This window comes from Chiloscyllium plagiosum, unplaced genomic scaffold (assembly GCF_037043375.1).
Source record: "Chiloscyllium plagiosum isolate Xiang-an unplaced genomic scaffold, Cpla_swu_hap1 HiC_scaffold_27, whole genome shotgun sequence".
NCBI classification, from domain to species: Eukaryota; Metazoa; Chordata; class Chondrichthyes; order Orectolobiformes; family Hemiscylliidae; genus Chiloscyllium; species Chiloscyllium plagiosum.
In genome coordinates, this window is record NW_028270165.1 from 53,867,482 (window position 1) to 53,939,570 (window position 72,089).

The 72,089-nt window shown below is 46.3% G+C and overlaps 1 protein-coding gene and 2 non-coding genes across 3 annotated transcripts; all 3 read left to right on the top strand.

Moving 5' to 3' along the window:
• Window positions 1-3,147: 3,147 nt before the first annotated feature.
• LOC148144103 (uncharacterized) lies at window positions 3,148-46,214 on the top strand. The gene is made up of 2 exons (XM_087975302.1): window positions 3,148-4,422; window positions 46,135-46,214. The coding sequence occupies exons 1-2, from the start codon at window positions 3,528-3,530 to the stop codon at window positions 46,212-46,214; spliced, it is 975 nt and encodes a 324-aa protein (XP_087831428.1). The 5' UTR covers window positions 3,148-3,527.
• On the top strand, window positions 18,349-18,420 carry trnaw-cca (transfer RNA tryptophan (anticodon CCA)). The gene has a single exon. It is a non-coding gene; the product is annotated as a tRNA-Trp (tRNA).
• On the top strand, window positions 28,567-28,638 carry trnae-uuc (transfer RNA glutamic acid (anticodon UUC)). Its single transcript has one exon. It is a non-coding gene; the product is annotated as a tRNA-Glu (tRNA).
• Window positions 46,215-72,089: the final 25,875 nt, after the last annotated feature.

The window sequence follows — 72,089 nt, forward strand, 5'->3', positions numbered from 1 at the left end:
CCTGATGAAGGGCCTGTGCCCGAAATGTCGAGTCTCCTCCTTGGATGCTGCTTGACCTGCTGTGCTTTTCCTGAACCACACTTTCTGACTCTGATCTCTAGCATCTGCAGTTCTCACTTCCTCCACATCCAAATACATCTCCATTTAAACAAAAGCTATGACTTCACATTGTGGTACTGCATTTGCCATGTTTTTGCCAACTGTGGTCTTCTCTACATTGGGAAGACCAAGCGTAAACTTGGGGAATGGTTCGCCAGGCATTGCAGCCGGGTCTGCAGAGGCCGTACGGACCACCCGTTTTCATTTCCGTTCCCACTCCCTTTCTGACATGACCATCTTTGGCCTCCTCCATTGCCACGACAAACTAAGCCGCAAATTGGAGGAACAACACCTCACCTTCCTCCTGAGCAGTCCACAGCCCAGAGGACTCAACATTGCGTTCTCCAATTCAAATAACCTCCCTTCCCATCCCCAACTCCCTTCCCAGTCCTTCCCCCTCCCTTCCGCTCCTCCCTGCCACCAACCCTCGTGATGAAAGGCTTATGCCCGAAATGTTGATTCTCCTGCTGCTTGGATGCTGCCTGACCTGCTGTGCTTTTCCAGCACTACACTCTCGACACTGAGTTAGGATACCTGGTCGGCATGGACGGGTTGGACCAAAGGATCTGTTTCCGAGCTGTACAACTCTATGGCTCTAAATAATAAAAAGTATACTTTGACAAATAACAAACTATATCCATGTTAACAAGGGTTGGTGCATCACATGCTTTACTAACCATTCTGAACAGGTCCTGCCCCTTCAGTGACTGGGTAACATATACATGCTGGTGCATAATCTCCTTCACTAGTATTTACACACTACCCTAGGCAATTGCACAAGTAACAGCAAAGGGTAAACAGCACAAGGATTAAAAAAACAGTGAGGGTAAAAAGCACAAGCCCCAGTAAAAACAGATGGAAAGTCACTGTAACATGTCACTATGACAGATTCTGGATAAGTGGTGATGAAAGAGCACAGCAGTTCAGGCAGCATCCGAGGAGCAGTAAAATAGACGTATGTGTGCATGTGGGTCTTTGTCTGTCTGGGTTGGGGGTTGAGAGTGTGAGAAAGTGTGTGTGTGTGTGTGTGTGTGTGTGTGTGTGTGTAGTGAGTGCAGAGTGAATTAAGTCTGTGAGGGGGTGAATGTGGGAGTGTGTGTGTCTGTAAGGGTGTGTGTGTGTGTGTCTGTCTGTGTGTGTGTGTAGGAGTATCTGTGTGTGTGCGTATAGTGCAATGGTGGTCATCTGTAATGTGACATGAACCCAAGATCCCGGTTGAGGCCCTCCCTATGGGTACCGAACTTAGCTATCAGCCTCTGCTCGAACACTTTTCTCTGCTGCCTGTCCTGAGAATGCTAACCCGAGAATGCAACTTTTTTTAAAAAAAAAAGGTTTTGTGATTTACACATGAAAGAAGTGAAACTATCACTGTATTCTAACAGATAAAAGGCTTAACAGACAATCAATTTTGCAATGTATAATTTCAGTTACATCACACTGTAAATTGTTGCTATACATTCTGTGTTAGGATTGAGCCCTCCACTACCACCTGATGAAGGAGCGTCACTCCGAAAGCTAGTGTGCTTCCAATTAAACCTGTTGGACTATAACCTGGTGTTGTGTGATTTTTAACTTTGTCCACCCCAGTCCAACACCGGCATCTCTAAATCATGACTGTTATCAAACAGGCACAGAAATATGCAGCACAGAAATAGACTTTTCTTTTTCTCTCATGCACATACAGACTTTTAAGTCCATGGGGGTGAATTTGAACTTGGAGAATGATAAATGCATATACATTCTATTTTGCTCAAAAAATGCACAATCTGCAGGCAGTCAATCCATGTAATAGTTTGTAAATTCTGCTTTGGAAATAGAACTAGTCTGACTCAAGATTGGGAAACAGACAGACTCTGACCTCGCACCTTTAATGCATTGTCTGAGCTGAGATGTCACATTTTGCTATAAAATCAAGTTATCTTGAGAAAGTGACCTACAAGAACTTCTGGGATTTACATGGTAATAATAACTGGAAACCATTCTAAAAGATGAAAGACTTAATAATCCAGTTTTGTTCAATACATCATTTCAGTGGCAGGACACTATAATGTTTTCCTATGAATTCTGTGTCTCAGATTAGATTACTTCGTATGGAAACAGGCCCTTCAGCCCAACAAGTCCACACCGACCCTCCGAAGAGCAACCCACCCAGACCCATTCCCCTACATTTACCCCTTCACCTAACACTACAGGCAATTTAGCATGGCCAATTCACATAACCTGCACATCTTTAGACTGTGGGAGGAAACCGAAGCACCCAGAGGGTGCCCACACAGACACGGGGAGAATGCAAACTCCACACAGACAGTTGCCCGAGGCAGGGATTGAACCCGGGTCTCTGGCACTGTGAGGCAGCAGTGCTAACCACCGTGCCACCCTTATGATCTTATTCATCCACAGTCCCCTGATGAAGGATCAGCGCTCTGAAAGCGAGTGCTTCCAAATAAACCTGTTGAACTATAACCCGATGTTGTGTGATTTTTAACTTTGTCCAGGTTAAGATGGATTGACCGTGCTAAATTACATAATGCCCAGGGACATGCAGGTTAGGCACATTAATTAGGGGGTAAATGCTGAGCAATAGGGGTAAGGGAATGGGTGTGGCTGGGTTACCCTTCGGAGGGACAGTGTGGAATATTTGGGCCGAGTGGCCTGCTTCCACACTGTGGGGATTCTCTAAAGAAAAGAGAACTTTTGTTTTGCTTCCCAAAATCAGACCTGCTCACTCTCAGCAGTATCCCAATGTTGTGAAAGATATTAACTTTCAGGTGGAGTTATCCAAAATTCTCCCCGTGTCAGTCTTAATGTTTTTGCTTTTCTGCCCCTGTGAGATCCTGAATCAGCACCTTCAGGAGAATTAGTTAGAACGGAGTGAGAACAGAGGGGGAGAGAGAGTGGGATGGTGCTTTCAATTTTGTGGAATAATAAAAGAAAAGAATGTTCCACAGAAAGTAGAATTGCTTGTTCAGAATTCCCACGCTGGACTGACAGTGAGACATTTGTAATCTCTTTTTTTACAGAGTATTTGAAGATCTGAAGACGAAAGTTTCAAAATTAATAGATGAAGGACTTCTACCCAAAACGTTGACTCTCCTGCTCCTCGGATGCTGCCTGATCTGCCGTGCTTTACCAGCGCTGCACTTTTTGACTCTGACTCTCCAGCGTCTGCAGTCCTCACTTTGACGTCAATGTCTGACAGTCACTCAATCCATCGGGACCGCAACTGTTTTCAACTATGATTCTGTGAGAAGGAGCAAAGCTTTGTGGTTCCTGTTTGAGTACGTTTTCAGCATCCGTGGGACTGGCTGAGAGACCCTACCATTGCGGTACACGGAGAGTGGAGTCTGAAACAGTTGTACAGCCCAGAAAGAGGAATTCACGCCGGGGAGGGGCTGTACACACATTTGTGTGCGGCTGAAGCTTTGGCCATGGAGAAACCCGAGGAATCCCGTCCCGTGGAGAAACTGTGGAAGTGTGACGACTGTGGGAAAGGCTTCTGTGTCCCGTCTGCTCTGGAGACTCATCGGCGCAGTCACACCGGGGAGAGGCCCTTCAGCTGCCCCGAGTCTGGGAAGGCCTTTATCAGTTCCTCCGACTTGCTGACCCACCAGCGGGTCCACACAGGGGAGAGGCCTTTCAGCTGCCCTGAGTGTGGGAAGGCCTTTACCCAGGCCTCCACCCTGCTGACCCACCAGCGTGTCCACACAGGGGAGAGGCCCTTCAGCTGCCCAAAGTGCGAGAAGGCCTTCAGCCATTCTTCTGCTCTGCTAACCCACTGGCGGATCCACACGGGGGAGAGGCCGTTCTTCTGTCCCAAGTGTGGGAAGGCCTTCATCAATTCCTCCAACCTGCTGACCCACCAGCGGGTCCACACAGGGGAGAGGCCCTTCAGCTGCCCTGAGTGCGGGAAAGCCTTTACCAAGGCCTCCAACCTGCTGACCCACCAGCAGATCCACACGGGGGTGATGCCCTTCAGTTGCCCCAAGTGTGGAAAGGCCTTTACCCAGGCCTCCACCCTGCTGACCCACCAGCAGGTCCACACAGGGGAGAGGCCCTTCAGCTGCCCTGAGTGCGGGAAGGCCTTTACCAAGGCTTCCAACCTGCTGACCCACCGGCGGGTCCACACGGGGGAGCGGCCCTTCAGCTGCCCCCAGTGCGGGAAGGCCTTCAGCCATTCCTCTGCTCTGCTGACCCACCAGCGGATCCACACGAGGGACAGGCCCTTCAGCTGCCCCCAGTGCGGGAAGGCCTTCACCCAGGCCTCCAACTTGCTAACCCACCGGCGGATCCACACACAGGGGAGAGGCCCTTCAGCTGCCCTGAGTGAAGGAAGGCCTTCAACGATTCCTCTGCCTTGCTTAGGCATCAGCGGGTCCACAAGGGGGACAGGCCCTTCAGCTGTCCCGAGTGTGGGAAGGCCGTCACCCCATTCTCTCACCTGTGAGTTCACATGCCATTGCAGGAGGATTGAAGGACTAACGGCCATCATTACCGACTGAACTATCAACCCAATTCAAGGGATCCCGGTTCGATTCCCACCACGACAGATGGTGGAATTGGAATTTGGTCCGAAATCTGGAGGTTGGAATTTAATGATTAAACCATTGATGGTGGGCTGGGGGTGGAAGAAAACCCCCATCTGGTTCACTCAGTTCCTTTTTAGGGAAGTAAACTGTCATTGTGGGAGAGGATTCACTCAGTCATCCCAGCTGCATCCTTTACCCAGTCTGGCCTACACGTAACTCCAGACCCACAGCAGTCTGGTTGACTCTACACCTGCCCGTCCAACTTACTTGGAGACAAGGTATGGGTTGAAATTGCTGAGTGAGGCAATACTTCCTCCGGGTTAAGGCTGTACCAAGGATCCAATTACAAAGGGACAACTTGGTGGCGACCAATAATGAAGAAAGTGAGGGGTTGGAGGGGGTGTGTGCACTTTGACCTTGAGCTGTTGTTTAAAAATTGCTACTTTTTCTACGCCTTTCTGCTGGGAGCTTCTGAAGCTGTAACAAAGTTGGGTCGCAAAAAAGATTACCTGAACTTCCCACCGAGCTCAGACTCTCATTGAGAGCTTTGAACTGCGACAGGTTTTTGTTTTAAAACTGCTCATTTCTTACAAGTGAAAGTGAGAACTGCAGATGCTGGAGATTAGAGTGGTGCTGGCAAAGCACAGCAGGTCAGGCAGCATCCAAGGAACAGGAAAATCGACATATCGGGCAACGTTGATGTTCCTGCTCCTCGGTTGCTGCCTGACCTGTTGTGCTAATTTCTTATAACCTCCTGTACTATGTTTCCAATGTTGTGTATCGGTTGCAGCAGTGAATGAGTAGCCAGTATTGTTAGAAATTGTAAATTTTTCAGGAGTGCAGGTACTACACCACGTCATCGGCATTGTACAGTTTCCTGGCAGCGCTGGGAGGTGTGGGCTGTGTCCACTAGGGTGGATAAAGTTAAAAATCACCCAACACCAGGTTAAAGTCCAACAGGTTTATTTGGAAGCACTAGGTTTCAGAACGCTGCTCCTTCATCAGGTAGCTGTGGAGCAGGATCATAAGACACAGAATTTAGAACAAAAGCTCACAGTGTCATACAACTGAAAGGATATATTGTACAAACCTAGATTGTGGATTAGTCTTTCATCTTTTACCATGGGTTGCAGGTTTCAGTTCGTTAATATGTAAACCCCTGAACTATTTTTAATTCACCTTCTCGAGATGGTTTAAGGTTTTATAAAAATAGGTGACATCTCAGCTCAGATACTGCAAAAAAGGTGTGAGGTTTGAGTCTATATCCCAATCTTGAATCAGACTGGTTCTATTAACCAAAGTAGGAATTTATAAAATATTACATGGATTGACTGCCTGCAGTTTGTGTGCTTTTTGAGCAAAATTGAATATATCTGCAAATATAATTCTCCAAATGCAAAGTCACTCCAGAGACTTGTGTGTGCATGCGTGTTTATGCATGCATGCTAATGAAGTGTGTGATGGATGGAGTATAAACCTGTGAGACGGTGAGAGTATTGGGTGTGTCTGAGAGAGTAACAGATGAAGGCAAGGAGTTGCATTTTACTAAAACAAGGACGGACAGGACTTGTACAGTTAATGGCAGGGCCCTGCTTCGTATTGTAGAACAGAGACATGGGGTGGGGTGGAGGAGTTCAGGTACATAAAGTTAAAATTCACACATCATCAGGTTGGCAGCACGAGCTTCTTCATTGGGTGTTTGTGGAGCAGGATCAGAAGACACAACCACCTGATGAAGGAGCAGCGCTCCAAAAGTTGTGCTTGCAAATGAGCCTGTTGGCAGTATCACCTGGTGTTGTGTGAATTTTAACTTTGTACACCTCAGTCCAACACCAGCATCTCCAAATCAGGTACATAATTCTTTCAAAGTTGCATCATTGGTAGACAGGGTGGTGCAAGAGGCGTTTAGCACACTTGCTTTCATTGTTAAAGCCGTTCAGTGTAAGAATTGGGACATCATGTTGAGGTTGTACAGGATTTTTGCAATATTGGTGAAGCCATATTCAATTTTGCTCAAAAAGCACACAAACTGCAGGCAGTCAATCCATGTAATATTTTATAAATTCCTACTTTGGTTAATAGAACCAGTCTGATTCAAGATTGGGATATGTGGCTAAGATTGGGAGTACAGTTCTGGTCGCCTTATTGACGACCACAGGTTGATGGGTGACCTTATTTCGAATTATAAAATCATGAGGCGTATTGGAAAGGTAAATATCACCTGGGAAAAAAATTGTGACTCTCCCCTATTTTTACTTCACTTGGCATTTGGACACTTAAATTCTGTCAGCATCGCCAGAGCGCACACTGCCGGTGTCAGGAAGAAAATGCGCATGCTCCTGGCTGCACGGAAGGCACGCATCACGACTTTCTTTTGGTGGGTCATGATTCGGAGATGCCAGTGTTGGACTGGGATGTACAAAGTTAAAAATCACACAACACCAGGTTATAGTCCAACAGGTTTAATTGGAAGCACATTAGCTTTTGAGGCTGTTGCCACGATGCCATCCTTGTGGGGGATGCTGGTGTAGAGTGCGGAACCGTCCATTGTAACGAGGAATGTTCCCTGTTCGACTGGTCCATGGGTGCTGAGTTTCTGTAAGAAATCTGTAGTGTCGCGACAGAAGCTGGAGATCCCCTGTACAATACGTTTCAAGATGCCTTCCACATAGCCAGAGAGATTCTCACATCGGGTCCCATTGCCCGACACGATGGGACGTCCCGGTGTGTTGGCTTTGTGTACCTTTGGAAGGCAGTAGAAGTCACCTACACGAGAAGTACGTGGGATGAGGGCGCGTAGAGAACTCTGAAGGACTGAATCCAAAGTTCTGATCAGTGTGTTTAATTCATGGGTTTGTTCTTTGGCCGGATCAGCTGGTAGTTGCCTGTTCCTGGTTGTTCAGTTGTCGGTACACTTCCTTGCAGTAATCTGTTCTATTCTGAATGACAATGGCTCCTTCTTTATCTGCTGGTTTGAAGACAATGTTGTGATTAGTTTTGAGAGCCTGGATGGCATTGCGTTGTGAACGGGTGATGTTTTGCTCTACCTTGAGGGTACGGCTGATGAATCTGGCATTTAGATATTTCCTGACAGATTGAGCATACATGTCAAGCCCAGGGCAGCGGCCCTCCGGTGGGGTCCATGTTGACACCTTCTTTGGTCGCTCCTCTACAGATCCCTGTGATGACTGTTCTAGTTCATCAGTGGGCTCCGTGGGATCACTGCCGGCACCTTGAAAGGATTCCCGGAGTCTCATTCGTCTGATGAACTCCTCTGTGTCTGCTGCCAGAACCAACGGGTCCATTTTGGTGGTGGGGCAGAAGTTGAGACCCCTACTCAGGACTTCAATCTCTTCCGGTCGAAGGGTGTGGTCCAATAAGTTGACAATAGACTTCCCCACAGTGATAATGTTGTCCACTGTGGTTCCAGGGCGGGCTTTGCTATTACTGGTGAGAATGCCAAGCTTCTCCAGTTTTTTGTTCTTGGCGTGCATGTACGTGGTGTAGTTTTGTCGCCTTGTCTGTTTGGCAATGTCACGTAATTGTACTGGTATATCCTGTGTGCAGGCTGTGAGTGTGGACTCCATCTGAATTTCAAGGTTGTGGCGCCTGCTGTAGAGTTGGTGCACGAGATGATTGAGAAGTTTACGAGAGGTGCAGTGGCAAAGTCTCTCTGCGTAGTCTGTGTTGTAGGTCGACCTAACTGGATTCGTGATTCGTAATCCTTTCGGGATCTTGCCTGCGTTCCTGTAGAAACTTGATGTCTGTGTCGATATGTGCAATCTTCTTGGAGATCCTCTCCACTTTAAGCCGGCGGTTAGTGGGGTCGATAGTGGTCATGATTACTACTTGATTTTACGCGCGCACGCACACACACACGCACACAGACAGACAAAGACCCACATGCACACATATATTTTGTGGGGTGAATTTGTACTTGCAGAGTTACATTGCACTTTGCTCAAAAACTGCATACATTCATGTAGAACTCTAAGCTCAAAACTGCATGAATTTATGTAAAACTCTGTTATCTCACTTTGTGGATTAGAATCAATCTAAACATCAGGTCATAGACAGAGAACACAGAGGGCTAACACCTTCAACATATTGTCTAGCTAGCACCATCGTTAATAGCTAACCCGAGAATGCAACTTTATAAAAAAAGGGTTTTGTGATTTACACATGAAAGAAGTGAAACGATCACTGTATTCTACAGATGAAAGGCTTAACAAACAATCAATTTTTCAATGTTTAATTTCAGTTACATCATACTGTAAAGTTTTGCTATAAATTCTGTGTTACGATCGAGCCCTCCACTATCACCTGATGAAGGAGCGTCACTCCGAAAGCTAGTGTGCTTCCAATTAAACCTGTTGGACTATAACCTGGTGTTGTATGATTTTTAACTCCGAGTTCTTGGAGGACTCCTCCAACCACACCCCCTAAACGGGTGATGACATCAAAGTTTTTATAATAGCCAACAATATCAGATATACACCATATGAAGCAACATATATCTACCTTTGAAATCAATGTGTCAATCCCTTAAATACTGCTCAGTTCCATGAGAAACTACCCTTATAATTCTGAACATGAGGAAAGAAGTAAACCTTTTCCAGGATTCAAACTCTTTCCGTGACAAACTGAGGGAATACACAAGGAAAATACCTTTGAGGTGGGACAGAGAGCATCTGAGCACCTTTGGAGAGCCTGCTCCCTCCATGGAATCACTCCAGTTGCTACATGTGAACAGTCTCCACCCCCTCCACACACCCCCAGGCCTCTCTCTCTCTCCCCCCCTCCCAGGTTGAGGAATGGAAAGGGGGAGACATTGCTTTGCTCCCAGATGTTGCCCAGAGGGAGGGAGTTTCACTCTGAAATTGACAGGGCAACCTCCACGTTGTGACGTCCACAATGGGGTGGGGGTGGGGACGCACTGTGCCTGCGCTGCCCTGCAGCTGAGGGACATGGGGAGGGGAGGACACTTTGCAAACTCCTTTCGATCTCCACCACGTCAATGCGGTTTGAGTTCAAGCAAAGCACGGGGTTTAATTTTAGCTTTACACTCTCAAAAGACCCCCACCTCTGTGAATCCAACACTTTACTCCACCCTCCACTATGGAAATACCGATTTGAGAGACTCCAGAGTTGGAGTTGCTACCATACTGCTGTAGGGGTTTGGTAGAAACTGTTTATTTTAATGAACCATTTCAATTCAACTTCATCCTTGCCATTCAAATACTAATTTTACACAGAGGGTGGTTGATGTGTGGAATGAACCTCCTCAGGAAGCGATGGATGCGGGTACAATAAAAAGACATTTGTTTTAGTACATGAATAGGAAAGGTTTGGAGGGATACAGGCCAACAGCAGGCAGGAGAGACTGATTTAGTTTGGGATTATGATTGGCATGGACTGGTTGGACGAAAGGTCCATGACCATGCTGTATGACTCGATGGTAAGTTCATAGTTCCTTGAAAGGGGAGTCGCACATAGACAGCATAGTGAAGAAGGTGTTTGATATGCCTGCCTTTATTGGTCAGTGCACTGAGTGCAGGAGTCGGGAGGTAATGTTGCGACTGTAGAAGACATTGGTTAGGCCACGTTTGGAGTATTGTATGCAATTCTGGTACCAGTGATCCCACCCTGACACACCATAAACCAGAGATAGTGACTGATATTGACTCTGATACAAAATCAAATCATTAAATCGCCAATGTGCCAATATGGGCCAATCATTGGCAGGTGGGACCTGTTTACTTTCAGAACACCGCCAGCATAGACTGGTTCGACTGAATGGTCTGTTTCTGTGCTGTATGACTCTGTAACTGTTCTGTACTGGTTTTAAAACCATTTTCTTGCCTTCTCCCATAACTTCTTTGTTCTTCAAAGTCACATGAACTCAGCCTTGAATACATTCATTAACCGACCTAATTGCAGGAAGACATCCCCACTTCTGAACTCAATTCCTCTCGCTGATATACCACTTGCTTTGCTCATTGCTTGCTGCACTTTCTGACAACTGGCAGTGACTGGTGTAGAAGGACACTGAGGGCCCTTTGTCTATCCACACATCAATCCTGATGAAGGGCTCGTGCCCGAAACGTCGACTTTCTTCCTCCTCAGTTGCTGCCTGACCTACTGTGGTTTTCCAGCGCCACAATATTCGACTCTGATCTCCAGCATCTCTTTTCGCCACATCTCAACATATCACCACTTAGACAATGCACCTCCTTTCTGCTTTTTTTTACACTGCAAAGGCTAGAACTTCACATTGTGGGACTGCATTTTCCATGTGTTTGCAAGTTGACACACAGACCGGGATCAACTTTTCCAGAGTCTGGCCCCTCCTTCGGTTCACTCTTGAACCCCAGAATGAAAAAGTGGTGAGAAAAACACTGTTGTACTCACAAATGTTAGACAGAGGAAGGAAGTTACAGTCTGGGGTGAAGTTTAACCTTATGCAGAGAGAAAAGAGCAGCAGCAACTTCAGAGCTCATGGTCCGTCCAACCTCCGCATTTCCACAATGGCCGGCTCTGATTGGCAGGAGGACAAGACTCCTTCCGGTCCTCCAAGGTTCTACACTGCTCCATGGAAAGGAGCTCGCGCGCTCCCAAGAGTATGCGCAGTACTTGCTGACACTGGCGGTCATGCGCAGTGCTTGGTGACACCGTGGAGCATGCTCAGTGTGCAGGAATTTGTTTCAAATTTTAAAGTTAAAAATCACAAAGCACTTGGTGATAGTCCAACAGACTTATTTAGAAGCACTAGCTTTCGGAGCCCTGCTCCTTCATCAGCTGATTGTAGAGTATAACATCGTAAGACACAGAATTTATGATCTTACGATCTTATATTCCACAACCACCTGGTGAGGTAGCAGTGCTCCGAAAGCTAGAGCTTCCAAACAAGCCTATTGGACTGTAACCTGGTGTTGTGTGATTTCGAACTTCGTACACCCCAGTCCAACACGGGCACCTCCCGATCATGACAAATATTAAGCGTCCAAATGCGAATACGAGAGAAAAATGCCGAAGTTATTTTATTTTGCCGATTTTTTCCCTGTGCCTCGACATTTTATTTATTTTGCATTTTGTCTGGCTGCTCAACGTTTCTGTCTTTTCCCCAGGATAGAGGTATTCCAAAACTAGAGGGTAAAGGTTCAGGGTGTGGGGGAAAGATTTTAAAAGATCTAAAAGACTAGGAATAGAACATTCACCCCTTACTGGGCGGAAGTGAGGACTGAAGATGCTGGAGATGAGGGTCAAGAATGTGGTGCTGGAAACGCACAGCAGGTCAGGGAGCATCCGAGAAGCAGGAGACTCGACGTTTCGGGCAAAACCCTTCGTCAGGAAATAGCCATGGGGAACTGCAGGGCTGTGGCATAATCGAGTGAGTCTCAGTGGGATGCTGTTGGGAATGTCGGTGTGAATGGCCTGTCGGGATGATATGGTTCCACTGCCTTAGCCATGCATATATTGAGAAATGTGGGAGGAGTGGGTTCCAGTTCGTGGGACACTGACACCAGTCCTGGAGAAGGTGGCATTTGTGCTGTCTCTCTCTTCACATTCTGCCCCTTGTCCATTTTCTCCCCATCCACTGCCCACTGCCCATTCTCTCTCCTCACACTGCACCATCTATTCTCTCCCCCAACCCTCTGAACCCCTGTCCATTTCCCTCCCTTCTCCACCACCACCAGCGACCCCTTCACCCCCCCCCACCCTCACAATCGTCCTTTCTCGTGCCTCAGCCCTCTTTGATCGCTGTATGAAGTCTTTCTCAGGGAAGAGAGAGAATGGATGGTGATGACTTTACCTGGGAAACACGGCATGTGAGAAATAGCTGATTTTTAAAATTGAGAATAACTCAAACCATATATTCAGAAACTTCGTTACAGTCGGGAAGAATTTTATTTTTTTCAAACAAAAAGCTGCAGAAATCTTTCTGAAACTTCCATTGATGTATGTGCAGTTAGGCCACAACAAAGGACAGGCTGTAAGGAGTGAATGAGTGAATGAAAGACAAGTCCAACCTTGCCCTCGAGGAGAAAGTGAAAAATGCAGATGCTGGCGATCAGAGTCGAGAGTGTGGTGTTGGAAAAGCACAGCAGGTCCGGCAGCATCCAAGGAGCAGGAGAATCGACGTTTCGTGCATAAGCGCTTGGCACTCGGCCACCGCTCCTTCAACCCCCCTGTGATGGCGCGTGAACTCACTGGTGCCTCTGCAGGTGGGAGGAGCAGGTGAATCCCTTCCGGCACATGCAGCAGGTGAATGGCCTCTCTCCAGGGTGGAGCCGCTGGTGGGTCAGCAGTGCAGCTGACTGAGTGAAACCCCTCCCGCACATGGAACACGTGAATGGCTTCTCTCCCTTGTGGACTCACTCGTGCGTCTGCAGATGGCTGATCCAACTGAAGCCCTTCCGACACACTGAGCAGGTGAATGGCCTCTCCCGGTGTGAATGCGTCTGTGGGTTTCCAGCAGGGATGGGGAAGGGAATCCTTTCCCAAAGACCCCACATTTCCAAGGTTTCTCCTTTGGAGGGAGCTTTCCTTGTGTTTCTCTGGGATTGAAATTACAAACAGAACGGGTACATAGCGTTTCCCACCTTGAGGGGTGAGACTTTGATTCCTCCAAGCTGAGTAAATGGTTTGAAGCACTTTTCACTGTCAGCGCACTGAATCTCCATCACTCGGTGTCTCAGTATTCTTCCTGCCACAGGACTGTCCACAATCTCTCAAACAAACAAAAGCAAACATGCCTTCTTGATTGGAATGGCTGCTGATATTCAAGTCCCAATGAATCAAGTGGCTCTGTCAGAAGTTGATGTATCATTTGCTATAAGATTTCTTTCTGCACGTCTTCCTACAAAGAAAAATCACAAAATAAGTGATCACTGTCAGTACAGTTAATGAACATAACATTGGTGGCAATTCCTGTAGATTGCGAGATGTCTGCTGATCACATATTAGCCAGGCCACAGAAACCTGAAAACCCTCATGCAGCCAGATAGGATTAGCTGTGCATGGAGGAAAACTTCTTTTCAGTGACAATAACATGGAACAAACTGCCTACAAAGATGCTAGAAATGGAGCTGAATCAAGGATATGAAAATGAAATGATAATGCTGCTTGAGAAAAGAAAGGCAGTAAAATTGCTGAATGACTTCCTGCTGACCTATTAAATAAAATAATTATGACAAAAAAAGGACGTAACTCCATTACTACATAAGAAGGTGAATAATAATTACAAAGAAACTTTGACAACAGCCAACAATATCAGATATACACCATATAGAACAAAGAAAGCTTACAGCCCAGGAACAGGCCCTTCAAGCCTGAGCCGATCCAAATGTACATTCTGAACCTGTCGGTCAATTCCGAAGCATCTGTATCCCTCTACTCCCGACCCACTCATGCATTTATTCAGACGCATCTTAAATGAATCTACCATGCCTGCCACTACTACGTCTGCTGGCAACGCGTTCCAAACACCCATCACCCCCTCTGTGAAGGAAAGCACGTATTCTCTTTGAATATCTCGTTAAATGAAGCTGCTATTTGAGAGTATTGACTGGCCGTTTTTGCACAAGGCAGTGTAAGAAACAAGGGCTCGTCCGGGATTTGAACCCGGACCAGAAGGCCCGAAGCGAAAATCATGCCCCTAGACCAACGAGCCACAGGCCCCCAAGCTGCCTTCATTTTTTGAGCAATGTGCCAATCCCTTAAATGCTGTTCAGTTCCTTGAGAATCTAACCTTTTAGTTGTGAACATGAGGAAAGGAGCAATCCTTTTCTAGGGTGCAAACTGCATACGTGCCAAACTGAGGAAATACACAAGGAAAATAGCTTTAAGAGAGATAGAAAGTATTTGAGCACCTTTGGAGTGTCTGCTCCCTCCCTGGATTCACTCCAGTTGCTACAAGTGAACAGTGTTTCACCCATCCCTACCTCCCCTTCCCCTCGCTGCTGGAGGATTGTATATGGAAAGGGGGAGACATTGCTTGGCTCCCAGATGTTGCCCAGAGGGAGGGGGTTTCACTCTGAAACTGACAGGGCTGCATCCGTATTGTGACGTCAACAATGGAGGGCGGGCCGGACAGCTGTCCTGCAGTTGAGGCACGTGTGGAGGGGAGGACACTTTGCAAATCCCACTCTCCTCCAAGTCAATGCAGTTTGAGTTCAAGCAAAGCAAGGGGTTTAAATATACTTTAGAAAACCTCTTTTGTGCCGTGGGAAAACTCCGGCCACGGGAAATGCAGTATTACAGATTCATAGTAATCTTCCTACCCTCCAACCTCCAACCCTGGCAACATCCTTGTAAATCTTTTCTGCACCTTTTCTAGTTTCACAACATCTTTCCGATAGGAAGCAGACCAAAGTTACATGCAATATTCCAAACGTGGCCTGACCAATGTTCTGTACAGTGGCAACATGAGCTCCCAACATCTATCCTCGATGGTCTGACCAACAAAGGAAAGCACACCAAACGCCTTCTTTGCTATCCAATCTGCCTGCGTCTCTACTTTTAAGGAACTATCAACCTGAACTCCAAGGTCTCTTTGTTCAGCAACACTTCCAAGGAAATTACCATTAAGTGTAAAAGTCCTGCTCTGATTTGTTTTTCCAAAATGCAGCACCTTATTTTTATCTACATTAACCTCCAACTGCCATTCCTCAGCCCATTGGCCCATCTGATCAAGGTCCCGTTGTGATCTGAGGTAACCTTCTTTACTGTCCACTACGCCTCCAATTTTGGTGTCATCTACAAACTTGCTAACTATACCTCCTCCGTTTACATACAAATCATTTATATAAATTACAAAAAGTAGCGGACCCAGCATCAATCCTGGTGACACACCATTGGTCACAGGCCTTCAGTCTGAAAAGCAACCCTCCATCACCACCCTCTGTCTTCTGCCTTCGAGCCAGTTCTATATCCAAATGGCTAGTTGTCCCTGCATGCCATGAGATTAAACCTTGCTCACCAGTCTCCCATGAGGAACCTTGATGAACGTCTCCCTGAAGTCCATATAGATCACGACCATCGCTCTGCCCTCATCAATCCACTTTGTTACTTCTTCAAAAAACTCAATCATGTTCATGAGACATGATTTCCCAAGCATAAAGGCATGCTGACTATCCCTAATCAATTCTTGCCTTTCCAAATACATGTAAATCCTGTCTCTTAGGATTCTCTCCAAAAACCTGCCCATCACGGATCTCAGGTTCACTGGTCTATAGTTCCCTGGCTTTTCCTTACCACCTTTCTTAAATAGTGACAACACGTTAGCCACCCTCTAGCCTTCCGGCACCTCACCTGTGACTATTAATGATACAAATATCTCAGTAAGAGGCCCAGCAATCACTTCCCCAGTTTCCCATAGAGTTCTAGGGTACTCCTGATCAGGTCCTTGGGATTTATCCACTTTTATGCATATCAAGATATCCAGCAATTTCTCATCTGTAATATGGGCATTTTTTCAACATGTCACCATCTACTTTCTCACATTCTATATCTTGCATGCCCTTCTCCACAGTAAACACTGATGCACAATATCCGTTCAGTATCCCGTACCCCCCAACCCATCTACTGCAGCTCCACACAAAGGCCGCCTTGCTGATCTTTGAGGGGCCCTATTCTCTCCCTTGTTATCCTTTTGTCCTTAATGTATTTATAAAAACCCTTTGGGTTATCCATGACTCTATTTGCCAAAGCTATCTCATGTCCCCTTTTTGCCCTCATGATTTCCCTCTTAAGTATGCCCTTACTGCCTTTATACTCTAAGGATTCACTCGATCTCTCTGCCGATACCTGATATATGCATCCTTCTTTATCTTAACCAAAATCTAATTTTCTCTAGTCATCCAGCACTCCCCAACCTACCAGGCTTTCCTTTCACCCTTATAGGAATATACTCTAAATCAGACAATCACCTGATGAAGGAGCGTCGCTCCGAAAGCTAGTGTGCTTGCAAGTAAGCCTGTTGGACTATAACCTGGTGTTGTGTGATTTTTAACTTTGTACACCCCAGTCCAACACCGGCATCTCCAAATCAGGAATATACTGTGTCTGGACTCTTGTTATCTCATATTTGAAGGCTTCCCATTTTCCAGCAGTCCTTTAACCTGCGAACATCTGCCCCCAATCAGCTTTTGAAAGATCTTGCCTAATACCTGAGCCTTCCTCCAATTTAGAACTTCAATTTTTAGATCTGATATATTATTTTCAATCACTATTCTAATGTTAATAGAATTGTGGTTGCTGGCCCTTAGGTTTTGCACCCTCGCCAGTATGTACATCCATATTGTGAATTAGAAAATGTCCTTGTACACACTTAACAAATTCCTCTCTTTGGCAGATAGGTAAATGGGCGGGAGTTAAACCTTGGGTCCACTCTTCCTTCATTCCCATCAACCCTAACCCCTTCCCACCCCAATAATCCAACGGCACTTTCCACTGCAACTGCCGAATGTGTGACACCAGCCCATTTACCTGCTCCCTCCTCACTATCCAAGGGCCCAAACTTACCTTCCAGGTGAAGCAGCACTTTACTTGCACTTCCCACAACCCAGTCTACTGCATTTGCTGCTCGTAATGTGGTCTCATCTACATTGGGGAAAACGAAGCATAAATTGGGTGACTGACTGTGTGGAGTTTGCACGTTCTCCCCGTGTCTGCGTGGGTTTCCTCCGGGTGCTCCGGTTTCCTCCCACAGTCCAAAGATGTGCAGGACCAGGTGAATTGGCCATACTAAATTGCCCGTAGTGTTAGGTAAGGGGTAAATGTAGGGGTATGGGTGGGTTTCGCTTCGGCGGATCGGTGTGGACTTGTTGGGTCGAAGGGCCTGTTTCCACACTGTAATGTAATCTAATCTAATAATCTAATCTAAAAACATGTACGTTCTGCCTGCAAAAAAGACCCTGAGCTTCCAGTTGCCTGCCAATTCCACACCCCACCCTGTTCCCTGGCCAACATCTCTGTCTCAGGTTTGCTGTAGTGTTACAGCGAAGCTCAGCACCAGCAGAACGAAGAGCACCGAATATTACACTTGGGGACCATATATCCCTCTGGTCCCAATATCGAATTCAATAAGTATAGGGCCTGAAATCCATAGCATCCTCGTCGCTTCCACACACAATATCTCCTGCACATCAACCAACGTTTTCCCAATCACCATCAGTTCTGTGGAAGGGTCACCGGCAACTCCTGTTTTTTGTTTCTGATATACAGCATTCACAGTTCTTTCTCCTTTTTATTGAGGAAGAGTTGGAAATTGTTTCGAGAGACAGAAGGAGAGGAGGAAGAGACAGAACAGCGGCCACGGCGCTGCGTGTGCGCAGCGGAACAGCGTATGGGCGGCACGGTGGCCCAGTGGTTAGCCGCCTAGGGCGACTGACTGTGTGGAGTTTGCACGTTCTCCCCGTGTCTGCGTGGGTTTCCTCCGGGTGCTCCGGTTTCCTCCCACAGTCCAAAAATTTGCAGGGCGAGGTGAAGTGGCCATACTAAATTGCCCGTAGTGTTAGGTAAGGGGTAAATGTAGGGGTATGGGTGGGTTGCGCTTCGGCGGGTCGGTGTGGACTTGTTGGGCCGAAGGGCCTGTTTCCACACTGTAAGTAATCTAATGTAAACATACATGAACTGTTGATCTCCGTTGTTTCTCATAACGTAAAATCATTGCAGTGCGATCACTTCCCTTAATCATGAATTGAGGCCGTCAGATACGCATGAGCTTGTGGCGCAACGGTAGCGCGTCTGACTCCAGATCAGAAGGTTGCGTGTTCAAATCACGTCAGGCTCACTAACGTCAACTCCTTTCAATTAAAGAGTACATTTATTCCGAATATCTGTTAAGCCAAATCTTCTTTGTGGAAACTTTTGATCACTCTCGTCTGACGGCCCCTCTCCACATTAACGGTGAGCCTGAATTTTATAAACGGTGTCAGTAAAATCCAGTGGCGGACACTGATTTGGTTCAATCGATTTTTTTGCCAAGAGTAATTCACCGAGAGGATGCTGCTGCGTGAAACAGCGTGGGGAATTACTGCAGGGCCTCCTGCGCATGGGACACACCGCAACTGATGTGTTTCACCTTCACCAGTTTATTCCTATCTCGGAGAAGAGAGGTTTGATGATTCGGATCATAGCAGCCAGACAGAGAACAGGAGAAGAGCACTCAGACCTTCACAAGCTTGTCACCACAGCTGGGTCATCGTGGCCCGTGTATCAGTATGGGATAGTGAGCTGCATCTACTGACTGGAAGCACAGCAAATTGGAGTGCTGGTGGGACTATCACACAGGAGAAAACGGCTTCGACCTATCAACTGGAGTGGCTCCCAATGCGCAACTCCGCTCACCTCAACTGAATAACTAAACAAATTACTCAGTGGTTCAAAGGAATACTCGGTTTTGAATCTGCATTGTGTCATGTACCTTCGAGAATGACGTCAAAACACCTTCTTTGCTGTGATGGAGTATCCTGTTGGGCAGAATATATCCGTTGTCAAATTTCCTACGTTCTGTTGGTCCAACTCCGATTTCACTCGGAATCACGAAATGTGTGACAGCGCAGACTGAAGCCATGCAGCCCACCCTAGCTCTGCTGGTGCAACACAATATGTAAATAAGTGTCTCATTCTGTCGCCTTCACCCTGTAAATCTGCACATTGTTACATTGAACATGCCCACCGAATTCCCTTTTGTGTCCATTGAATCTACCTCTTTGTCACTGCCATACAGGAACTTACTGACCCCACTCCCTGTGTGAAAACGGTCTTCCTAATGTCACTTTTGCTTATTTTCGTGATGACTTTCAATCTCTGCCAAATCGTTCTTGATCTTTTCAGGCCTGGGAGCATTTTCATTACATTATTTCCTCTGTCTAAAACCCTCATGACGTGGAAAACTTCAATCAGACCTGCTTTCAGTCTTCTGTTCACCAAAGAGAGCTGGCCCAAATTTCCAATCTACCTTCATGACCGACATTCCTCATACACGACACCATTCAGTTCAAACTGTTCAGCGCCGTCTGCAATCACTTCACTTCCCCGCTTCCTGAAGTATCACCCTCAGAATTGAGCAGTAATGCAGCTGGAGGTTCCATTCAGAGTCGGATTGCGCGGGCGAAAAATCTGCAATACTTGTTTTCACTTTGAACAAGTGTTTCCCTTCGCCGTGTTCTCTGCAATGGCACCATAAGACCATAAGGCATAGGAGTGGAAGTAGCCATTCGGTCCATCTAGTCCACTCCACCATTTAATCATGGCTGATGGGCATTTCAACTCCACTTATCAGCATTCTCCCGTAGCCCTTAATTTCTTGTGACATCAAGAATTTATCAATCTTGGCCTTGAAGCCATTTAGCGTCCCGGCCTCCCTGCACTCCACGGCAATGAATTCCACAGGCTCACCACTCTCTGGCTGAAGAAATGTCTCCGCATTTCTGTTCTGAATTTACCCCTTCTAATTCTAAGGTTGTGCCCACGGGTCCTAGTCTCTTCGCGTAACGGAATCAATTTCTTAGCGTCCACCCTTTCCAAGCCATGCATTATCTTGTAAGCTTCTATTAGATCTCCCCTTAACCTTCTAAACTCCAATGAATACAATCCCAGGATCTTCAGCCGTTACTCGTATGTTCGACCTGCCATTCCAGGGATCATCCGTGTGAATCTCGGCTGGACACGCTCCAGTGCCAGTATGTGCCTCCTGAGGTGTGGGGCCAAAACTGGACACAGTACTCCAAATGGGGCATAACCAGAGCTTTATAAAGGCTCAGTAGCACATCGCTGCTTTTATATTCCAACCCTCTTGAGATAAATGACAACATTGCATTCGCTTTCTTAATCACGGATTCAGCCTGCATGTTTACCTTTAGAGAAGGTAAACCTCTGTCCCATACCTAATTCAGGCAGTCCGATCTGATTTAATGAAGCGGTTTTTGAGAAAACTGATCCGGCATTTTTGCTCAGGTCAATTTAAGAAAAGAGGGTTCGCCTGGGATTGGAACCCGGTATCTCCGACACGTCTGTATAAGCTAGAAAACCCAAAGCTAGCATAACCAAAGCTAGCATAATACCCCGAGACCAGCGAGCCACCAACCATGGGCGCAGCCAGCTCCTGAAGCAACTGAGACTTGCTCAGTACGAAATACATTGTACATTGCTCCCAGAATTGCAAGCAGGGAAGATTTTCAAGAACATCTGCTTCTCAATCGGTCTCCCTGCTCCCAGGGCGCTGCTGTTTGCCCCGTCCACAGGAACCGGGCTCTCTCTACTGGTGGATAATTGAACCTTTTGTTTCCACTTGCAAGCTGTGTTGGTGGAAGGCAGAGCCCATTCACTCTTCTGCTCTCTCTCTCTCACTATTATGTGAGGCAGGAGAAGTCAGTTACAGTCATGCGTAGGAAATGGGCAACTTTGAAATTGTTCCAAAGGTCCTGTTAACGGAGACACAGAAAGATGCTGTGCTTCCGGGACAGAGAGAAATGGAGACCGGAGACTCTTCCCTCAAGTAAATTGATATGAGTACATTTTTGTGCAGCCTGCTTGGTGTTCAGAATTTGTCTAGACACAGCAATCCTGCAGAGAGTCTTTTCTTACACGGGCGTTGGTTTCTTTACTGCAGGAATGGACCAAACCAGCAAGTCATGTGTTACAACTTCACCGGTTCATTGCCATCTGAGAGAAGAGGTTTAACACTTGAGATCAGGACACACCGACAGAGAACAGGACCAGACAACTCAGAACTCCACAAGTGTGCCAGCGCAACTGTATTAATTTGACTTGTGTATCGATGTGACATATTTAACTCAGATACCCGAAGTTTTGGGAAGCAGATGACAAGGTAAAGGAGAGAGCAGAGCGCCGTTATACGGGAAAGCTGCTAAAGACGACATTGAGTGAATAGGAGAAAATGGTTTCACTTCTGAGTTGTGATCCCAACATGCACCCGCTGTGCCATTCTCCTGCATTGCACGGCAGCTTTTCCAGAGAAGTATTCAGCTTTTCATCTGGCGTGTGACTTGCACGTTCGAGAATGACATCAAAAGATCTTCACTGCTGTAGTGTCATGTGCTGTTGTGCAGACATATTGTCGATGTGCAAATATAAACTCAGAGAGCAATCTACACTGGAGACTCTGAACCAGCTGAAACTTGCTCCGTGTGAAATACATTCCACATTGCTCCAAGAATTGCAGGCACCAGAGTTTCCAGAACATCTGCTTGTCATTCTGTCCCCGGGGCGCTGGTATTTGTCTCATCCCCAGGAAGTGGACTATATCCACTGGCGGATAATTAAACCATTTTATTTCTACTTGCACGTTGTTCTGGGGAGAGAGAAGAGTCCATTCGCTCTTCTGCTTTCTCTCTCAATCCCTTAGGGTGAGAGGTATCACCTACACTAATGCGTGAGAAGTGAGTAACTTTGATCGTGAATTTCCTCCAAACGTCTGTTATCAGAGAGATAGAAAGATGCTGTGCTGGCGGGGCAGAGAGAAATGGAGACCGAGGACTCTTCACTCAAGTAAATTCACATGAGTACATTGTTGTGCAGCCTGCTTGGTGTTCAGAATTCCTCACACGCAGCAATCTTACAGGAAGTTTATTGCAAAGTCAGCATCGCTTTCTTTGCTGCGACCGCGCAGCAGTTAACATCTGAGCTTCAAGTGTCCCAGATGAAGAGAATCCGAGTGAAACCTTCACTCACTGAGAGTCATCCCCGCGGCCCTGAGCTGAGGGACTGCAGGCAGTCCAACACTGAAGGGACGGTTAAAAATGAACCACTGTTGCTCCCTCAGCCTCTCTGTCCCAGAGACAGGCAGTGGGACAGCATATATGCGGAGCATCATTCTCCCGCCGACAGAGGCGGTTCAGCCCATTGAATCCACGGCGACTCTCTGCCACTTGTCTCTCTCTGAGGTGATTCACAATCAGTGATACCTGTCCTAATAGTAAAGGACTGTGTCTGAGTGGTGATACAGTTTCTGAGATGCTGATCGTCTTGTCATTCACGTCCGAACCGGCGTGCCAAATTACTGCAGGGAATGGACGAAACTGCAAGGCATGTGTTTCAACTTTATCAGCTTATTGGCATCTCGGAGAAGTGGTTTTACGAATTAGTTCATAGGAAACCGACGAGGAACAGGAGAAGACCACTCAGACCTCCAAAAAGCATGTTACTTGAACCGTGTGTGTTTCCCGAGTGTATCGATATGATACACGATATTCAGGCAGTCGGTGCAAAGGCAAGATACAGAATAGAGCACAGCACCATTACAAATGAAAGCTGCTCAAGGAGACATTGCGCAACAGAGGAGGATGGTGATCCATCAACCTCTGGGATATGAGCCTAGCACACTACCGCTACGCCACTCTGCTCCCGCACGCCTTGTGTTTTCCACAGGTCCCTTCGAGACTGATGTCGAAGATCTCCACTGCTGTCGTATCGTATGCTGTTACGCAGACGTATTGAGGCTGTGTCAATATAAACTTTTTTTCTGAACTCCCACATTCTGTTCGTCGAACTGTGATTTCACTCTGAATCACAGCTTGTATCACAGCGCAGCCGGAGGCCATGCGGCCCACCTTCGCTCTGCTGGGTCGACACAGTAAGTAAACGTGTGTCTCTTGCCTTCTCCGTGTAATTCTGCACATTGTTACTTTAAACATGACCACCGAATTCCCGTTTGCGTCTATTGAATCTGCCTCTTTGTCAGTGTCAATTAGGGATTTACTGACCCCAACCACCACTCCCTGTACGAAAGCATTCTCCCTAATGTCACTTTGGGTTCTTTTCCCCATGACTTTAAAACTCTGCCGAATCGTTGCCTATCCTTTCAGGCGTGGGAGCATTTTGACTACATTACTTTCTCTGTCTAGACTTCGCATGACTTGGAAAGCTTCAATCAGGCCAGATTTCAAACTTTTTTCTCCGAGGAGAGCTATCCTAATTTTCCAATCTTGCTTCATTGCTGATATTCCTTAAACGCGACACCACTCACGTCAGCGCAATATTCCATCATTTCACTTCCTTGCTTTCTGCCCAATTCGTACTCCAAGCAGGTAAAATCAATGACTGCAGATGCTGGAAACCAGATTCTGGATTAGTGGTCCTGGAAAAGTACAGTAGTTGAGGCAGCATCTGAGGAGTAGTAAAATCGACGTTTCGGGCAAAAGCCCCGACTTTAGCGAAGGTGCTTTTTGAGAAGGTTAACCGGGCACTCTTGCACATGTCAGGAAACGCGGGCTCGTCCGGGATTTCGCGCAAGTCTATGTAGTAGAAGACCCCAAGCGAGAATGATACCCCGAGACCCACGAGCCACACCGAGAGCACACAAGCACCCCCGCTCCACCTTTTTAACCAGCTGAGTCTTGCTCAGTGTGAAATACATTTGACATTGCTCTGAGAATTGCAAGCGGCAAAGAGTTTCCAGAACAATTGCTTCTCATTCTGTCTCCCTGCTGCTCTTTGTCCGGGACCCTGGAACCGGCCTCCCTCTACTGGCAGAAAATTAAACCGTTTTGATTCTAAACTTTTCTCTGACACCGGAGTGACCCGTGACAAGCATTGCCCTCCTCAACATAGGGTACAGAGAACAGGAGAAGACCCCGCAGACCTCCACGAGTGTGTCATCTCAATTGTGCACATTGGGCCAGTATATCAATGTGAAATATTTATGTCGAAGTTTTTTGAGAAAGAGATGAGAAGGCGAGGTGTAGAACAGTGCGCCGTTATACGGGAAAGCTGCTGAAGACGACATTGACTGAATAGGAGAGATGGTTTCCCTTCTGGGTGATGCTCTCATCACGCACCCGCAGACATATCGCCGTCGTGCAAGTATAAACTCTGTCTAAATTCCCACATTCTGTTTTTACGAACTGTGCTTTCGGTCAAAAGCACATAATTTCAACACTCGCAACGTTCAAACTTTACGAACTTGTCATAGATATATTTAGCAACACCTGGAAGAAATTCTTCCAAACGTACCTGGGGAATTTCGGTTTGAGTGCTCTTGAACTTTAAGTGGAAGGACGGGAAGTTTGCCTCGAGGCTGCGTAATGTGGAGATGTGTTAACTGGTAGTGGTTGACCATCCCAGTGCTTCCCGATGCAGGTTGCCCTGACCCATCGGGAGGTTTCTTTGATAAACTGTCCCGGGGGCCTCCAGCCGTACCGTGACGTCATAGGGCGAGTCCCCGGTGATGGCCTGCAGCTGCTGTGATACAATAACGATGCTGGCCCCGGAATATGAATACGAATTAGTTCATGAGTCACGTGGTACTGAATCATTCTATGGAATATTCTTTCAACATCACGGATTTATATATGAGAGGAAGCAAGTGGGCAGGGCTTACACCTCGGGTCCACTCTTCCTTCACTCTCAACACCCCACACCAACGTCCCATAGTCCCAAGGCACTTTCCGCTGCAACCGCCGAATGTGTAACACCTGGCATTTACCTGCTCCCTCCTGAATATCCAAGGGCTCTAACATACCTTCCAGGTAAAGCAGCACTTTACCTGCACATTTGTCACAAACTAGTCGACTGCATTCGTTGCTCACAGTGTGGTTTCCCCAAAGTAACATGAAGCATAAACTGGGTGACTGCTTCGCAGAACATCTCGGTTCTGCCCGCAAAAAAAGGCCTTGAGCTTCTGGTTGCCTGTCACTTTAACACGCCACCCTGTTCCCTGGCCAACATCTCTGTCTCAGGCATGTAGCAGTGTTCCAGCAAAGCTCAGCTCCTGATGGAAGACCAACGCCTCATTTTCCTCTTGGAGATCCTATAGCCCTCCAGTCTTCAACATCGAGTTCAATATTGTTTGGACGCGAACTCCCCCATGCCCTTGACCCCTACCACACCCACACAAGGCCTTGTTATCACATAGTCTGCTGTTACACACGACTTATTGTTAGCCAGGAACAGTCTCCATTAACAATTAGTCACCCTCCTACACAGATTGTTATTCACTCCTTTGGCCCTCCATTGTTCTCCCTCTGAACTGTTGGCAAAGAGAGCAATGTGGACTGATATCCCTGAGCCAGCTGTTTGTCCCATCTCCAGGAACATGGCTCCCTCCACTGGTGGATAATTAAACTATTTTGCTGTTGCGCTGTGAGGACATTGTGTAAATATAAACTTTTTCTGAATTCCCACCTTCCGTTGGTCGAACGGTGAAGTCACTCTGAATCACAACACGTGTCACAGCGCACTTGGAGACCCACCTGCTTCTACACAGAAAGTAAACGAGAGTCTCTGTTCGTATCATTCCCTTGCCTTCTCCCTGTAAATCCCCACATTGTTACTTTGAACATGACCACCGAATTCCCTTTTGTGTTATTGAATCTGCCTCTTTGTCACGGTCAGACAGGGATTTACGGATCCGAACCACTCCCTGTGCGAAAATGTTCTTCCTAATATCACTTTTACTTTTTTTCCAAATGCCTTGAAATCTCTGCAAATTTTTTGGGAAATTGAATGGATTCTCATTCCTGCACATGAGGCTGAATTGATTAAATTTCTAACGTAAAGGACTGCGGATGCTGAGAATTCGAGACAGAAAGAGGAAGTGCTGGAGAAACTCAGCAGATTTGGCAGTACCTATGGGAGAAAACAGAGTTCTGAAATATTGTCATTGATTCTCGTTCCACCGATGGTGCCTGACCTGCTGAGTTGCTCCTGCAATTTCTGTTTTTGCTTTGAACTGAAAGTTCATTTCATCTTTCGGGATGAAACAACCAGACTCGCCATGTGCAAGTATTTAACCCTTTCGAAACCTGTGAAGTGATTGGATTCAAACAAACTCAGCAATAATTCACTCTTTCTCAGCTCCACAGGCAGAGAGACCTGGGAAATGGATCTGTCAGTTGGTTCTGTATTGGTGGGCCGAGTGGTTAATGCGACGGACTTGAGATCCATTGCGGTTTCCCCACGCAGGTGTAAACCCTGCCGAGTACAGTTGAGAACTGTCGTCAGAAAGAAAGGGAGATTGCTCCACGTTTTTTTAAAGATGCAAATCAGTGGAGGGGTTGAAATATTTCAATCACATTGGGACTGGTCGGGAATCTGCAACCCACTGCCTGTCAGGGTGGAACAAGCAGAAACCCACAGAGCTGCTTTTGAGGCGATGAGCCAAGTGTTTGGAAATGAGACTTGAACAGTGAGGGGCGTGAAGTCGTGATCGAAATGAAGCAGGCACCTGAGGATTAATATGTTTTATTTGCCAGTGAAAGATACTGCTTCACAAAGTTGGGCCTGTGGAAGGGAATCAGTAACGGTGATTATCTTTGGTTATTCACCTTGTGAATGTTCCCATTGCTGCGCATGTCCGTGTTAACGTCAGTACTCTGCAGCATGGCGGCGTTAGATACGCACAGGGCCGGGGGCGCAATGGATGACGCATCTGACTCCACCTACCTGTTTGAAATGCAGCTCACAGCTTCTTCACACACCCCAATTAATCTTTCTCATTGTCCTGAAGCCGGCATACGGTTTGAATTCCCGATCTGCGGGAACGAGACTTTTTTCACTGTCTCGCGTCAGGAAGGGTCCCTGAGAACATCAGAGTCACGTCACAGCGCTGTCAGAGGAGGGGAAGCTGAAATAGCCCCACACGCTGCTCGTGGACACATTTCACTTTCCCCAACTCACCGCCCCAACCACTGCGGCTCCTTGGAGTGGAAAGGAAACAAATACCAAAATCCAGTCTTAGCTTTATGAATCTTCAGAAAATAAGAAATTTGTTCATCCCTTCGGATTTTCTATCCTGGACTGACAGGAATGAGGTTTATCACTCTTTTAGGAGAACATTGCAAGTGGATGTTTTGCAGAAAAGCCCCAAAATACAATCTGACATTGACACTTGATTAATCAGGACCTGGATGTTATCGGCCTTTGAATGTGTGTGTTGTGCTCCAGAACTTTGTTGTTCACAGTTTTTAATGTTTATCTTCCCAGTCCCCTGTATCACTTGCTGAAAATGTTTAATCTGCGCCGTGTAATCCTTTCACTATCTGCTAATCAGAATAGCATTTCTTTGTTTTACCTAAATTATCTTGATCTTGCATATGTCAAGCCTCAAGCCAATTTCACTGGAAACCTCCTCCAGTTCAAAAACCAACTGTTAATGATGGCTCTGTTTTCTGTCACGTAACCAATTTCAGATCGATGTTGTTAATGTTTCTTTTATTCCTTCAGATCCAGGTTTCGCTCACAGGGCTAGAACAGAAATATCACCAAAGACATTTACTAATCTACGTTCATCCTATCGATTGTATTAGCATCATCAACACTTCTCATCAAAATAACTCGAGAGACTTTCATCACAATTTTCTGTGAACAGTTCTACATTAGCTTTGCTGAATGAACCCCAATTTTTTTGAAGTGGCTCCTTATTTTCGGCCAAAATTATTAATCTCTCTCTACGTGGAAATGGATCTTTCTCACCCGCTCTATCTCTCATCAATGTGTGGAGTTCAGTTCAATTTTCCATCAGCCTCCTCTGTTCTGATCAAATCCAGGGGAACAGGAAACATTGGGGTTATGATGCGGCCATGACAAGCCCAATACTCACCTTTCCTGTTGGACCCATTCGATGAGAAATATTAGACCACAACTTGGGGCCTCGAGTTGTGGCCGAACATTTACGTTGCCGCCTGACACATCCTTTGCGGGCTCTCCCGCCCATGTTGGAATCCTGCTGAATGTGCTTTCTTCGCTGGCGATTTTAAATGACTTCCTGTTGGTTGCATTATGCTCAAACTTCACAAAACCCATCTCAATAAAGCCACGTTTTCTCACGTCTGGGAATTTATTGCCATGCAGGAAACTCGAGTTCTGAACAAAAACCGTAGCACACTCAAAACGTCGGCTCTGTTCACCTTTCCACAGATTCGATTTCCGGGCAGGGAAGAAATTTTCAGAGGAGTTGTCAGCATGCATCCTTATCTCCCTGGTAGTCTAGTGGTTAGGATTCGGCGCTTTCACTGCTGCGGCCCGGGTTCGATTCCCGGTCAGGGAAGCAACTTTCTGGGCGTTTATAGGTTGCCCGTTCTTCTTAAATGTGCTGTGCAGTTATTTATTGATCTACGAAGTTCCTGGATGCTGCAGTGTGTCGTGGCTTGTTGAAATAGTGTCCTGATTGAGATTTGTTTGTATGTGTAGGGATGATTGCTTCTGCAGTTAAGTTCTTGGATCGTGTGCGTTGTTTTCCTGTCGAGGCTGTTTTGAATTTACCATTGACTGTTCGTTCTCCTGTGACATCTAGAAATGGCACTTTGTTGTTGTTCTCCTCTTTTGCGAATTTTATGCCAGTAAGGAGATTGTTGATGGTGTTGTAGGATTCTTCTAATTTGTTTCATTTTGTGCTGACAAAAGTGTCATCACTGTAGCGGACCCAAAGTTTGGGTTGGATCGTTGGAAGGGCAGTTGGTTCGAGTCTCTGCATTATTGCTTCTGCGAGGAATCCTGATACTGGTGGTTTCGTTGATTTGTTTGTTAGTCTTGTTACTGAATATGAAGTGGGTGGTAAGGCACAGCTCCACGAGGTTGACAGTGTTTTCTTTGCTGATGAAGTTGGTGCAGTGTTTGTGTCTTTGGTTCTTCGAGTAGTGTCTTCAGTTTTCTTTGGCCACGTTGATGTTAATGGATGTGAACAGGGCTGTTATGTCAAAGGACAGCATTATTCCATCCTCTTCTATTTTGGTGTCTTTGGTGTTCAGGAATTCTTGGATGGAGTAAATGGAGTGGCGTGAATCTTCGACTTGGTGTTTTCGTCTTCTGTCGAGTTCTTTGACTAGTCTGTATATTGGTGTTCCAAGCAGTGAGACTGTGGGCCTGAGGGTTTGAGGAGGAGGAGAACAACAACAAAGTGCCATTCTTCGATGTCACAGTAGAGCGAACAGTCAATGGGGGAACTTCACACTAGCATCTACAGAAAAACAACACACACAAACCAAATACTTAACCACAGAAGCAATCATCCCAACACCCACAAACGAAGCTGCAGCAGGACATTATTTCAACGAGCCACTACACACTGCAGCACAGAGAAACTACGAAGAGCAGAAGAGGAATACGTATATAGTGTATTTAAGGAGAACGGGTACCCAATAAACCCAGTCCGCCGATTTCTCATTGATGCTTCCAAGCTGACTTTCAAAAATTCGTTTGGCCCTCCATTCTTTCCTGTTTGTTTTTTGCGGGTTTTGAAACCTTTCGCAATCCTCTGACTGAGTATTGGAGTTGGGAAGTTATGTTGTGGCTGTATAGGACATTGGTTAGACCACTTTTGGAATATTGTGTGCAATTCTGGTCTCCCTCGTATCAGAAGGATATTGTGAAATTTGAAAGGGTTCTGAAGCACCAGTGGGTCCACAGAGGGGAAGAGGCCCTTCTGCTGCCCTGAATGTGGGAAGGCCTTCAGTGATTCCTCTGCCCTGCTGACGCACTAGTTGGTCCACGCCAGGGACGGCTGTTCGCCTGCCCTGAGTGCGAGATGGCCTTCAGCAGTTCTTCCCACCTGCTGAGACACCAGTGGGTCCACACTGAGGAGAGGCCGTTCTTCTGCCCCGAGTGCAGGAGGGGCTTTGCTCTTTCCTCCGACCTGCTGGCCCTTTGGTGGGTCCACATGGGGGAGATGTCGTTCAGTTGCCCTAAGTGCAGGAAGACCTTCAGCAATTCCTCAGCCCTGCTGAGGGACCAGTCCATCCACACCGTGGAGAGGCCCTTCAGCTGGCACGACTGTGGGAAGAGGTTCATGTTTTCCTGCAACTTGTGGAAGCACCAGCGGGGGCACCAGCGCTCCCAGCAATCAGATCCCACCGGTGATGCTGCCTTCGGTCACACCCCAGGACTGAACCTCCTGCCAGTTCTCACAGTGGGTGCACTGGGAGAGTAGGTGGGATGTTTTTGTTTTCTGCTGGACTGCAATTGTCTTCCCCACCCCCCCACAACCACAACCCCATGGTGCCTCAGGGTTAGCACTGCTGCCTCATGGCACCAGAAACCCAGGATCAATTCCACCCTAGGGGGTCTGTGTGCAGTTTAGGGAAGGTAGGAAAATAGATCTGAGTAGGTTACTCGTCGGAATATCAGTGCAGATGTGTTGGGCTGAAGGACCTGTTTCCACATTGTGGGTGTTCTACGATCCTATGAGCTTTGCTTTCAGTGGAGACTGCTGCTCATTGAGCCCGGGACTGTACATTGCCAATGAAATGATCCAGAGAAACCTAAGACCGCAAGACAATCAGAGCAGAAGTTAGGCCATTCGGCCCGTCGAGTCTACTCTGAAATTCGTTAGTGACAAAAGTAGTGCACATGAGATTAGCTTCAGTGTGGAAACAGGCCATTTGTCCCAACAAGTCCACACCGACCCTCTGAAGAGTAACTCATCTAGACCCATTTCCCTCTGACTAATGTACCTAACTCTGTGGGCAATTAAGTATGGCCAATCCACATGACCTGCACATCTTTGGTTTATGGAAGAAAGCAGGATCACCCACAGAAAACCCACGCAGACATTGGGAGAAAGTGCAATCTCCTCACAGACAGCTACCTGGGTCCCTGGCACTGTGAGGCTGCAGTGGTAACACTGAGCCACTACATGTAGCCCGAAGTAGGCAAGCAGGAGGTTATGAGAATTCAGCAAGCCAGACAGCACCAGGATGTGGAGTCATCGGCGTTTTGAGTATTAACCCTTCTTCAGGACTGAAATGTTGACTTGTCTATGAGAAACGATTTACGGGAATGTTGCAGGGGTTTGGAGGATTTGAGCTAAAGGGAGAGGCTGAATCGGCTGGGGCTGCTTTCACTGGAGCATTAGAGGCAGAGGAGTGATCTAAAGAGATTACAAAATCATGAGGGGCATGGACAGGGTAACAGACAAGATCTTTTCCCTGGGATGGGGGAGTCCAGAACTAGAGGGCAGAGGTTTAGGGTAGAAAGTAAAATATATTAAACGGACAACTTCTTCATGTAGAGGGTGGTATATATATGAAATGAGCTGCCAGAGTATATGGGTCAGGTGCTGTCAAATGAGACTACATTAATTTAGGGTATCAGGTCAGCATGGACAAGTTGGACCGAAAGGTCTGTTTACATGCTGTACGTGTCTCTGACTACTGGTCCTGATGTAAGTTTAAAATAAAGTCCAAGTAACTTTGAATAGTTCAATCTTGTTGAGCTCACCTCCTGAAAAGTTTCAAATGAATCCCGCTGAGAGATACTGTTTAAACATGCTGAGTTGGACAAAGTATCCCATCAAGTTCAACACAGACCCAGAGTTGAAAAAGTCAGAAGTCAGAACACCAAGGGGACCAAAACTGAGAGAGATCTAGGGTTCGGGCTATTAGCTCCTAGAAAATGGAGTCGTGGGTAGACAGGGTGGTGAAGAAGGCTTTTGGCAAGCTTGCTTTCATTGGTCAGAGCATTGAGCACAGAGTTGGGACGTCTTGTTGCAGCTATCACGCATGCCACACAACAACGAGAGGCGTGGCCCTGCCCCCCTCTGACTGGCTGTCCCTTTGAATATCTGGGGGAAGATTCGACCCACCTGCCTGTGTTTGGCTCATATGTACTTCTCCAAATAATTTTAAACATTGTAACATTACCTGCATCCACCACTTCCTCTGACAGTTCATTCCATACACGAACCACCTTCAATTTAAAAAAAGTTGCCCCCACCCCCATCCTTTTTAAATCTTCTCCCTCTTATCTTAAAAATATACTCCCAAATTTTGAACTCCCCTATCCTGAGGGAAAAAACCAAGGTTATTCAACTTATCTTTGTCCCTCATGACTTCATAAACCTCCATAACCTCCACCCTCAACCTTCGACACTCCAGTGAGAAAAAGTCCCAGCCTATGCCGTCTATAAATCATTCTGGCAACATCATAGTTAAAAAAGGTGAGCTTTAAGAATTGGCTGAAAGGGCAGTGAAGATTCAACCAGCTGACAGTGGATCTGAAATCACATGAAGATCAGACCAGGTTCGGACACAGGAAACCAGATAAGTTTTTACAACAAACCTCAACGGTTTCATCATTAGACTCTTAATTACAGATTTATATTGAATTCAGATTCCACCATCTGCCGTGGTAGATTTTGAACCCAGGTCCACAGAACATTACCTGGGTGAATAGTCTGGTGACAATAAAGTCGGCCATCACCTCCCCTGAACACATTGGCTTATTGTCTTTCGCGGTAACAGAGGAGCAAGAGGTTTCAGCAGCTGTTAAGTTGTTGATATTACACAAGGGAGCATCAGCACTCTCAGTAATGGCACATACTGAAGCCAGGGCCCTGTATCAGAGGTAAGGGCTCGGGAATCATAAGAAATAGGAACAGGAAAATGCCAATCAACCCCTTGAGCCTGCTTCTCCTTTTAATAGGATTGTGGCTGATCTGACATTCCCCACATGCACTTTCCTGCCCTTTTACTGTAACTGTTCATCCCCCGACTGATCACGAATCTATCGATCCTAGTTTTAAATGTGACATGAAGGCTGTTACTTGAATGGGGGAGGGGGGAGCTAAGGTCGAACTTGGGGACTAAAACAATGGCTTCACACTTCACAATATTTAACTAAGGGAATGTTTATTGTTTATAGTTAAAAATTCCTGAAGAAGGGCTCATGCCCAAAACGTCGATTCTCCTGCTCCTTGGATGCTGCCTGACCTGCTGGGCTTTTCCAGCAACACATTTTCAGCTCTGATCTCCAGCATGGCAGTCCTCACTTTCTCCTAGAGAATCCCATGGAGTTTTACAGAGTGACACAGATGTACAGCACGGAAACAGACCCTTCAGTCCAACTCATCCATGCAGCCCAGATATCCTAACCTAATCTAGTCCCATATGCCAGCACTTGGCCCAAATCCCCATAAAACCTTCCTATTCATATACACATCCAGATGCATTTTAAATGCTGTAATTATGCAGCCTCCATCATTTACTCCAGCAGCTCATGCCATACATGCATCACCCTCTGCGTGAAAAGGTTGCCCCTTAAGTCCCTTCTATATCTTTCCCCTCCCCTCCCTAAAACCATGCCCTCTAGTTCTGGACTCCCCCACCCCAGCGAAAAGGATTTGTCTATTTGCCCTATCCATATCCCTCATGATTTTATAAACCTCTATAAGGTCATCCCTTAGACTCCGACGCTCCAGAGAAAACAGTCTATTCAGCCTCGCCCTATAGCTCAACCCTCCAACTCTGGCAACATTCTTGTAAATCTTTTCTGCACCTTTTCTAGTTTCTCAACATCTTTCCGATAGGAAGCAGACCAAAATTACATGCAATATTCAAAACGTGGCCTGACCAATGTTCTGTACAGTGGCAACATGAGCTCCCAACATCTATCATCGATGCTCTGACCAACAAGGAAAGCATACCAAACGCCTTCTTTACTATCCAATCTGCCTGCGTCTCTACTTTTAAGGAACTATCAATCTGAACTCCAAGGTGTCTGCTCAGCAACACTTCCAAGGAACTTACCATTAAGTGTAAAAGTCCTGTTCTGATTTGTTTTTCAAAATGCAGCACCTCATATTTATCTACATTAACTTCCATTTGCCCCTTCTCAGCCCATTGGCCCATCTGATCAAGGTGCCGTTGTAATCTGAGGTAACCTTCTTTGCTGTCCACTACAACTTCAATTTTGGTGTCATCTACAAACTTGCTAACTATACCTCCTCCGTTCACATACAAATCATTTATTTAAATGACAAAAAGTAGCGGACCCAGCATCGATCCTTGTGATACCCCATTGGTCACAGGCCTTCAGTCTGAAAAGCAACCTCCATCACCACACTCTGTCTTCTGCCTTCTAGCCAGTTCTGTATCCAAATGGCTAGTTGTCCCTGCATGCCATGAGATGAAACATTGCTCACCAGTCTCCCATGCGGAACCTTGATGAACGCCTTCCTGAAGTCCATCGCTCTGCCCTCTCCAATCCACTTTGTACTTCTTCAAAAAACTCAATCATGTTCGTGAGACATGATTTCCCAAGCATAAAACCATGCTGACTATCCCTAATCAATTCTTGCCTTTCCAAATACATGTAAATCCTGTCTCTCAGGATTCTCTCCAAAACCTTGCCCGTCACGGATGTCTGGCTCTCCGGTCTATAGTTCCCTGGCTTTTCCTTACCACCTTTCTTAAATAGTGGCACCACATTGGCCACCCTCTAGCCTTCCGGCACCTCACCTGTGACTATTGATGGTGCAAATATCTCAGTGAAAGGCCCAGCAATCAGTTCACCAGTTTCCCACAGAGTTCTAGGGTACTCCTGATCATGTCCTTGGGATTTATCCACTTTTATGCATTTCAAGATATCCAGCAATTTCTCCTCTGTAATATGGGCATTTTTTTCAACATGTCACCATCTACTTTCTCACATTCTATATCTTCCATGCCCTTCTCCATCGTAAACACTGATGTATAATATCCGTTCAGTATCCCCCTCCTCCCCCCCCCCCACCCCACCCCACCGCCCCCTCCCCGCCGATCTACTGCAGCTCCACACAAAGGCCGCCTTGCTGATCTTTAAGGGGCCCTATTCTCTCCCTTGTTATCCTTTTGTCCAGAACGTATTTATAAAAACCCTTTGGGTTATCCATGATTCTATTTGCCAAAGCTATCTCATGTCCCCTTTTTGCCCTCATGATTTCCCTCTTTAGTATGCTCGTACCGCCTTTATACTCTAAGGATTCACTCGATCTCTCTGTCGATACCTGACGTATGCATCCTTCTTTATCTTCACCAAAATCTCAATTTCTCTGGTCATTCAGCATTGCCTACACCTACCAGCCTTGCCTTTCACCCTAACAGGAATATACTGTGTCTGGACTCTTGTTATCTCATATTTGAAGGCTTCCCATTTTGCAGCAGTCCTTTAGCTTTTGAAAGATCTTGCCTAATACCTGAGTCTTCCTCCAATTTAGAACTTCAACTTTTAGATCTGATATATTATTTTCTATCACTATTCTAATGTTAATAGAATTATGGTTGCTGGCCCTTAGATTTTGCACCCTCGCCAGTATGTACATCCACATTGTGAATTAGAAAATTTCCTTGTACACACTTAACAAATTTCTCTATTTGGCGGATAGGTAAATGGGCAGGAGTTATACCTTGGGTCAACTCTTCCTTCATTCCCATCAACCCTAACCCCTTCCCATCCCAATAGTCCGACGGCACTTTACCTTGCAACTGCCGAATGTGTGACACCAGCCCATTCACCTGCTCCTTCCTCACTATCCAAGGGCCCAAACTTACCTTCCAGTCGAAGCAGCACTTTACCTGCTCTTCCCACATCCCAGTCTACTGCATTTGCTGCTCACAATGTGGTCTCATCTACAATAGGGAAAACGAAGCATAAACTGGGTGACTGCTGCATAGAACATCTACGTTCTGCCCGCAAAAGGATCCTGAGCTTCTAGTTGCCTGCATATTCCACACCCCACTCTGTTCCCTGGCCAACATCTCTGTCTCAGGTTTGCTGTATTGTTCCAGCGAAGCTCAGCACCAGCAGAACGGAGAGCACCGAATATTTCACTTGGGGACCATACATCCCTCTGGTCCCAATATCGAATTCAATAATTCTAGGGCCTGAAATCCATAGTATCCTCGTCCCTTCCACACACACCAAGCCTTGATATCACATAGTCTGTCATTACACACTACCTATTCTTAGCCACGAAAAGTCTCCATTCACCCTCCCACGCGGATCGTTATCAACTCCCTTTCCTGTCCAACAGTTCTTCCCTCGCTTTGGGGTCTGTCATGATCTATTATTTATTGCATCCGCCTTGCTCCCACGATATCTCCTGCGTTTGAACGTTCTCCCGATCACCATCAGTTCTGTGGAAAGATCACCGGCAATTACTGTTATTTTTGTTTCTGATATGCAGCGTCCGCAGTTCTTTCAGCTTTTTATTGAGGTAGAGTTGGAGATTGTTTCGAGAGACAGAAAGTGAGGGGGGGAGAAACAGAACAGACATGAACTGTTGATCTCCGTTGTCACTCAAAACTTAAAATCATTGTCGTGCGATCACTTCCCTTAAGCATGAATAGCGGTCAGCAGCTGTTTGTGACGCGCCGGTAGCGCGTCTGACTCCAATACAGAAGGTTGCGTGTTCTAATCCCGTCAGGCTCCCTGTAACCAGCTTCTTATTCTTCAAATCAAGAAAGGCGGACGTTCACTCGGGATGTCTGTTGAGCCAAGTCTTCTTTACGGAAACTTTCGATCACACGTGAAGCTTTGCTGTCTGTTTGATTTGTGAACACTGTGTCAGGGAGGTGGTGTGCCCATTGTCTGGGTAAATGCTCAGCACCCCCAGTTCATCACGGGATTTAAACACAGTCGTCTCCCTCTGGGCAGCCACTTCGTTCAGTTGGTGACAGCGCGGTGTGAATAACATAATACTGATACTTTTACAACATAGTCCAGAGACTCCCAGGTTTATGTTTCAATCTATCAGGAGAGTGATAGCGAGTTCAGATAGAAATGTTTCCCAGCAACAGCAAATTCTTTCCTTTCACTGGACACAGTTAAAATTATCCTTTCTCAACAGAAGGAGCGGAAACTACAGTCTGACGGCCCCTCTCCACATTAACGGTGAGCCTGAGTTTTATAAACGGTGTCAGTAAAATCCAGTGGCGGACACTGATTTGGTCCAGTCGATTTTTTTGCCAAGCGTAATTCACCGAGAGGATGATGCTGTGTGAAACAGCGTGGGGAATTACTGCAGGGCCTCCTGCGCATGGGACACACCGCAACTGATGTGTTTCACCTTCACCAGTTTATTCCCATCTCAGAGAAGAGAGGTTTGATGATTCGGATCATAGCAGCCAGACAGCGGACAGGAGAAGAGCACTCAGCCCTTCACAAGCTTGTCACCACAGCTGGGTCATCGTGGTCCGTGTATCAGTATGGGATAGTAATCTGCATCTACTGACTGGAAGCACAGCAAATTGGAGTGCTGGTGGGACTATCACACAGGAGAAAACGGCTTCGACCTATCAACTGGAGTGGTTCCCAATGCGCAACTCCGCTCACCTCAACTGAATAACTGTAAACAAATTACTCAGTGATTCAAAGCAATACTCGGTTTTGAATCTGCATTGTGTCATGTACCTTCGAGAATGACGTCAACACACCTTCATTGATGTGATGGAGTATCCTGTTGGGCAGAATATATCCGTTGTCAAATTTTCCACGTTCTGTTGGTCCAACTCCGATTTCACTCAGAATCACAAAATGTGTGACAGCGCAGACTGAGGCCATGCAGCCCACCTTAGCTCTGCTGGTTCAACACAATATGTAAATAAGTGTCTCATTCTGTCTCCTTCTCCCTGTAAATCTGCACATTGTCACATTGAACATGCCCACCGAATTCCCTTTTGTGTCCATTGAATCTACCTCTTGGTCACTGTCAGACAGGAACTTACTGACCCCACTCCCTGTGAGAAAACGGTCTTCCTAATGTCCTTTCAGGCCTGGGAGCGTTTTCACGACATTATTTCCTCTGTCTAAAACCCTCATGACGTGGAACACTTCAATCAGACCAGCTTTCAGCCTTGTGTTCACCAAAGAGAACTGCCCCAACTTTGCAATCTACCTTCATGACCGACATTCCTCATGCACGGCACCATTCACTTCAACTTGTTAAGCGCTGTCTGCAGTCACTTCACTTCCCCGCTTCCTGAAGTATCACCCTCAGAATTGAGCGTAATACAGCTGGAGGATTCATTCAGGCTCGGATTGCGCGGACGAAAATCTGCAATACTTGGTTTCACTTTGAACAAGGGTTTCCCTTCGCCGTGTTCTCTGCAATGGTACCATAAGACCATAAGGCATAGGAGTGGAAGTAAGGCCATTCGGCCCATCGACTCCACTCCACCATTTAATCATGGCTGATGGGCATTTCAACTCCACTTACCCGCATTCTCCCCGTAGCCCTTAATTCCTTGTGACATCAAGAATTTATCAATCTCTTGAAGCTATTTAGCGTCCCGGCCTCCACTGCACTCCGCGTCAATGAATTCCACAGGCTCACCACTCTCTGGCTGAAGAAATGTCTCCGCATTTCTGTTCTGAATTTACCCCCTCTAATTCTAAGGCTGTGCCCACGGGTCCTAGCCTCTTCGCCTAACGGAAACAATTTCTTAGCATCCACCCTTTCCAAACCATGCATTATTTTGTAAGTTTCTATTAGATCTCCCCTTAACCTTCTAAACTCCAATGAATACAATCCCAGGATCCTCAGCCGTTCCTCGTATGTTCGACCTGCCATTCCAGGGATCATCCGTGTGAATCTCCGCTGGACACGCTCCAGTGCCAGTATGTCCTTCCTGAGGTGTGGGGACCAAAACTGAACACATTACTCCAAATGGGGCCTAACCAGAGCTTTATAAAGGCTCAGTAGCACATCGCTGCTTTTATAAACCAACCCTCTTGAGATAAATGACAACATTGCATTCGCTTTCTTAATCACGGATTCAACCTGCATGTTTAACTTTAGAGAAGGTAAACCTCTGTCCCATACCTAATTCAGGCAGTCCGATCTTATTTAATGAAGCGGTTTTTGAGAAAAGTAATCCGGCAGTTTTGTGCAGGTCAATTTAAGAAAAGAGGGTTAGCTTGGGATTGGCACTCCCACACGTCTGTATAAGCTAGAAAACCCAAAGCTAGCAAAACCAAAGCTAGCATAATACCCCGAGACCAACGAGCCACCAACCATGGGCACAGGTAGCGCCTGAAGCAACTGGGACTTGCTCAGTACGAAATATATTGTACATTGTTCCTAGATTTAAACACAGCAAAGAGTTTCAAGATCATCTGCTTCTCAATCTGTCTCCTTGCTCCCAGGACGCTGCTGTTTGCCCCGTCCCCAGGAACCGGGCTGTCTCCACTAGCAGGAGAAAATGAGGTCTGCAGATGCTGGACATCAGAGCTGAAAATGTGTTGCTGGAAAAGCGCAGTAGTTCAGGCAGCATCCAGGGAACAGGAGAATCGACGTTTCGGGCATAAGCCCTTCTTCAGGAATGAGGAAAGTTTGTCCAGCAGGAAAGATGTCAAGGTGAGGGTGATAGGTCAGACTGGAGTGGGGGTGGAGAGGTCAGGAAGAAGATTGCAGGTTAGGAAGGCGGTGCTGAGTTCGATGGTTTTGACTGAGACAAGTTGGGGGGAAGGGAAATGAGGAAACTGGTGAAATCCGAGTTCATCCCTTGTGGTTGGAGGGTTCCTCGGCGGAAGATGAGGCGCTCTTCCTCCAACCGTCGTGTTGTTGTGGTCTGGCGATGGAGGAGTCCAAAGACCTGCATATTCTTGGTGTTGTGGGAGGGGGAGTTGAAGTGTTGAGCCACAGGGTGGTTGGGTTGGTTGGTCCGGGTGTCCCAGAGGTGTTCTCTGAAACGTTCCGCAAGTAGGCGGCCTGTCTCCCCAATATAGAGGAGGCCACATCAGGTGCAGAGGATGCAATAGATGATGTGTGTGGAGGTGCAGGTGAATCTCTGGTGGATATGGAAGCTTCCTTTGGGGCCTTGGAGGGAGGTGAGGGGGGAGGTGTGGGCGCAAGTCTTGCACCTGCTGTGGTTGCAGGGGAAGGTGCCGGGAGTGGAGGTTGGGTTGGTGCGTGGTGTGGATCTGACGAGGGAGTCACGGAGGGTGTGGTCTTTACGGAATGCTGACAGGGGAGGGGAGGGAAATATATCCCGGTGGTGGGGTCTGTCTGGAGGTGGCGGAAATGACGGCGGATGATGGGCTGTACATGGAGATTGGTGGGGTGGTAGGTGAGGACCAGTGGGGTTCTGTCCTGGTGGCGGTTGGAGGGGCGGGGCTCATGGGCGGAGGAGCGGGAAGTGGAAGAGATGCGGTCGACCTCGTCGGGGGGAAATTGGGGTCCTTGATTTGCGGTCCTTGCGGTCTCCACTAGCAGATAATTTAACCATTTTGTTTCTACTTAAAAGCTGTGCTGGTGGAAGGCAGAGCCCATTCGCTCTTCTGCTCTCCCTCTCACGATTACGTGAGGCAGGAGAAGTCAGTCACAGTCATGCGTAGGAAATGGGCAACTTTGAACTTGTTCCATAGGTCCTGTTAACGGAGAGATAGAAAGATGCTGTGCTGCCGGGACAGAGAGAAATGGACACCGGAGACTCTTCCCTCAGGTAAATTGATATGAGTGCATTTTTGTGCAGCCTGCTTGGTGTTCAGAATTTGTCTTGACACAACAATCCGACAGAGAGTCTTTTCTTACACGGGCGTTGGTTTCTTTACAGCAGGAATGGACCAACCAGCATGTCATGTTTTACAACTTAACTGGTTCATTGCCACCTGAGAGAAGAGGTTTAACACTTGAGATCAGAACACACCGACAGAAAACTGGACTAGACAACTCAGAGCTCCACAAGTGTTCCAGAGCAACTGTGTAAGTTTGAGTTGTCTATCGATCTGACATAATTAACTCAGATACCCGAAGTTTTGGGAAGCAGATGACAAGGCAAGGAAAAGAACAGAGTGCCATTATACGGGAAAGCTGCTAAAGACGACATTGAGTGAAGAAGAGAAAATGGTTTCGCTTCTGGGTTGTGATCCCAACATGCACCCGCTGTGCCATTCTCCTGCATTGCACGGTAGCTTTTCCAGAGAAGTATTCAGCTTTTCATCTGGCGTGTGACTTGCATGTTCGAGAATGACGTCAAAAGATCTTCCCTGCTGTAATATCATGTGCTGTTGTGCAGACATATCGTCGATGTGCAAATATAAACTCAAAGAGAAATGTACACTGGAGACTCTGAGCCAGCTGAAACTTGCTCCGTGTGAAATACATTCCACATTGCTCCAAGAATTGCAAGCAGCAGAGTTTCCAGAACATCTGCTTGTCATTCTGTCCCCGGGGCGCTGATGTTTGTCTCATCCCCAGGAACTGGACTCTCTCCACTGGCGGATAATTAAACCAATTTCGTCCTACTTGCAAGCTGTTCTGGGGGCCGGAGAGGGGGGAGGATGGATGAGTCCATTCGCTCTTCTGCTCTCTCTCTCTCAATCCCTTGGGGTGAAAGGTATCAGTTTCACTAATGCGTAGGAAGTGAGCAACTTTGATTGTGAACTTTCTCCAAACGCCTGTTATCGGAGAGATAGAAAGATGCTGTGCTGGCGGATCAGAGAGAAATGGACACCGAAGACTCTTCCCTCAGTAAATCCATATGAATACATTGTTGTACAGCATGCTTGCTGTTCAGAATTCCTCACACGCAGCAATATTACGGAAAGTCTATTGCAAAGTGGGCATCGCTTTCTTTGCTGCGACCACTCAGCAGTTAACATCTCAGCCCCAACTGTCCCAGACGAAGAGAATCCGTGTGAAACCTTCACTCACTGAGAGTCATCCTACGGCCCTGAGCTGAGGGACTGCAGGCAGTCCAACACGGAAGGGACGGTTAAAAATGAACCATTGTCGCTCCCTCAGCCTCTCTGTCCCAGAAACAGGCAGTGGGACGGCATAAACGCGGAGCATCATTCTCCCGCCGACAGAGGCAGTCCAGCCCATCGTGTCCACGGCAACTGTCTGTCACTTGTCTCTCTTTCTGAGGTGATTCTCAATCGGTGATATCTGTCCTAATAGTAAGGGACTGTGTCTGTGTGGTGATACGGTTTCTGACGTGCTGATCGTCTTGTCTTTCACGTCGGAACCGGCGTGGCGAATTACTGCAGGGAATGGACGAAACTGCAAGGCATGCGTTTCAACTTTATCAGCTCATCGGCATCTCAGAGAAGTGGTTTTGCGGTTCAGTTCATAGGAAACCGACGAACAACAGGACAAGACCACTCAGACCTCCAAAAAGCATGTTACTTGAACCGTGTGAGGTTCACGAGTGTATCGGTATGAAACATGGCATTCAGACACTCAGGAAGTAGGTGCAAAGGCAAGATACAGAACAGAGCACAGTACCATTACAAAAGGAAGCTGCTCAAGGAGACATCGACCAACAGCAGAAGATGGTTCCAATCCATCGACCTCTGCGTTATGGGCCCAGCACGCTCCCGTTTTCCACAGGTCCCTTCAGCCTTTCGTCTGGCACACGGCAGGCACGTTCGAGCCTGATGTCAAAGACCTCCACTGCTGTCGTGTAATATGCTGGTGCGCAGACGTATGGAGACTGTGTAAATATAAACTTTTTTCTCACTTCCCACATTCTGTTGGTCGAACTGTGATTTCATTCTGAATCCCAGCATGTGTCACAGCGCAGACGGACGCCATGCGGCCCATCTTCACTGTGCTGGTTCGACACAGTAAGTAAACGTGTGTCTCTATTCATATCATTCGCTTGCCTTCTCCGTGTATTTCTGCACATTGTTACCTTAAACATGACCACCGAATTCCCTGATGCTTCCATTGAATCTGCCTCTTTGTCAATGTCAGGGGATTTGCTGACCCTAACCACACCCTTCCTAATGTCACTTTTAGTTCTTTTCCTCATGACTTTAAAATTGACGAATCATTGCCGATCCTTTCAGGCGTGGGAGCATTTTAACTGCATTACTTTCTCTGTCTGGACCCCGCATGACTTGGAAAGCTTCAATCAGGCCAGATTTCAAACTTCTGTTCTCCGAGGAGAGCTGTCCTAATTTTCCAATCTATCCTCATCGCTGACATTCCTTAAATACGGCACCACTGGCGTCAACGCAATATTCCATCATTTCACTTCCTTGTTTACTGCTCAATGTGTACTCCAAGCAGCCCAACCTGGCTTAGCGAAGGTGCTTTTTGAGAAAACTAACCGGGCACTTTTACACAAACCAAGAAACGCGGGCTAGTCCGAGATTTGAACCCGGGATCGCTGGCACCTGCGCAGTAGAAGAACTCAAAGCGAGAAACATACCCAACAACCAAAGAGCAACACAAACGTCACGCAACCACCCCCGCTCCACCTCTTCAACCAGCTGAGTCTTGCTCAGTGTGAAATACATTTGAGATTGCTCTAAGAATTGCAAGCGGCAAAGAGTTTCCAGAACAGCTGCTTCTCATTCTGTCTCCCTGCTGCTCTTTGTCCCGGGCCCTCTCTACTGGCAGAAAGTTGAACAATTTTGTTTCTAAACTTTTCTCTAACACCGGAGTGACCAGTGACAAGCATTGCCCTCCTCAACACAGGATACAGAGAACAACAGAAGACCACTCAGACCTCCACGAGGTTGTCATCTCAACTGTGCACATTGGGCCAGTATATCAATGTGAAATATTTATGTCGAAGTTTTTGGGAAAGAGATGAGAAGGCGAGGTGCAGAACAGTGCGCCGTGAAACAGGAAAGCTGCTAAAGACGACATTGACTGAATAGGAGAGATGGTTTCCCTTCTGAGTGATGCTCCCATCACACACCCGCAGACATATCGCGTCGTGCAAGTATAAACTCTGTCTAAATTGCCACATTCTGTTTTTTTCGAACCGTGATTTCGCTCAAAAGCACAATTTCAACACTCGCAAGATTCAAACTTTAACAAAGTGCTCATAGATATATTTAGCGAACACCTGGAAGAACTTCTTCCAAACTTACTTGGGAAATTTCGGTTTCAGTGCTCTTGAACTTTAAGTAAAAGAAAGGGAAATTTGCCTCGAGGCTGTGCAATGTGATGTGTTCCCCATGTAAACTGATAGTGGTTGACCATCTCACTGCTTCCCGATGCAGGGCTGTCCTGACCCAGGGGGAGGTTTCTTTGATAAACTGTCCCGGGAGCTTCCAGCCGTACCGTGACGTCATAGGGCGAGCCCCAGGTGATGGCCTGCAGCTGTTGTGACACAATAACGATGCTGACCCCGGAACATGAATGCGAATTAGTTCATGAGTCACGTGGTACTGAATCATTCTATGGAATGTTCTTTCAACTTCACGGATTTATATATGAGAGGAGGTAAGTGGGCAGGGTTACCCCTCGGGTCCACTCTTGCTTCACTCTCAACACCCCACACCCACCTCCCATTGTCCCAAGGCACTTTCCGCTGCAACCGCTGAATGTGGAACACCTGCCCATTTACCTTCTCTATCCTGAATATCCAAGGGCTCGAACATACCTTCCAGGTAACGCAGCACTTTACCTGCACATTTGCCACAACCTAGTCTACTGCATTCGTTGCTCACAGTATGGTTTCCCCAAAGTAGCATGAAGCATAAACTGGGTGACTGCTTCGCAGAACATCTCGGTTCTGCCCGCAAAAAAAGGCCTTGAGCTTCTGGTTGCCTGTCACTTTAACACGCCAACCTGTTCTCTGGCCAACATCTCTGTCTCAGGCTTGCAGCAGTGTTCCAGCAAAGCCCAGCTCCTGATGGAAGACCAACGCCTCATTTTCCACTTGGAGATCCTATAGCCCTCCAGTTTCAACATCAATATTGTTTGGACGCGAACTCCCCCATGCCCTTGACCCCTACCACACCCACACGAGGCCTTGTTATCACATCGTCTGCTGTTACACACGACTTATTGTTAGCCAGGAATAGTCTCCATTAACAGTTAGTCACCCTCCTTCACAAATCGTTATTCACTCCTTTGTCCCTTTAATGTTCTCCCTCTGAATTGGTGGCAAAGAGAGCAACGTGGACTGATATCCCTGAGCCAGCTGTTTGTCCCATCTCCAGGAACAGGGTTCTCTCCACTGGTGGATAATTAAACCATTTTTCTGTTACGCTGACGTGAGGAGATTGTGTAAATATAAACTTTTCTAAATCCCCAACTTCCGTTGGTCAAACTGTGAGTTCACTCTGAATCGCAACACGTGTCACAGCGCACTTGGAGGCCCACCTTAGCTCTGCTGGTTCTTCACAGCAAGTAAATGAGAGACTCTATGCGTATCATTCTCTTGCCTTCTCCCTGTAAATCTCCACATTGTTACTTTGAACATGACCACCGAATTCCCTTTTGTGTTATTGAATCTGCCTCTTTGTCGCGGTCAGACAGGGATTTACGGTTCCGAACCACTCCCTGTGCGAAAATGTTCTTACTAATGTCACTTTTACTTTTTTTTCCAATGCCTTGAAATCTCTGCCGATTTTTTGGGTAATTGAAAGGATTCTCATTCCTGCACATGAGGCAGAATTTATTTAATTTCTAACGTAAAGGACTGCGGATGCTGAGAATCCGAGTCAGAAAGAGAAACTGCTGGAGAAACTCAGCAGGTTCGGCATTACCTGTGGGAGAAAACAGAGTTCTGAAATATTGTCTCTGATTCTCTTTCCACCGATGGTGCCTGACCTGCTGAGTTGCTCCTGCAATTTCTGTTTTTGCTTTTAACTGAAAGTTCATTTCATCTTTCGGGATGAAACAACCAGATACGCCATGTGCACATATTTAACCCTTTCTAAACCTGTGAAGTGATTGGATTCAAACAAACCCATCAATAATTCACTCTTTCTCAGCTCCACAGGCAGAGAGACCTGGGAAGTGAAGCTGTCAATGTGGTTCTTTATTCATCGTCCGAGTGGTTAATGCGATGGACATGAAATCCATTGCGGTTTCCCCACGCAGGTGTGAACCCTGCCGACGACAAAATGAAAAATGTCGTCAAAATGAAAGGGAGACTGTTCCCCGGCTTCACTCACATTTGAACTGGTCGGGAATCTGCAACCCACTGCCTGTCAGGGTGGAACAAGCAGATACCCACAGAGCTGCTTTTGAGGCTATGAGCCAAGTGTTTGGAAATGAGACTAGAACAGTGAGGAGCGTGAAGTCGTGATCGAAATGAAGCAGGCACCTGAGGATGAAGGTGTTTTATTTGCCAGTGAAAGATACTGCTTCACAAAGTTGGGACTATGGAAGGGAAGCAGTGACGGTGATTATCTTTGGCTGTTCACCTTGTGAATGTTCCCATTGCTGCGCATGTACGTGTTAATGTCAGAATTCTGCAGCATGGCGGTATCAGGTACGCACAGGGCCGGGGGCGCAATGGATGACGTATCTGACTCCAGCTACCTGTTTGAAATGCAGCTCACAGCTTCTTCACACACCCCAATTAATCTTTCCCATTTTCCTGCAGCCGGTTTGAATTCCTGATCTGCAGGAACGAGACTCTTTTCACTGTCTCGCGTCTGTAAGTGTCCCTGAGAACATCAGAGTCACGTCACAGCGCTGTCAGAGGAGGGGAAGCTGAAAGAGCCCCACACGCTGCTCACGGGCACATTTCACTTTCCCCAACTCACCGCCCCAACCACTGCTCCTGGGAGTGGAAACGAAACAAACACCAAAACCCAGTCTCATATTTGTAAATCTTCCAAAAATAAGAAAACTGTTCATCCCTTCGGATCTTCCATCCTGGGCTGACAGGGGTGATTTTAAATTGCTGTCCAGTCAGTGTCGAATTTTTTGGCTGAAAATATCTTCCTTATCTCATCCCAGCATTTCTTGCCACAGTGAACTGTGCAGCAGAGTTCATGTATATATTTCCTTGGATGGTATTTTGTAAATAACATTCGTTTGCTGGTTGTTTGTATCGGGTGTTTCAGGTTCATTCGCCGCTGTTCAAGTGTGTTGGTAGGTTTGTGGGCTACCATGATGGTGAGAGGGTTGAGTTGTCTGGACATCATTTACCAGATGTATTTAATGTAAGGTAATGTGGCTAGGGTCTCTGCACACGTTGTTGCTGCTTGTGTCAATTTGTTGATGAAAAATCGGCAGACTGGGTTTATTGGGTCTGCAAAAGTGAGGACTGGAGATGCTGGAAGCCAGAGTTTAGATCAGAGTGGTGCTGGAAAAGCACAGCAGGATAGACAGCAGGAAAATAGACGTTTCGGGCAAAAGCCCTTCATCAGGAATAGAGGCAGGACGCCTCCAGGGTGGAGAGATAAATTGGGGGTGGGGAGTGTGCTGGGGCGAAGGTAGCAAAGAGTGAGTGGTGGTGGGGATGGAGGTGACAGGTCAGAGAGGAGGGTTTAGCGGATAAGTGGGAAGGGAGATTGGCAGGTAGGACAGGTCATGAGGTCAGTGCTAAGCTGGAAGGTTGGAACTGAGGTAAGGTGGGGGGAGGGGAAATGAGGAAATTGGTGAAGTCCACATTGATGCCCTGGGGTTGAAATGCTCCGAGGCGGAAGATGAGGCGTTCTTCCTCCAGGCGTCGGGTAGGGAGGGAGCGGCGGTGAAGCAGGCCCAGGACCTGCATGCCCTCGGCAGAGTGGGAGGGGGGTTGAAATGTTGAACCACGGGGCTTTGCGGTTGATTGGTCCGGGTGTCCCGGAGATGTGACTTGACCCTCCAGTCTCCCCAATGTTGTAGAGATCGCATCGGCAACAATGGATAAAAAAAAAAATTGCATTGGTGGATGTACAGATGGAAGTCTTCTGACGACCACGGCCCGTGTTCGATTCCCGGGCAGCGAAGCAATTTTCAGTAGAGCAGACGAAGGTGCATCCGTGTCTCCCTGGTGGTCTAGTGGTTAGGATTCGGCGCTCTCCCCGTTACGGCCCGAGTTCGATTCCCGGCCAGGGAAGCCATTTTCAGCGTGATTATTGGCTAACCATTCTTCCTAAATGCGCTGTATTGACCTTCATAGTTCCTGGGTGCTGCAGTGTGTAGTGGCTCGTTGGAATAGTGTCCTGATTCGGATTTGTTTGTATATCTCGGGGTGATTGCTTTTGTAGTTAAGTTCTTTGTTCGCGTGCGTTGTTTTCCTGTAGAGGCTGTTTTGAATTTACCATTCACTGTTCGCTCTACTGTGACATCTATAAATGGCACTTTGTTACTGTTCTCCTCTTTTGCGAATTTTGTGCCAGTAAGGAGATTGTTGATGGTGTTGTAGGTTTCCTCTAATTTGTTTCATCTTGTGCTGACAAAAGTGTCATCACTGTAGCGGAACCAAAGTTTGGGTTGGATCGTTGGAAGGGCTGTTTGTTCGAGTCTCTGCATTATTGCTTCTACTAGGAATCCTGATACTGGTGGTTTCATGGATGTTCCGTTGATCTGTTTGTTAGTCTTGTTACTGAATATCAAATGGATGGTAAGGCACAGCTCCACAGCTCCAGTGTTATCTTTGCTGATGAACTTGGTGCTGTTTGGTGTTTGTGTCTTTGGTTCTTCGAGTAGTGTCTTCAGTTTTCTTTGGCCACGTTGATGTTAATGGATGTGAAAGGGCTGTATGTCAAAGGACATCATTATTCCATCCTCTTATAACTTAGTGTCTTTGGTGTTCAGGAATTCTTGGATGGAGTAAATGGAGTGGCGTGAATCTTCGACTTGGTGTTTTAGTCTTCAGTGGAGGCCTTTGACTAGTCTGTGTATTGGTGCTCCAAGTAATGAGACTATGGTCTGAGGGGGACTCCTGGTTTGAAGAGGAGGAGAACAACAGCAAAGTGCCATTCCTAGATGTCACAGTAGAGCGAACAGTCAATGGAGAACTTCAAACTAGAGTCGACAGAAAAACAACACACACAAACCAAGCACTTAACCACAGAAGCAATCATCCCAACACCCACAAACGAAGCTGCATCAGGACATTATTTCAACGAGCCACTGCACACTGCAGCACAGAGAAACTACGAAGAGCACAAGAGAAATACGTATATAATGTAGTTAAGGAGAACGGGTCCCCAATAAACCCAGTCCGCCGATTTCTCATTGATGATTCCAAGCTGACTCTCAAAAATTCGGTTTGTCCTTCCATTCTTTCCTATGTTATTTTGTGGGTTTTGAAAACTTTCCCAATCCTCTGACTGAGTGTTGGAGTTGGGAAGTTATGTTGTGGCTGTACAGGACATTGGAATATTGTGGAATACTTTTGGAATATTGTGTGCAATTCTGGTCTCCCTCCTACCGGAAGGATATTGTGAAATTTGAAAGGGTTCTGAAGCACCAATGGGTCCACAGAGAGGAAGAGGCCCTTCTGCTGCCCTGAGTGTGGGAAGGCCTTCAGTGATTCCCCTGCCCTGCTGATGGGCCAGTTGGTCCACGCCAGGGACGGCTGTTCTCCTGCCCTGAGTGCGAGATGGCTTTCAGAAGTTCTTCCCACCTGCTGAGACACCAGTGGGTCAACACCGAGGAGAGGCCGTTCTTCTGTCCCGAGTGCAGAAAGGGATTTGCTCTTTCCTCTGACCTGCTGGCCAACTGGTGGGTCCACATGGGCGAGAGGTCGTTCAGTTGTCCTAAGTGCAGGAAGACCTTTAGCAATTCCTTAGCCCTGCTGAGCCACCAATCCGATCACACCGTGGAGAAGCCATTTTCCTGCCCCGAGTGCGGGAAGGGCTTTACCTGCTCATCCGCCCTGCTGAAGCACCAGTGTGTCCACGGAGGGGAGAGGCCCTTCAGCGGGCACGAGTGTGGGAAGTGGTTCATGTTTCCTGCAACTTGTGGAAGCACCAGCGTGGGCACCAACGCTCCCAGCATCAGATCCCACCGGTGTTCTGCCTTGGGTCACCCAATGGACTGAATCTCATGCCAGTTCTGACAGTGGGTGCAGTGGGAGAGTAGGTGAGCTGATTTTCTTTTCTGCTGGACTGCAATTGCCTCCCCCAGCCCCAACAACCACAACCTCACAGTGGCTCAGGGGCGTCACGGTGACTCAGTGCTTAGCACTGTTGCCTCATGGCACCAGGAACCCAGGATGAATTCCACCTTTGGGGGTATGTGTGCAATTTGTGGAGGGTAGGAAAATGGATCTGACTGGGTTACTCTTCGGAGGATCAGTGCAGATGTGTTGGGCTGAAGGACCTGTTTCCACACTGTAGGAGTTCTACGATCCTATGAGCTTTGCTTTCAGTGGACACTGCTGCTCATTGGGCCCGGGACTGCACATTGGCAATGAAATGATCCAGAGAAACCTAAGACCGCAAGATCATCGGAGCAGAAGTTAGGCCATTCGGCCCGTCGAGTCTACTCTGAAATTCGTAAGAGTCAAAAAAATGGCAGGTGCGATTAGCTTCAGTGTGGAAACAGGCCATTTGTCCCACAGGTCCACACCGACCCTCTGAAGAGTAACGCACCCAGACCCATTTCCCTCTGACTAATGTACCTAACTCTATGGGCAATTAAGCATGGCCAATCCACATGACCTGCACATCTTTGGTTTATGGAAGAAAACAGGATCACCCAGAGAAAACCCATGCAGACACTGGGAGAATATGCAAACTCCTCACAGACAGCCACCCAAGGCTGGAATTAAACCTGGGTCCCCGGCGCTGTGAGGCTGCAGTGGTAACCAATGAGCCACTACATGTTGCAACCTGAAGGAGACACGCAGGAGGTTGGGAGAATACAGCAAGCCAGGCAGCACCAGGATGTGGAGTAGTCGGTGTTTTGGGTATTAACCCTTCTTCAGGACTGAAAAGTTGACTTCTCTATGAGAAACGACTTACGGAATGTTGCTGGGGGTTGGAGGGTTTGAGCTACAGGGAGAGGCTGAATAGGCTGGGGCTGTTTTCACTGCAGCATCGGAGGCAGAGGAGTGACCTAATAGAGGTTACAAATTCATGAGAGGCATGGACAGGGTAATAGAGAAGGTATTTTCCCTGGGATGGGGCAGTCCAGAACGAGAGGGCATAGGTTTAGGGTGAGAGGCGAAATATATTAAAGGGACAACGTCTTCATGCAGAGGGTGGTACATATATGAAATGAACTGCCACAGGATATCGGTCAGGTGCTGTCAAATGGGACTAGATTAATTTAGGATTTCAGGTCAGCATGGACAAGTTGGACCGAAGGGTCTGTTTCCATGCTGTATGTGTCTCTGACTACTCGTCCTGATGTAAGTTTAAAATAGAGTCCAAGTAACTTTGAATAGTCCAATCTTGTTGAGCTCACCTCCTCAAATGTTTCAATTGAATCCCTCCGAGCGATCCTGTTTAAACATGCTGAGTTGGACAAAGTATCCCATCAAGTTCAACACAGACCCAGAGTTGAAGAAGTCAGAAGTCAAACGATACCATGGGGACCAAAACTGATTACAATATTCCAGGTGCAGCCTCATCAACGTCCTGTATAACTACACTATAACTTCCCAACATCTATACTCAATTCCCTAACTGATGAAGGTTAGTGTACTGAAACCTTTCTTCACTGCCTTGTGTAGCGATGTTATCAGAGATATAGGATCTACTTTAAACTGATCCACAATCCAGCTGCTGGGAGACTGAAGCAGAGTAGTACAGCATGAGTGTGCTGGGCAGATGACCCAGAGGTCGATGGGTCAAAACCATATGATGCTATTGCTCAATGTCTCCATAAGCAGCTTTCCTTGGCAAGTTACTCTGTTCTGTATCTTGCCTTTGCATCTGCTTCCCAAAGCTTCTTCAGTGGAGGAGTGGCAGTGGCAGCTGGAGCCCAGGAGTTCAACAACCCACTGGAGCTGGAGGAAGGTCCGAGCTCAAAGAAGCTGGAGGCTGAATTTGCTCAAGGCTTGTAATTATTAACTTATTTAAATGGTATCTACTGTATGGGGGGTATGGTTTACGTTAAAACCGGAGGATCATGTCAGAGTGTTTGTTTATATTTAGCAGTTGTTGTTCGTAAAATACACTCCCTGGAGGTGCGCCTTCTATGATGCTGCATTTCTTGCCTTCTGCCCTTCCCCCATTTGTTATCTCCCATCTTGATTTTATATTTTTTTGGTCAAATTTAATTTCACATTCATTAGCCTTGGTATTCACTGTGTATTATTGATTAATCTGTTGGATTGTTGTAAAACAAAATTAATGGTGTAATTTCATTTATGTTGTCTGAGTTTGACATTGAATGTGCAGGTGTGAATGCCAGTAAGTTGTGAAAATAAATCAATAACTTGTGATTTTATAGCAAAAAGAGCAGTTCACCGCAATAAATGGCATTGTCTCATGTGAAGGTGATGAGTTGAGCCTGACCAACAAACCGTTTCATGCAGTCACCCAATTTAATTAAAATTTTCTTTAACTTAATTGAAGATAATAACTCTGGCATGCTAAAATTTACACAATTTGTTTATAAGACTTATTTATATGTCCATTGCTCTGCCACATTGGGGAGACTGGATGCCAATTTGCAGAACATTTCAGGGAGCAGCTCGAGGACTCCAAAACTAAACGACCCCACCGCCCTGTGGCTGAATACTTTAACTCCCTCTCCCAATCCGTCAACGACATGCAAGTCCTAGGCCGCATCCCCCTCCAAGATCTAGCTACCTGACGCTTGTAGGAAGAACACTTCATCTTCCGCCTTGGGACCCATCAACTACATGGGATCAATGTTGATTTCATCAGCTTCCATATTTCCCCACACCCTGACTCCCACACCACGCGCCTTGTCCCAGATCCAACCTTCCAACTCGGCATTGGCCTCTTGATCTGTCCTACGTTTTTATCTTGCTTCACACCTATTCGCTCCACCCTCCTGTCTTACCTCTCCTGATCTCTCCCCACCTCCATCGACCTATTTCATTCACAGATACCTCCCCTCCATCCTCATCCCCTTCCCAATTATCTCTCAGCCCCCTTGGACCAACCTTCATTCCTGATGAAGAACTTATGCTCTAAACCAAGACTGTGGTGAAGGAACATCCTTATTACGAAAGAGCTCCAAATTCAGATGTATTCCCCGTTTGTTTCCCCGTTCTTCTAGAAATAAGAAATGTCCTTTTCTTCCACTAGAAAGTGTTCTTACACTTTGCGGTGTCTGAAGTGTTATACCACTCCACTCCTTTGCCCACCTTTTAAGAATCCTTTCAACCTGATTTTCGGATAATGGTGGCAGTGACCAAAAGCAATCATTTCACTCCTCTTCCACGCCCCATTTCTCCTCCTATGCACCACTTTGACATGTTGTCAGAGTGTGCGTGGTTTTCAAATTGTAATTTGGCCATTGATGTGAACAGGGTTAACCTTTATCGATCGCTAGCTTTGTTTGCACTAACTGTAATTATGCATCAATTTGCTGTTTTTTGTTCCACCAAAGCTGGAAACAATGATCTGTATTTATGTTTCACTCAGGTGTGAAAAATCAACCCAAGAATCGTCATATCATTATAGTTGACTGAAGCTATAACAGGAGGCAGTCTGTGGCAGTTTGAGACTAAAAACGTGCCTGGAAAGAATGTAGATTGATGAAGAAAGTCAAAAAGCAGAATCTCTGGCCACAATCTATCAGTCTGGCTTGATTAAGTGGTGGCTCTTCAAAAGCACCTTCCAACCACCACCTCAACCACCAAGAGCAGGTAAGTGTGAACACAGCATTCCAACTGTGAAATATATCGCATTGCTTCTTTGTTATTGATCAAAATCCTGGAATTCGCTCCTGAACATTATTGCAGACCAAATCATAATTGTGAAGCAATTTAAGAGGCAGTTCAGCATCACTTTTTCAAGGACAGTTTGGGAAGCGTTGTTGGCAGAGCCAATGATATTCACATCTCATGAAATAATAAGCAAAGAGGCATGGACAGAGGATTGGCTAATCAATGATACAATTGGGATAAGGGGCATGTTCAGGATAGCAAATTGTAACTAGTAGTCTGCCACAGGAATTAGTGCTGGGGCCAAAATTATTTACAAAATGTAAATGAATTCCTTGGATAAGTAAAGTGAATGCACTATTGCCAAGATTGCAGAAAAGATGGTTGATGGGAAGGCAGGTGGTGAGAATGACATGAAATATCTGGAGAGGGATATAGACAAGTTAAGCAAATGAGCAAACCCTTAGCAGATGGAATAGAATGTGGGGAAATGAGGTTGTGCACTTTGGCAGGAGGAAAAGTGTTGAATGTTAAATGGAGAAAGCTGTTGAATACAGGGATTTTGAAGCCCATATCCATGCATCTCTTCAGCCAAGTTCAGTGAATAATAGGGAAGGCAAATGGGAGGTTGGCCTTTAAATAGAGTATAAACGTAGGGAGGTTATAGTGAACCTATGTCAGGCACCAGTCAAACCACAACTGAGCACTGGGAGGAAAGATATACTGGCTTTGGAGGCAGTCCAGAGAAGGTTGACCAGGATGATATCAGGGATGGAAAGAATATCATATGAAGAGAAGTGAATAGGTTGGGCCTGTACTTATTCGAAGTTAGAAGGTTTAGAGGTAACCTTATTTTCACATACAAGATTCTGAGGATACTTGACGGGGTTGATGTGGAAAAGTTTACCTTTGTGGGTGAGTCTAGCACCAGAGGGAATAACCTGCAAATGAGGGATTGCATGTTGAAGACAGAAAGGAATTGTTCCAGAGGGCAGCAAATCTGTGGAACATGTTACTACAGAGTGTTGTTGAGCTTGGGTCGTTAAGTACATTCAAGGCTGTCAGATTTTTTAAACCAGTGAGGGAATTGAGGATTATGGGGAAATGCAGGGAATTGGAGTTGATGTTTACCAGAGCAAACGTGATGTGAATAAATGGCAGAATTGATTCAATGGGCTGAATTGAATAGTAAGTAATAAAGGGGAAAAGGGTACAACTGGCAACTACAGGCCAGTCAGTGTTGGAAAATTAGAGATTGTACGGAGTTGGTGGCATTATTACTGGATTTACAAATGATACAGCTATGTCCCCGATGCACTTTGAAATCAATTAATATATCTGGAATATAAAGCTTATCGCAGCTTTGGTGATCTTAGCAATTGATATAAGGACCTATCTTGTTAAGGAAGGAAATCTTTAGTCCTTACCCAGTTTGGCGATTGTGTCACTCTTTAGATTAGATTAAATTACTTACAGTGTGGAAACAGGCCCAACAAGTCCACACCGACCCGCCGAAGCGCAACCCACCCATACCCCTACATTTACCCCTTTAACCTAACACTACGGCCACTTCACCTGACCCGCACATTTTTGGATTGTGGGAGGAAACCGGAGCACCCGGAGGAAACCGGAGCAGACACGGGGAGAACGTGCAAACTCCACACAGTCAGTCGCCTGAGTCGGGAATTGAACCCGGGTCTCTGGCGCTGTGAGGCAGCAGTGCTAACCACTGTGCCACCGTGCCACCCACAATCCACAATAATGTGGTTAACTCGTAACTGCCCTCTGAAATGGCACTTGGTTTTTCTGGGAGATAAAGTGCCACATCCCATGAATGAATAAAGGAAAATATTCAGCAGAAAATTGTCAATGAAGTGAAGATTGTGATTTAGTGATAATGGTTAAGTAACCCAGAGATCGAAGTCTTATGAGAACACAAATTAAAATCCCATCATGATCCCAGTAAGGATAGAACGTCTTTGAAAGCTGTTCAGAAAGTCCAGTCTTCACAATGACACTTTCTGACACTCACTGCTTTCCTTCAGTCCAAATTGTCTGTGCTGACCAGATATCCTAAATTAACACAGTCCCATTTGCCAACACTTCGCCCATATCCCTCTCAATTCTCCCTACTACCAGATGCCTTTTAAAATGCTGTAATTACACCAGCCTCCACTATTATCTGGCAGCTCATTCCATACACTCAGCACACTCTACGTGAGAAAGTTGCCCATAAGGTTCCTTTTAAATCTTTCCCCTCTCACCTCAAACCTATACCCTCCAGTTTTGGACTCCCCTACTCTCTGGAAAAGATTTTGGCTATTCACCCTATCCATGCTCCTTATGAACTTCTTTAAAGTCACTCCTCAGCCTCCAATGTTCCAGGGAAAACAGCCCCAGCCTATTCAGCCTCTCCATAATCGCTCAAACCCTCCAACTCTGGCAATAGCTTTGTAAATCTTTTCCAAAATCTTTCAGAGGTTCACAACACTTTTCCTGTAGCAGCGAAACCAGAACTGAACGCAATATTCCAAAAGTGGCCTAATGAATGTCCTTTACAGCCTCAACATGACCTCCCAATTTCTGTACTGAAATGCACTGACCTATAAAGGCAAGCATACCAAACACCTTCTTCGCTATCCTGTCTACCTGCAACTCCATTTTGAGGAAACTGTGAACTTGCACTCCAAGGTATCTTTATTGAGCAATTCCCATGAACTGCAGATACTGCCTTGATTTGCCTTTCCAAAACCCAAATTTCAAAATGAGGTTGAGAAATGTATCAGCCGTAATTGAATAGTGGGACAGACCTGATGGGCTGAATTGCCGACTTTCTGCACCAATGTCGTATGTTCTCTTGCTGTCCGACACACAGAGTGTGAGAGTTGGGAGTGGAATAGGTCATTTGGTCTTTCCAGCTGGCACCAGCACTGAGCAGTTCATAGCTGGATATGAATATGCCCGAATCTCGGTAGATAAGCTGGAACTTTTTATCACTGGAGCATCAAAGGTTGAGAGGTGACCTTGGAGAGGATTATAGAATCATGAGGGGTATAGATGATGTGAACGGCACGTATTCTTTCCCTAGGGCGGGCGTTTCAAGAATAGGGAACAAATTTTGAAGATGAGAGGAGAAATATTTTTAAAAAACATGACGGGCATCATTTTATTTTAAGACAAACAGTGGTTCGTGTGTGGAATCATGCCCAAAGGAGTTGGTGGATGTCGTTACAATTACAATGTTTAAAAGACATTTGGATAAGCACATGAATAGGAAAGGTTCGGAAGGATATGGGCCAATCACTGGCAGGTGAGACTAGTTTAGTTTCAGAACACAGTCAGCATGGACTAGTTGCACTGAATGGTCTGTTTCTGCGCTGTATGACTCTGTAACTGTTCTATACTGGTCTTACAACCATTTTCTTGCCTTCCCCCATAACCATCCACTTCATTGTTCTTCAAAGTCAAATGATCTCAGCCTTGAGTACATTCAACGACCGACAGAACTGCAAGAAGACATCCCCACTTCTGCACTCAATTCCTCTGGCGAATATATCACTTGGTTTGCTCATTGCTTGCTGCGCCCGTAACAACTGGCATTGACTTGTTTCGAAGGGCGCTGAGGCCCCTTTATCCATCCACACATCATTCCTGATGAAGAGCTCGTGCACAAAACGTCGACTCTCCTCATCAGTTGCTGCCTGACCTGCTGTGTTTTTTTAGCGCCACACGTTTCAACTCTCTTCTCTCGCATCTACATTCCTCATTTCACCACATCTCAACATATCACCATTTAAATAATGCACCTCATATCTGTTTTTTTTTTACACATCGAAGGCCGTAACTTCACATTGTGGCACTGCATTTGCCATGTGTTTGCAAATTGAGAAACAGACCTGGATCAACTTTTCCACAGTCCGCCTCCTCCCTCGATTCACTCATTCCTTTCAGTTGCTGCAAGTCAACTATCGAACACCAGAATGAAAAAGAAATGGGAAAAGTGGTGAGAAAACGACAGTTGTACTCACAAATGTTAGACAGAGGAAGGAAGTTACAGTCTGTGGTGAGGTTTAATATTATTAAGAGAGAAAGGAACAGCAGCAGCTTCAGAGCTCACGGTCCAACTTCCACATTTCGACAATGACTAATTGCCTGGACGACCAAACTCCTTCCGGTCCTCCAAGATTCTCCATTGGTCCATGGAAAGGAGCTCGCGCGCCATTTCTGCAGTCAACCAGGAGTATGCGCAATGCTTTGCTGACACCAGCGGACATGCGCAGTGCTTGCTGACACCGCGGAGCATGCTCAGTATGCTCTGTCACGATGCTGCTGTTAATGACAATTTTAAAGTTAAAAATCACACAACACCTGGTTATAGTCCAACAAACTTTTTTGAAAGTGCTTGCTGTCGGAGCGCTGCTCCTGCGTCAGGCAGTTGTGGAATATAAGATCGTAAGACAGAATTTATAACCTTGAGGAGAAAGCTAGAGCTTCCGAACAAGTCTTTTGGACTACAACCTGGTATTGTGTGATTATTAACTTTATACACTCCAGCCCAACACTGACACCTCCAAATCATGACAAATATTTAAGTGTCCAAATGCGAAAACGAGAGAAAATTGCCGAAGCCATTTTTTTTGCTGAAATGTCTTTTCCCTGTGCCTGTGCATTTTATTCTTTTTGGATTTTGTCTGGCTGCTCAACGTTTCTGTATTTACCCCAGGGTAGAGGTATTCCAAAGCTAGAGGGTATAGGTTTAGGGTGAGGGGAGAGGGAAGATTTGAAAAGATTTAAAATACGAGGAATAGAATTTTCGCCGCTTACAGGGCGAAAGTGATGACTGTAGATGCTGGAGATTAGGGTCCAGAGCGCGATGCTGGTAAAGCACAGCAGGTCAGGTAGCATTCGAGGAGCAGGAGAATCGACGTTTCCGGCATAAGCCCTTCACCTTGTCCTCTCCAATGTGTGTTGTGTAACCACTTAATCATTTCTAGTGGCTGAGCAGCGGCTTATAGGCAAGTTTGGAACACATGAGGATGGCCTCAGCCGAGACCTTGGGTTCATGTCACACTACAGGAGACCCAGCTACACGATACACACACTCTCTCTCACACACACACACTCTTACACACTGGCACGCTCGCGCAGACCCTCCCTGACCGACACACTCTCTCTCAGACATACACAAATACACCCCACACACTCACGGCCACGCATACACCCTCTCACATGTTTTATTCCATCACACACACACTTTACCCAGCACACACACACGCACACACACGCTCTCTCTTATGCATGCACTTACACACAGCAGTCTTTGGGCTGAATATTGCATTTGCAGGATTATATATTTGGAAATAGAACCCGTCTGAATCAAGATTGGGATACAGACATACTATAAACTCACAGCTTTCATGTGTTGTCTGACCTGAGGTGTCACCTCCTTTTATAAAACATTAAGTTACCTGGAGAATGTGACTTAAAAGAAGTTCTGGAATTTACATATTAACGAACCGAAATCTGCAACCGATTTTAAAAGGTGAAAGACTTAACAGCAATCTAGGTTTCTTCAATATATCATTTATGTTGCATGGCACGATAATTTTTGCTATATATTCTGTGTCTTATGATCCTATTCCGCAGCTACCTGATGAAGGAGCATCGTTCCGAAACCTAGTGCTTCCAAATAGACCTGTTGAAATATACCCTGGTGTTTGTGTGATTTTTAAACTTTGTTTCCAGTGAATACAGCCCACACCTCCCACTGTTGCCAGTAAACGTTGCAATGCCAATGAAACAATGAACCTGCAGTCGTGAAAACTTGACAATTTCTAACAATATTAGCTACTCATTCACTGCTCCTTCTGAGATATGACATTGGAAACTTAGTGCTGGAAGCTGAAAGCAATGAGCAGCTTTGAAACAAAAACCTGTTGGATCTCATGGCTTTCAACAAGCGTTTGAGCTGAGCAGGAAGTTCAGGTAAACTCTACATCGCCCCAATTTTGTTACAGCTTCAGATCTCCCCAGCAAAAAGGCGCACAAAAAGTAGTTTTTTTAAAAAAAGCTCAAGCTCAAGCTCAAACTCCCCCCCACCCCCACTCTCTTTATTATTGGTCAGCTGAGATGTTGCTTTGGAACTGGATCCCTGGTACAGCCAGGTAAAGCATGCAGCTGGGACGACTGAGTGAACCCTTTCCCACAACAGCAGGCTCCTTCCCTAAAAAGGACATGAGTGAATCAGAGGGGGTGTTTTCCCCAGAAACTGGTTTCATCCTTAGAATCTGAAGTCCAGATTACTCTCTGAATTCCAATTCTACCATCTGCCGCGGCGGGATTCGAACCTGGGAGCCCCCAGTGGCATTCAGCCATGACTCGTTCAATTCCCCCTGCGATGGCACGTGAACTCACTGCTGCCTCCGCAGGTGGGAGGAGCAGGTGAAGCCCTTCTGGCATATACAGCAGGTGAATGTCCTCTCTCCAGTGTGGACCCGCTGGTGGGTCAGCAGTGCAACTGACTGAGTGAACCCTCTCCTGTACATGGGGCACGAGAATGGTTTCTCTCACTTGTGGACCTACTCGTGCGTCTGCAGATGGCAGATCCGACTGAACCCCTTCCTGCACACCGAGCAGATGAATGGCCTCTCCCCGGTGTGAATGCATCTGTGGGTTTCCAGCAGGGATGGGGAAGGGAATCCCTTCCCACAGACCCCACATTTCCACGGTTTCTCCATTGGGGGAGCTTTCCTTGTGTTGCTTTGGATTTGAAATTACAAACAGAACGGGGACATAGTCTTTCCCACCGTGAGGGGTGAGATTTTGATTCCTCCAAGCTGAGTAAATGGTTTGAAGCACTTTTCACAGTCAGCACTGAATCTCCCTCACTCGTTGTCTCAGTATTCTTCCTGCCGCACCAGTGTGCAAAATCTTTCAAGCAAACAAAAACAATCATGTCTTCTTGATTGGAATGGCTGCTGATATTCAAATCCCAATGAATCAAATGGCTCTGTCAGAAGTTGATGGATCATTTGCTTTCAGATTTCTTTCTGCACATCTTCCTGCAAAATAAATCACAAAATAAGTGATCAAGGTCATTACAGTTAAATGACCATACCAAAGGTGACAATTCCTGTAGATTGCCAGATGCCTGCTGATCACACATTATCCAGCACACAGAAATCTGAAAACACTTTTGCAACCAGATAGCCTTAAGTGTGTTTGGAGGAAAACTTCATTTCAGTGATAATAACATGGAATAAACTGCCTAAAAAGGTGCTGGAAATGGAGCTGAATCAAGGATATGAAAATGAAATGTCAAGGCTGCTTGAGAAAAGAAAGCCAGTTGAGTTACTGAATGACTTCCTGCTGTTGGAGTAAATACAAAATGATGACAAAAAGGACGTGACCCCATTACTACATAAGAAGGTGAATAATAATTGCAAAGTAACTTTTACAACAGCCAACAATATCAAATATACACCAAATGAAGCATCATACGTCTACATTTTATATCAATGTCCCCATCCCTTAAATGATGCTCAGTTCCATAAGAAATTACCCTTTTAACTGTGAACATGAGGAAAGAAGCAATCCTTTTCTAGGGTGCAAACTGTAAACGTGCCAAACTGAGGGAATAACAAGGAAAACGCTCTTAAGAGAAATAAAGAGTAGCTGAGCACCTTTGGAGACTCTCCTCCCTCCCTGGATTCACTCCAGTTGCTACAAGTGAACATTGTTTCATCCACCCCATCTCCCCCTCCCTCCCCCTGTCCCACTCTCGGAGGACGGGGAATGGAAAGGGGGTGACATTTCTTTGCTCCAAGATGTTGCCCAGAGGGAGGGAGTTTCACTCTGAAACTGAGAGGGCTGCATCCCCGTTGTGGCGTCAACAATGGAGGACGTGCCGGACAGCTGCCCTGCAGTTGAGGCACGTGTGGAGGGGAGGAAACTTTGCAAACTCCTACTCTCCTCCAAGTCAAGCAGTTTGAGTTCAGGCAAAGCAATGGCTTTAGTTTTAGGCTAGAAAACCTCCTCTGTGCCATGGGAACCCTCCTCCCATGGAGAATGCAGGGTTAAGATTCATAGTAAGAGGAGGAGTAGGCCATTGAGGCCAAATCCTCCAACCCTGGCAACATCCTCGTAAATCTTTTTGGAACCATTTCCAGTTTCACAACATCTTTCCGATAGGAAGCAGACCAAAATTACATGCAATATTCCAAAAGTGGCCTGACCAATGTTCTATACAGTGGCAACATGAGCTCTCAATGTTTTTACTCGATACTCTGAACAATAAAGCAAAGCATAACAAACGCCTACTTCAGTATTCTATCTGCATGCGACTCTACTTTTAAGGAGCTATCAACCTGCACTCCAAGGTCTCTTTGTTCAGCAGCACTCCCGGGGACCTTACCAATAAGTGTAAAAGACCTGTTCTGGTTTGCTTTTCCAAAATGCAGCACCCCACATTTATCTAAATTAATCTCAAAATGCCACTCAGCTCATTGGCCCATTTGACCAAAATGCCGTTGTATTCTGAGGTAATCTTCTTTGCATCCACTACACCACCAATTTTGGTGTCATCTACAAACTTGGTAACTATACCTCCAATGTTTAGATCCAAATCAATTGTATAAATGACAAAAAAGTGGACCCAGCACCGATACTTATTACAAACCACTGATCACAGGCCTCCAGTCTGAAAAGCAACCCTCCCCCTCCATCACCACCCTCTGTCTTCTGCCTTCGAGCCAGTTCTGCATCCACATGGCTAGTTCTCTCTATATTCCATGAGATAAAACCTTGCTCACCTGTCTCCCATGAGGAACCTTGTTGACTGCCTTCCTGAAGTTCATATAGATCACGTCCACTGCTCTGCCTTCATCAATCCACTTTCTTACTTAGAGTCATAGAGATGTAGAGCATGGAAACAGACCCTTCTGTCCAACTCGCCCATGCCGAACTGATATCCCAACCCAATCTAGTCCCACCTGCCAGCACCCAGTCCATATTCCTCCAAATCCTTCCTATTCATATACCCATCCAAATGCTTCTTAAATGTTGCAATTGTACCAGCCTCCACCACTTCCTCTGGCAGCTCATTCCATATACGTACCATCCTCTGCGTGAAAAAGTTGTTCCTTAGATCCCTTTTATATCTTTCCTCTGTCACTCTAAACCTTTGCCCTCTAGTCCTGGACTCCACCATCCCAGGGAAAAGCCTTTGTCTATTTATCCGATTCATGCTCCTCATAATTATGGAAACCTCTATAAGGTCACCCCTCAGCCTCCGACGCTCCAGGGAAAACAGCCCCAGCCTGTTCAGCCTCTCCCTGTAGCTCAGATCGTCCAACCCTGGCAACATCCTTGTAAATCTTTTCATAACCCTTTCAAGTTTCACATCTTTCCGATAGGAAGGAGACCAGAATTGCATGCAATATTCCAACAGTGGCCTAACCAATGTCCTGTACAGCCGCAACATGACCGCCCAACTCCTGTACTCAATACTCTGACCAATAAACGAAAGCATACCAAACGCCTTCTTCACTATCCTATCTACCTGTGACTCCACTTTCAAGGAGCTATGAACCTGCACTCCAAGCTGTCTTTGTTCAGCAACACTCCTTAGGACCTTACCATTAAGTGTTTCAGTTCTGCTAAGATTTGCTTTCCCAACATGCAGCACCTCGCATTTATCTGAATAAAACTCCTTCTTCAGAAAACATAATCAAGTTTGTCAGACATGATTTCCCACGGACAAAACCATGCTGACTATCGCTAATCAATTTTTACTTTTCCAAATGCATGTAATCCTATCTCCCAGGATTCTCTCCAACAACTTGTCTCCCACGGATGTTAGGCTTTCTGGTCTTGCGTTTCCTGCTTTTCCTTACCACTTTCTTAAATAGTGGAACCACGTTAGTCACTGTCCAGTCCTCCCGCACCTCACCTGTGACTATCGATGATACAAATATCTCAGTAAGAGGTCGAGCAATGATTTCCCTCGCTTCCCACAGAGTTCGAGGGTACACCTGAACAGGTCCTGGGTATATATCCACTTTTATGCATTTCAAGACCTCCTCCTCTGTAATGTGGACATTTTCCAACATGTCACAATCTATTTCCCCACAGTCTATATCTTGCATGCCCTTCTCCACGGTAAACACTGACGCAAAATATTCATTCAGCATCTCCTCCGTCTACTGCAGTTCCACACATAAGCCGCCTTGCTGATCTTTGAGGGGCAATATTCTCTCCCTTATTACCTTTGTGTCCTTAACGTATTTTTAAAAACACTTTGGATTCTCCTTAACTCTATTTGCCAAAGATATCTCATGTCCCCTTTTTGCCCTCATGATTTCTCTCTTAAGTATGCTCGTACTGGCTTTATACTCTAAGGATTCACTCGATTTCTCTGTCTATACCTGACGTATGCTTCCTTGTTTTTCTTAACCAAAATCTCATTGTCTCTAGTCATCCAGCATTCCCTACACCTACTAGTCTTTCCTTTCACCCTAACTGGAATAAACTGTGTCTGGACTCTTGTTATCTCATGTCTGAAGGCTTCCCATTTTCCAGCAGTCCCTTAACCTGCGAACATCTGCCGCCAATCAGCTTTTGAAAGATTTTGCTTAATACCTGAATCTTCCTCCAATTTAGAACTTCAACTTTTAGATCTGATATATTATTTTCAATCACTATTTTAATGTTAATAGAATTGGGGTTGTTGGCCCTAAGGTTTTGCACCCACACCAGTATGTACATCCACATTGTGAATTAGAAAATTTCCTTGTACACACTTAACAAATTTCTCGATTTGGCAGATAGGTAAATGGGCAGGAGTTATACCTTGGGTCAACTCTTCCTTCATTCCCATCAACCCTACCCCCAATCCCACCCCAATAGTCCAATGGCACTTACCCCTGCAACTGGCGAATGTGTGACACCAGTCCATTTACCTATTCCCTCCTCGTTATACAAGGGGCCAAACATACCTTCCAGGTGAAGCGGCATTTTACCTGCACGACCCACAACTCAGTGTACTGCATTTGCTGCTCACAATATGGGCTCATCGACTTTGGGGAAAACGCAGGATAAACTGGGTGACTGCTTCGCAGAACATCTACGTTCTGCCCGCAAAAAAGACCCTGACCTTTCAGTTGCCTGCCAATTCCACACCCCTCCCTATCCCTAGCCAACATCTCTGTCTCAGGTTTGCTGTATTTTCCCAGCGAAGCTCAGCACCAGCAGAACGAAGAGCACCGAATATTACACTTGGGGACCATACATCCCTCCGGTCCCAATATCGAATACAATAATTCTAGTGCCTGAACTCCATAGTATCCTCTTCCCTACCACACACAACCAAGCCTTGTTATTACATAGTCTGTCATTCCACACTACTCAGCCACGAACAGTCTCCATTAACAGTTATTCACCCTCCCACGCAGATCGTTATCAACTCCTTTTTCTGTCCAACAGTTCTTCCTTCGCTTTGGGCTCTGTCCTGATCTCCGCCTTCCTCCCACAATATCTCCTGCATATAAACCGACATTTTCCCAATCACCATCAGTTCTGTGGAAGGGTCACCGTCAACTCCTGTTTTTTGTTTCTGATATACAGCATCCGCAGTTCTTTCAGATTTTTATTGAGAGAGAGTTGGAAGCGGTAGAGCGTCTGAGTCCACATCAGAAGGTTGCGAGTTCAAATCACGTCAGGCTCATTTAAATCAACTTCTTACATTCCAACTCAAGAAAGGAGCACGTTCACTCCGTACATCTCTTCAGCCAAATCTTCTTTGCGGAAACTTTCGATCACACGTGAAGCTTTGCTGTCAGTTTGATTTGTGAACACTGTGTCAGGGAGGTGGTGTGCCCATTGTTTGGATAAATGCTCAGCTCCCCGCAATGTGAGAAGTAAAACACAAACTGTCCATCACGGGATTTAAACACACAGCCGCTTCGTTCAGTTGGTGACCGCGCGGTGTGAATAACATTATACAGATATTTTTACAACATATTCTAGAAATTGCCAGCTTTGTGTTTCCATCTATCAGGAGGTCCCAGCTCCTTCTGTCAGAGCAGAGTGACAGTGAGTTCAGGTAGAAATGTTTCCGACCAACAGCAAATCCTTTCCTCTCACTGGACACAGTTAAAATTATCTTCATTCAACAGAAGGAGCGGAAACTACAGTCTGACGGCCCCTCCCCACATTAACGGTGAGCCTGAAGTTTATAAACGGTGTCAGTAAAATCCAATGGCGGACATTGATTTGTTTCAATCTTTTTTTTTGCCAAGCGTAATTCACTGAGTGGATGCTGCTGTGTGAAACAGCGTGGGGAATTACTGCAGGGCGTCCTGCGCATGGGACACACCGCAACTGATGTGTTTCACCTTCACCAGTTTATTCCTACTCTTGGAGAAGAGAGGTTTGATGATTCGGATCATAGCAGCCAGACAGAGAACAGGAGAAGAGCACTCAGCCCTTCACAAGCTTGTCACCACAGCTGGGTCATCGGGGCCCGTGTATCAGTATGGGATAGCAATCTGCATCTACTGACTGGAAGCACAGCAAATTGGAGTGCTGGTGGGACTGTCACACAGGAGAAAACGGCTTCGACCTATCAACTGGATAGGGCCCAATGCGCAACTCCGCTCACCTCAACTGAATAACTGTAAACAAATTACTCAGTGATTCAAAGGAATACTCGGTTTTGAATCTGCATTGTGTCATGGACCTTCGAGAATGATGTCAAAACACCTTCATTGCTGTGATGGAGTATCCTGTTGGGCAGAATATACCCGTTGTCAAATTTCCTACGTTCTGTTGGTCCAACTCCGATTTCACTCAGAATCACAAAATGTGTGACAGCGCAGACTGAGGCCATGCAGCCCACCTTAGCTCTGCTGGTTCAACACAATATGCAAATAAGTGTCTCATTCTGTCGCCTTCTCCCTGTAAATCTGCATGTTGTTGCATTGAACATGCCCACTAAATTCCCTTTTGTGTCCATTGAATCTACCTCTTTGTCACTGTCAGACAGTGACTTACTGACACCACTTCCTGTGCGAAAACGGTCTTCCTAATGTCACTTTTACTTATTTTCCTGATGATTTTAAATCTCTGCCAAATCGTTCTCGACCCTTTCAGGCCTGGGAGCATTTTCACGACATTATTTCCTCTGTCGAAAACCCCCATGACGTGGATAAACTTCAATCAGGCCAGCTTTCAGCCCTCTGTTCTCCAAAGAGAGCTGCCCCAAACTTTCCAATCTCCCTTCAATGCTGACATTCCTCAGGACGGTACCATTCACGTTAACCTGTTCAGCGCTTCCTGAAGTATCACCCTTAGAATTGAGCGTAATACAGGTGGACGATTCATTCAGACTCGGATTCCGCGGGCGAAAAATCTGCAATACTTGTTTTCACTTTGAACAAGTGTTTCCCTTCGCCGTGTTCACTGCAATGGCAGCTCTGCACCGTCCCTAATTCAGGCAGTCCGATCTTATTTAACGAAGCGGCTTTTTGAGAAAATTCATCGAGCATTTTTGCTCAGGTCAATTTAAGGAATGATGGTTCCCCTGGGTTGGGAACCCGAGAACTCTCACACGGCTGCATTCGCTCGAAGACCCAAAGGTAGAATCAGATCCCAGACTAACGAGCCACCAGCCATGGGTGCAGCCATCTCCGGACGCAGCTGAGACTTGCTGAGTACGAAATACATTGTACATTGCTCCCAGAATTGCAAGCAGGGAAGAGTTTCAAGAACATCTGCTTCTCAATCTGTCTCCCTGCTCCCAGGACGCTGTTATTTGTCTCGTCCCCAGGGACCGGGCTCTCTCCACTGGTGGATAATTGAACCATTTTGTTTCTACTTGCAAGCTGTGCTGGTGGAAGGCAGAGCCCATTCACTCTTCTGCTCTCTCACACTATTACGTGAGGCAGGAGAAGTCAGTTACAGTCATGCGTAGGAAATGGGCAACATTTAATGGAGAGATAGAAATATACTGTGCTGTCGGGACAGAGAGAAATGGACACTGGAGACTCTTCCCTCAGGTAAATTGATATGAGTGCATTTTTGTGCAGCCTGTTTGCTGTTCAGAATTAGTCTTGACACAGCAATCCTGCAGAAAGTCTTTTATTACACGGCTGTTGGTTTCTTTACTTCAGGAAATGGACTAAAACAGCAAGTCATGTGTTTCAACTTCACCGGTTCATTGCCATCTGAGAGAAGAGCTTTCACACGAGATCAGGACACACCGACAGCGAACAGGACAAGACAACTCAGAGCTCCACAAGGGTGCCAGCGCAATTGTGTAAATTTGACTTGTGTATCGATGTGATATATTGAGCTCAGATACCGAAGTTTTGGGAAGCAAATGACATGGCAAGGAAAAGAACAGAGCCCCGTTATACGGGAAAACTGCTAAAGACGACATTGAGTGAATAGGAAAGAGAGCAATGTACACTGGAGACTCTGAGCCAGCGGAAACTTGCTCAGTGTGAAATGCATTCCACTTTGCTCCAAGAATTGCAAGCCACAAAGAGTTCCCAGAATATCTGCTTATCATTCTGTCCCAGGGATGCGGTTTCTGACTATGCGGATCGGCTTGTTATTCACGTCAAACGGCGATTTGAACCCGGGATCTCTCGCACGTCTGTGTCGAAGGAGACCCAAAGTGAACATCATTCCCCTAGACCAACGAGCCACACAGCAGCCGCTTCTGCGGCCCCGCTCTACCTCTTGAACCAGCTGAGTCTTGCTCAGAGTGAAATAGAGTTGACATTGAACAGGCTAGGGTTGTTTTCTCTGGAGCCTTGGAGGCTGAGGGGTGACTTTATGGAGGTTTACAAAATTATGAGGGGCATTGATAGGATACGGGCTGTAAATGTGTTGCTAGAAAAGCGCAGCAGGTCAGGCAGCATCCAAGGAGCAGTAGAATCGACGTTTCGGGCATGAGCCCTTCTTCAGGAATCATGCTGCATTGATAGGATAAACAGACAAGGTATTTTCCCTGAATTGAAGGAATCTAGAACTAGATGGCATACATTTACGGTGAGAGGGGAAAGAAATAAAAGGGACTTAAGGGACAACTTTTTAACGTCTGCCTTGGCTGTTCCATTAGGAATGGTACTGCTGTCCTCCAAGGTGAAAACTGAGGAAAAGTATTAATTTGGAAGCTCTGCCATTTCAGTTTTCCCCCGATTAACTCACCGGTTTCATGTTCCAAGGGACCAACATTTACTCTGTTCCCTTTAGCAAATGACGAGAAGCGTTTGCTTTTCTTTTTGATATTTTGTGCTAGGTTTCTTTGGTCATTTACTTTACCTCCTTTTATTCATTTTATTAGTATCCCATTAGTTATGTCTGAAAGTTTCCCAATGTTTCAGCTTTCCAGACGTCTGGAATACCATTTCTGAACAGGCTGAAAATTGAAAACATACTTTTGTTCAAACCGAAAATAAACCCACCTATCAGGTGGCTGGGAGCGGGCAAAACTATCGCCCCGCTCCCATTGTTTTCAAATTCTTGGAAGACTCGTCCAATCACGTCCCTTCAGCTGGTGATGACATCACCCTTATTGTCACCCCCCCCCCCCCCCCGCCCAAACGCGTCTCGGGTCCGGTGATCCTTGTTCAGAAGAGGACCAGGTTTCAGAAACATCCCAGGGAGGTCGCCAGGCCCGAGCGCCAAGACCTGGCTCCTGCCCCCGGGGAGAGGAGACAGTGTAGGATTGGGAACCGCGGGAGGAGGGAGACTGGCGAGTTTATAAACTCCTAGGGGGAGGCCTGAGGCCGCGAATAGAAGCCCCACAGATCAAGTATTTATTGGAGAAGGACCTCTCGGGTTGCCAGTGCAACCAGCCGCCATCTTCGTGAGGGTAAGGCGCATGTTGTCTTGGGGTGGGCGGCCATCTTCGTGAAGGCACCATCCACGGTCATTTCCGGGAGAGAACTCCAACCTCGTGACAGCCTTTGTGTCAACTAGAATTTCCTCATTTCACTTTGAGAGACCTGGCGCTGAGTTTGGTATATCTGCCCTTAACACAGGAAAAGGGAGTGAGAGAGAGATCCTGAATTTGAGTTGAATGTGATAACTTGTGGCGCTGGACAAGAAAGTGGTGATCGTAGTGATCTGGAGAGTATTGACGTGGTGATGTTGTTTTCAGTTTGTAGACTGGAGAAAAGAGAGAACACCAGGAGTGGAAGAAAGACATGAAGTGGATTTGAATTTCAATGCAGGAGGAGAGATAATGTGTAGGATTAAAATTTTTAATACTTCCAGCTAGTAGAGAAGATAAATGTTCTGTGGAAAGTAGAGCTGTCCACTGAGCTTTTAATCTTGTACTCACAGTGATGTCTTTTGTACATTTTGATCAGTGGATGTCACAAGTTTCAGATGGGAAATTCAAGACAAACATCATAGAGTCATAGAGATGTACAGCACAGAAACAGACCATTCAATCCAACCCGTCCATGCCAACCAGATATTCCAACCTAATCTTGTCCCACTTGCCAGCACCCAGCCCATATATCTCCAAACCTTTCCTATTCATATACCTACCCAGATGCCTTTTAAGTGTTGCAATTTCAACAGCCATCACTACTTCCTCTGGAAGTTCATTCCATACATGCAACACCCTCTGTGTGAAAAGGTTATCCCTTGGGAGTCTTTTATATCTTTTCCCGCTCACCCTAAACGTATGCCTTCACCTCAGGGAAAAGACTTTATCTATTTATCCTATCCATGACCCTCATGATTTTATAAACTTCTATAAGGTCACTGCTCAGACTCCGACTCTCCAAGAAAACAGCACCAGTCTGTTTGACTTCTCCCTGTGGCTTAAATCCTCCAACACAAGCAACATCCTTCTGATAGGAAAGAGACTAGAATTGCATGCAATATTCCAAAAGTGGCCTAACCAATGTCCTGGACAACTGCAAAATGTCTTCCCAACTCCTGTACTCAATCCTCTGACCAATAAAGGAAAGAATACCAAATGCCACCTTCACCATCCTAAATAATGCGACTTTACTTCCAAGGAGCTATGAACTTGCACTCCATGGTCTGGTTGTTCAGTAACACTCCCCAGGACCTTCCCGTTACGCGTGTAAGCCCTGCTGAGATCGGCCCAAGGTTTGACAATTGGATGACTTATCTCAGTCCATACCCTAGAGTTTGGATTATCAGGTGCTGGGGCTTTGTAAATTTTTAATCCCATCAATTTCCCCAACAACTACTCAGTTCTGCTCTCGATGGACCATGTGTTCCCCAAAATTTTGGGGATGTTACTTGTGATGATAGAAGCAACATGTGTGGTTAATTGGTCTGCCATCTCTTTGATCCACATGAGAACTTTGCCCGTTCTCATTTGTAATTATTTTCACTAATCCTCTTTTTTTGTCTTTACATACCCCATTTTCCCCTTTTTAATCAATCCTTTTGCTGAAAACTGAAGTGCTCCCAGTCTTCAGATCTGCTTTTCCTTGGCCAATTTGTACACCATTTCTTTGGATCCAGTACGATCCATGATGTCCCTTGTTAGCCGTGGCTGGACCACCTTTTGTATTTTATTTTGTCAGACAGGTAGGGACAACTATTGCAGTTCCTCCAGGTGCTGTTGAAATGTTTGTCATTTCTTTTAATAATGTTCCCTCATTTGTTGTGGCCTGTTTGTGCCTTTGCCGTTGTAATTTTCTCACTTTAGATTTAAGTCCCCAATCACAGAATCAACTCTGTTCCTCTCCACCTTTAATGGAAAGTTCTGTCTCTGTTTTTTACTCTTCTGCAAAGGGCCTCTCACAGCTACGTTGCAAATTATTCCCTTCTCGGTGAAGGAATTAACATTTTGGAACTAAATTACCATTGCCCAACAGAACCACAGCCACTTTTGGAATGTTGCATGCAATTCTTGTCTCCCTCCTATTGGAAAGATGTTGGGAAACTTGAAAGGGTTCAGAAAAGATTTACAAGTATATTGCCAGGGTTGAGAGATTTGAACTATAGGGAGAGGTTGAATAGGTTAGGGCTGTTTTCCTTGGAGTGTGGGAGGCTGAGGGGTGGCCTTATAGATGTTTATAAATCATGAGGGGCATGGATAAGGTAAATAGACCATTTCTTTTCCTGGGGATAGGGGAATCCAAAATGAGAGGGTCATCGGTTCACCATTGGGGGATGTGGAGGGGAATGGTGGGTGGGGGGGGGGGGGTTGCGAGATTAAAAGGGAGCAGAAGGGCAACGTTTTCATTCAGAGGGTGGTGCGTGAAAGGAATGAGCTGTCAGAGGAAGTGATGCAGGCTGG

What these genes read in the sequence shown, in the direction of transcription:
- LOC148144103 (XM_087975302.1), top strand. Translation starts at nt 3,528, where the DNA reads ATGGAGAAACCCGAGGAATCCCGTCCCGTGGAGAAACTGTGGAAGTGT. An exon ending in AGGCCCTTCAGCTGCCCTGA is followed by an intron (nt 4,423 to 46,134) that starts GTGAAGGAAGGC and finishes TTCCCCACGCAG; the next exon opens with GTGTGAACCCTGCCGACGAC.